Source organism: Hyperolius riggenbachi, chromosome 2, assembly GCF_040937935.1.
Source record: "Hyperolius riggenbachi isolate aHypRig1 chromosome 2, aHypRig1.pri, whole genome shotgun sequence".
Lineage (NCBI taxonomy): Eukaryota > Metazoa > Chordata > Amphibia > Anura > Hyperoliidae > Hyperolius > Hyperolius riggenbachi.
In genome coordinates this window covers 481,125,773-481,197,861 of record NC_090647.1, presented here as the reverse complement: position 1 = coordinate 481,197,861, position 72,089 = coordinate 481,125,773, and the positions used below count along the sequence as shown (strand labels likewise).

Here is a 72,089-nt window from a genome sequence, read left to right as displayed (position 1 = left end):
CTAAATTCTACCATTTTCTGTTATGGTGTTTGAAATTACTTTTCTTACTGATTTTGTATTACATTTTGAACTGAAAATTCATTTTTTACATTCTTAGATTATATTCATTATTAATGAAGGGTTCCTGCCTGTTCCATGACCCAATATGAACACATGTTCTAGTTAAAATTTATAATGTGGCCTATAAAACAAAATCTGCTTCCCTTGTTTTTATTGAAGTTAACGCGACCCATCTCTCTCTCTCTCTGTCTCTCTGTCTCGTTTTCTGCTTTGTTTTTTCCACTGACTCAAATGCTTTTATTCCTGTAAAATCTAATATCATTAATGACTAAACTGAGCTTATGGAAGTATATGCAGGAAAAATGAGAGCTGACAAGTGTCGCCTGTGCTGAAATGGTTATGCTGACATGTAGTTTACTGGAATCACTTGTAAATGATCAGCACAATGCGGCTGATGCGTTTCCTGCAGATTATACCACATTTTCTGGTTACCGGCTTTCCCTGTTGGCCATTCCGCAACCTCTCCTTTTGCCCAATTAAAGGGAACCCAAGATGAGAAGGATAAGGAGGCGTTACTAGGATCTGAAGAGATCCGGGGCACTTCAGCTGGAAACTGGGTGGGCCACCCACTAGAACATGGGTGTGGTCATGGGTGGAGCTATATTTACATGAACTTAACAGCAGTCTAAGTAGCCCTGCCCAGGAAAATGTTGGATGAAGCTCCCCTCTCCATTAAGTAAAAAAAATAAATGCAGCATCCTACCTAATAAAAGCTGACTGTCCAGCAGTTTTGCCCCTGTGTCCCAGGATTTTTGTTACTGCGCATGTGCGCAGTAACTGACAGCTGGGACCAGGGAGCCGGACGGGCGAGCGAGGTGGGCGGGTGCGGGCGAGCGAGTCAGGCGGGTGCGAGACCTAGAGCCCGTTTTTAAACAGTCTTGGTCTACTAGTATTATATAAATAGGTAGTGTCACTTAAACATAACTAGGCAGAGTTACCTGGCTTTCGTGCTGACAGTACTGGCTTTCTGCTGGGTGGTCTGGCCTGCTGCCAGGTAATCTGGCAGTTTCCCCATAGGATTCCCTGACCTTCTAATGGACCCCCTCCCATGCTCCCACAGGCCTACCATTTAGGCACCACAACTCCCAGCATGCCTCCATAGAAGCACCACAGCTCCCTGCATGGCCACATAGAGGCACCACAGCACCCAGCATACTTCCGATTAATGGACCACAATTCCCAGCATGCCTGCCATTGAGTCAGCCCAGCTGACTCTGCCTGTGGGACATCTGGGGCACCCCAGAATAGATCCAGGGCACGTGCCACTGATCTTTGGTCCTAGCAACACCCCTGGAGGCTGCCATATTTATTTCCTTGTAAACAATGCCAGCTGCCTGGCAGCCCTGTTGATCTTCTGGCATAGGTAGTGTCAGAGTCGAAACCCTGGAATAAGCATATGGCTAATCCAGTATAACATGGGTACCAACCTGATCTGCTGCATGCTTACTCAGGGTCTATGGCTAAAAATATTAGAGAGAGACAGGATCAGGAGAACTGCCAGATGACTGTTATTGTTTAAAATAAATATGGCAGCCTCCATATCTCTCCTACCTCAGGGTTCACTTTAAGCCAAAGCCTTATCTTTCATCCTTTCATTATCTTCCATGGGGAATGTGTTTACAATCAAAGAAAAACGAGTGAAGATAAGAGAATCGAGCGCAGAATCGAGTGCATAATCGAGCGGGAAAAAATGATCAGGGCGGAAAATCGCACAGAAACTCGCACCATGTGTACCCAGCATTACTTAGGTGAGCTGTAAATTGCTTGGGTACTGTGTAGAGCAGAGGACCCTACATTTTTTCAGTCAAGGGCCGGGTCAACATACTTCAGACTGCTGGGGGGGGGGGGGGGGGGGGGAGGGCGCAACATAACTAAAATGATGTTGAAGATCATTCCATTGAGTCTAGGTATTGATTCCCCCAAATCATGTCCGGAGGAGAACTCCCAGCAGCAGCCATTCAGTCATGCGGTGCCCGAAGAATGTCTTTTTCCACCAGACAGTGAAGCATACCCAGGTGACCAAATAAATGCTGGAAGCCAGCGAATGACTGCGCTGGCTTCTACAGTATTTTGATGAGTGGTGCCAGCACTGCTATTCTATATGCGGGCAACCGATATTTAAAGGTACAGTGGGCTGCATCTATAAGTTATACATTTTCTGCTTGGGGGGCCAGTGAAAAAGCCTCGTCGGGCCGCATTCGGCCCATGGGCCTTAGTTTGAGGACCACTGGTGTAGAGCGTGGAACTCTGCCAATGTGTGTGCTCCCTGGGCACGGCATTTTTACCAACATTAAAGAACATCTGAACTGAGAGGGCTATGGAGGCTGCCATATTTATTTCCATTTTAACAAGACCAGTTGCCTTGAATCCTGCTCCTTTCAGGCATCAGAAGTATCTGATCACACACCTGAAGCAAGCATGCAGCAAATGTGAGGAATGTGCAAATAATCCCGTGCTGCAGTTTGGTAGGGTGCACCTTCTGTAACACGTGCTTCAAGGGCCCATTATAAAACCTGCTTTAGCGAAACAGAACAAATAGGCACCGGGAAAGTCGGGTGCACCATACACCGCCATAGGTTGTAATGTGAATTACGGCTATAGTGGCACTCAGAAGGTAATTTGGGTGCTGGCCAAAGACAGAGCACAAATTATTTTAAAAACAGCATAATTTGACCACCAGCAATAGCTGGCAGCCGAACTACATCCTTCCTCGGTGTCCATGGCGGCCTGGAGGGGAAAGTGTAATAAACGTCGCCTAGACTTTTGTAGGTGCAGGGTGAGCTGTTTTTCAGCTTCATCCTTCGCCCAAATTTCCCGGCGCCATTTTTACATGTACAGTATGCCTGCACTGGGGCCTGCTCACTAAACCTGCTCATTAGCTTTTGCTATGTTGATTTTAGAAAACATGGCGGATGGCTTAGCCATAATGAGTACATATTGTGGCATACAAGCGGCACTGCTTGAGTTGGGCGCTGAGTGGGGAAATGGAATGGAAGCAGCGGAACGGAAACAGATTCGATCGACCAGTGATCAGATCCGTTTTCACAGATCCATTTGCCACTCTAGCGCAAGTGCGAAATGGACTTTCATCATTACTGACATATATTACACTACTGTATACGATTACAAAACGAAATGCTGTAAACCAAACAAGCATGAATACTTATTCATCTCTGCGATTTCCAATCTGTGTTGTATACCGTATTTTCCAGGAAATATGCTTGAAACTATGACTTTGCAGTACTGTATCTATCATCTATGAAGCTGAAAAATGTAATCACTACATGCCGAAAAATGTCTGGGAAAATGTGCTTTAGAGATTTTGGTGCCAGGATTTAACTCTGCACAATTTATCATAGTTATAGTATCCGAGATTATAAACATTCCGTGCTTGTGCAGTATAACTGTGTATGGCCCAGTGCACACCGAGCGGTTTTTGGAGCGATCCGCCAACCGCATCCGCCTGTGAAAACGCTTGGCTAATGTATTTCAATGGGATGGTGCACACCACCGGTTTGAGGTTTTTAGCAAACCGCAAATGTGCCTCCTGCTGCACATTTGCAGTTTGCAGAAGCGTTTCTGCCTCTATGTAAAGTATAGGAAAAACGCAAACCGCAGTGGAAAACGCTACATCAGAGCTGTTTTCCAGGCGTTTTTGTAACAGAAGCTGTTCAGTAACAGCTTTACTGTAACAATATTTGTAATCTGCTACACAAAAACGCTCCCAAAAACACTAGGCATGTTTACAAAGTGTCTCTAAACATGCCTAGAATCGCTCTGAAATCTGCTCCAAAAACCGCTAGCGTATTGCGGATCTGCTAGTGGTTTTAGTGTGCACTGGGCCTTCGTCTGAGTTTATTCCATTCATCTTTTTTCCTCATTTATCATGCCAGTCAGTGTGTTGACAGGACTTTATCAAAGGAAGTAGACAGAGAGTGAACTTGTCTTCCAGACAGAAGATTGGCAATTTACAGTTTCATATTTGATGGTAGTGTAATGGTTAAGGGCTCTGCCTCTGACACAGGAGACCAGGGTTCGAATCTCGGCTCTGCCTGTTCAGTAAGCCAGCACCTATTCAGTAGGAGACCTTTGGCAAGTCTCCCTTACACTGCTACTGCCAATAGAGCGCGCCCTAGTGGCTGCTGCTCTGCTCTGGCGCTTTGAGTCCGCAAGGAGAAAAGTGCAATATAAATGTTATTTGTCTTGTCTTATTTGTAATCTAAAAGCCCTAGAATAGGCCCGAGAAGCATATGTGATGTGGTTTGTGTTGTGTTCAGGATGGATGTGTACCCACTGGCATTAGAGAGGAACTGTAGTAAAAATAACATAAAAAATAAAATTGAAATTCATCTCAGTTGGTGACAGCATTTAGTTCTGCCAGGTGATCTGTATAGAATGTTCGCTATTGAGAGTTCTATCCACAGAGGGAGCTATTGCTTGTTTGGCAGTTGGAAAAAGCCGTTATTTCCCACAATGCAACAAGTTTCACAGACATCATGGCCATGACATCACGCTGTGGGAGGGGTTTCACCACAATATCAGCCATACAGACCCCCTGATGATCTATTTGAGAAAAGGTAAAGATTTCTTGTAGGAAAGGGGGGATCAGCTACTGATTGGAAGAAAGTTCAAAGATTGATTAAAGTTCTTCTTTAACTATATTACAATTTATAATACATTATTAATTATGTAACTATATTAATTAGTCACAGGACCTAGATGGAGAATACGCAAAAGTTCTTGCTGATGATTAGGAGTTGTAATCCTATAATACTGTGTTTCCTAAACTGTGCTTGCTTGTTTACCACCATCACAGTCTTTGTTCTACTGAAGTACCATTTCTATTATTAACAAATCCTATGTGCTGTATATTACACATGTTTACTGACAGCAATTACTGTGATCTTCTCAAAATATTCTATACAATCCTACACAAAGTATGCTATTCTTCCGGTGTCCCCGGCTACATGTAATTGGCACTAGAGTGACCCTATGGCCCCACGTGGCAGTACTGCACTAAAGCACTGATCCCTGCAGTCCCCAACTGTACTGACTGTGAGAGTCCTATAAGAGGACATGGGCTTAGTGAAGCTGCCCTCCCTACAATCAGCACAAATAAAAATTCCATCATGTTTGGTTAATGCTACGTTTGTGCCCATTTGTGCTGCAAAAATTAAAGGGACTCCGAGCTCCTCTCATGGGAATGCCTTTAAGCCAGACGACTTCCAACATAGTCGTGCTATGACCCCTCTGGAGGATCCTCTTGCAATGGCCATGCATGTCACTTCTTCTTCCTGCTTCATTCAGTGATGCACTTCTCTAACAGAGAAGACAGGAGTGACCCGGATGTTATAACATAGCCAAGATGGCAGCCGCAATTTTTAAATTGAAATTGAACGAAAACTATTTGGTGTCTGGTGTCTGTCTGGTTCAGACATCAAATGAAATAGGAGAGCACAAGCTACAGAATGGTATGCATCTTTAAGTACTTTGCAGTACTGGTCAGAGTCTCTTTAAAGGCATGCCCATGAGAGGTGCTCGGAGTCCTTTAAAGAGACTCTGAAGCCTTAATAAAAATGGCTTTTTTTCCTTATATATAGCAGGGGCATGATTGCCCCTGCTAAAACGCCGCTATCCCGCGGCTGAACGAGGGCCCTTTCCCCTCCAAATCCCCCCCTGCAAAATCACGACCAACTTGGTCGTAGATTTTGCTACCCCTGTGCGCTTCCGTGTGAGGCAAGGCTATGAGCTGCAGCCCTGCCTCACACGCGTCTATCAGCGGCTGATCTCCGCCTCTCCCCCGCCCCTCTCAGCAAAGGCAGACTGAGAGGGGCGGGGGAGAGGCGGAGATCCACCGCTGATAGACGCGTATGAGGCAGGGATGCAGCTCATAGCCCTGCTTCACACGGAAGCGCTCCCCGGGCAGCACAGGGGGGATTTGGAGGGGAAAGGACCCTCGTTCAGCCGCGGGATACCGGCGTTTTAGCAGGGGCAAACATGCCCCTGCTATATATAAGGAAAAAAGCCATTTTAATTATGGCTTCAGACTCTCTTTAATGACTTATGCTGCTTTCATTTTGAAGATAATAGCACTTACTATTTCAAAAACAATACCATCACCCAGCCCTCGTACAGGAACCTACAAACATGAAACTGGTATGAATGGGTAGTGCTGTGCATGTGCTCATTTGTGCTGCAAAAATAATCTATCTTTTATAGTTTTTGAGATATTCACATTTTTATAAAGATCAAAAGTTCACTCAGGCTCACTCAGCCTTTGCGATGTTGTAGGGGAGCTGAGTGAACTTTTGACCTTTATAAAAAATGTGAATATCTAAAAAATGTGAAAAAAACAGTGCTGGGCGTAATGGAAAAAGCTACGCTTACGGATCATTACGCTTAATTTTACGCTATTACGCATTACGGAATTACGCTTATGGCGTAGACATTCAATTACGGTACATGTCTGTAATTACGCATAGACCTTACGCAATTACGCGTAAGAATACCGTAATTTAGGTTGTTACGTTATAGGCTTACGCGTAAAATCCTACTAGCAATTAATGCGTAAGGTCATGCTGCCAAGCGGAAAAGTTGACGCATGGATCAATGTTAGGTAGCCGCCGACTTTAAGTGTTAATAGCAAAGCCCCCTTAATTGTTAAGAGCCTCAAATTTGGAGAATATATTAAGGAGATCAGAAGGAATAAGAGGAAAAATTTTTTTTCAAAAAGACCTTATAGTTTTTGAGAAAATCGATGTTAAAGTTTCAAAGGAAAAATATATACATTTAAAAACCCGCCGACTTTAACGGTTAATAGCAAAGCCTGCTTACAGTTTAGGAACACCAAATTCACAGGATATATTAAGGGGATCAGTGGGAATAAGAAGAAAATTTTTTTTTTCAAAAAAGACCTTATAGTTTTTGAGAAAATCGATTTTTAAGTTTCAAGGGCAAAAATGTCTTTTAAATGCGGAAAATATCAGTTTTTTTTGCACAGGTAACAATAGTGTTTTATTGTCATAGATTCCCCCAAGTGGGAAGAGTTTTACTTACTTCGTTCTGAGTATGGGAAATATAAAAAAAAAAACGACGTGGGGTCCCCCCTCCCAGACCTCTTTAACCCCTTGTCCCCCATGCAGACTGGGATAGCCAGAATGCGGAGCACCGGCCGCGTGGGGCTCCGCATCCTGACTATACCAGCCCGCATGGTCCATGGATTGGGGGGTCTCGGAAGGGGAGGGGCAGCCAAGCTTTCCCCTCCCCATCCGAGCCCTTGTCCAATCCAAGGACAAGGGGCTCTTCTCCACCTCCGATGGGCGGTGGAGGTGGAGGCCGCGATTTCCTGGGGGGGTTCATGGTGGCATCTGGGAGTCCCCTTTAAAAAGGGGTCCCCCAGATGCCCACCCCCCCTCCCAGGAGAAATGAGTATAGAGGTACTTGTACCCCTTACCCATTTCCTTTAAGAGTTAAAAGTAAATAAACACACAAACACATAGAAAAAGTATTTTAATTGAACAAAAAACATAACCACGAAAAAAGTCCTTTAATATTCTTAACCTCTTGAGGACTGCAGGGCTAAACCCCCCTAGTGACCAGGCAATTTTTAGTTTAAAAGGCCACTGCAGCTTTAAGGCCAAGCTGCAGGGCCGCACAACATAGCACACGAGTGATTTCCCCCCCCCCTTTTCTCCCCACCAACAGAGCTCTCTGTTGGTGGGGTCTGATCGCTCCCCCAATGTTTATTTTTTTTTAATAAATATTTGTGTTGCCGTTTTTTTTAAAAAAAACCCTCTTCCTTTAAATCCCTTCCCTCCCTCGCTCCCTCCCTCCCCACAGCCGGCCAATTACGGCGATCGGCTGTCATAGGCTTCTGCCTATGAGAGCCGATCGCTCTCTTGTCCCCCAGGGGGACAGCCGTGTCACACGGCTGTCCCCAGTGCAGCGCTGCTGCTGATCGCAGCGCTGCACAGAGTAAATAGACGGCGATCACGCCGTCTAACAGTCTCCCGAGCGGCAATAGCCGCTCGGAGACTGAAGGCGGGGCGGAGCTCCGCCCCCCAAGCAGGAGATGCGCGCGCAGCCTGCGCGCGATCTCCTGCAAAACAGAGCCCCAGGACTTTACGCCAATTGGCGTTAGGCGGTCCTGGGGCTGCCGCCGCGGCCACGCCTACTGGCGTGACGCGGTCGGCAAGAGGTTAATTAACCATTAATACTTACCTGTCCCTTTAAAAGCCAGTTCCCACGCAATATCCTCGGAAATATACTAATCAGTTACAATGTAACAAAGTTGTTACAATGTAACAACTTTGTTACATTGTAACACCACTGCACCCGACGTCACTCGCCGCTCACCCGCCGGCCGCCGCATACACTCTAAGTCCCCGCCGGCTCCCGCCGTCCACTCCGCCCACACCTGTCACCCATATACATGCTGGCACCCATGGGTGCCAGCAAGTATATAGGTGACATGTGGGAGAGGCGGGGAGGGCAGCAGAGCCGGCGAGGACTTAACGTCCTAAACCCGACAGAGCTCTGAGCTATATAGCTCAGAGCTCTCTAAAGCATCTTTGTATTTGGGCTCCAAGGAGCCCCATTGGTCCTTAGCAGACCAATGGGGTTCCTTCTGATTTGAAGGAACCCCATTGGTCTGCTAAGGACCAATGGGGCTCCTTGAAGCCCAAATTCAAAGATGCTTAGAGAGCTCTGAGCTATATAGCTCAGAGCTCTGTCGGGTCTGTGCAGCGCAGACGCGTATGCGGCGGCTGAGCGGCGAGTGACGTCGGGTGCGGCGTAGTTACAATGTAACAAAGTTGTTACATTGTAATAACTTTGTTACATTGTAACTGATAGAACATTTCCGAGGCTATTTCGAGGGATCATTTATTTAAAGGGACAGGTAAGTATTAATGGTTAATTAAGAATATTAAAGGACTTTTTTCGTGGTTATGTTTTTTGTTCAATTAAAATACTTTTTCTAAGTGTTTGTGTGTTTATTTACTTTTAACTCTTAAAGGAAATGGGTAAGGGGTACAAGTACCTCTATACTCATTTCTCCTGGGAGGGGGGGTGGGCATCTAGGGGACCCCTTTTTAAAGGGGACTCCCAGATTCCACCTTGAACCCCCCCCCCCCCCAGGAAATCGCGGCCTCCACCTCCACCGCCCATCGGAGGTGGAGAAGAGCCCCTTGTCCTTGGATTGGACAAGGGCTCGGAGGGGGAGGGGAAAGCTTGGCTGCCCCTCCCCTTCCAAGACCCCCCAATCCATGGACCATGTGGGCTGGTATAGTCAGGGTGCGGAGCCCCACGCGGTCGGTGCTCCGCATTCTGGCTATCCCAGTCTGCATGGGGGACAAGGGGTTAAAGAGGTCTGGGAGGGGGGACCCCACGTCGTTTTTTTTTAATATTTCCCACACTCAGAACGAAGTAAGTAAAACTCTTCCCACTTGGGGGAATCTATGAAAATAAAACACTATTGTTACCTGTGCAAAAAAAACTGACATTTTCCGCATTTAAAAGACATTTTTGCCCTTGAAACTTAAAAATCGATTTTCTCAAAAACTATAAGGTCTTTTTGAAAAAAATTTTTTCCTCTTATTCCCACTGATCCCCTTAATATATCCTGTGAATTTGGTGTTCCTAAATTTTAAGCAGGCTTTGCTTTTAACCGTTAAAGTCGGCGGGTTTTTAAATGTATATATTTTTCCTTTGAAACTTTAACATCGATTTTCTCAAAAACTATAAGGTCTTTTTGAAAAAAAAATTTTTCCTCTTATTCCTTCTGATCTCCTTAATATATTCTCCAAATTTGAGGCTCTTAGCACTTAAGGGGGCTTTGCTATTAACCCTTAAATTCGGCGGCTTTTTTATATTATACGGGAGCGTAATATTACGCGATTACGGCAGACTGTGTAATGGGAGTTTACTGTCTAACAAATTACACGTAATAACGTAACCTACGGTCTACACGTAATTAATTACGCGTAATACCGTAACCTTACACGTAACGCTTACGGTGCATTTGTAGTGAATTACGATGCGTAATTACGCTAATGCGTAATTTCGGCCCAGCACTGGAAAAAACTAAAAAAGATAGAAAGACGATTTTTGCAGCACAAATGAGCACATGCACAGCACTACCCATTCCTACCAGTTTCATGTCTGTAGGTTCCTGTACGGGGGCTGGGTGATGGTATTGTTTTGGAATGAATACATGCTATTATCTTCACAAACAAATGGGCACAAACGTAGCACTAACCAAACATGATGGAATCTTTATTTGTGCTGATTGTGGGAGGCCAGCTTCATGGAGCTGAGGAATGTAGTTATCTCCACCATGGCATTGTATACAATTAGATGCCTGAATTTTCCTGGATGACTGTCAGACAGCAGATACAAAGGCTTCATGAAGGTGCTGTTAGGGTCTCCAATCTCCCAGGAGGCGTGACTTGACATGCAGCTTGGAACAACCCCTGGGTTGTGGACTTTCATTTGGCTGCAGCAGCACATCGGATTGGACCAGGAGGATCAAATCACAAGTGCTTAGAAATGGCTTAGTAATGTATTGCTAGTGGGTTCCAGGCCTTAGCGTCTCATTGTTCAGCTCTTCTTTTGAAATGCTACTTGCCTGGCTATCATGCTAATTCCCTGCCCAGGGGCGTAACTACACATCATGGGGAATCCAGCACCAGCAAAACTTTAATAGGGCACCCAAATGTTCATACCCTTTGTCTTGCCTCCTTTTGGTGACCTTCACAGCCTGGGGGTTCATCTTCCGAAGGTCATAAAACAAGTGTGGCCATCATGATCTTCACCCCCATAACACGTGTAGCCTGATCTCAAGGATGGATCCCTTTTTGGGGGGAATGAAGATGTAATTGGGGCCCCTTACAGCTCTGCCCCCCTCCCCCCTGCAGTCACAGAGGCTGCTTCCCTGTAGCTATACCCCTGCATTCTGCCTTTGAAGAGGATTAGTATGGTAGTCAGGTGAGTACAATTGCTCCCCATGGAAAACATGTAACCAATCTTCACTTGTCCATTGGGTAAGGAAGAAGGGGAGAGTCACACATGAAGGAAAAAAACACCTCTCATTCCATACATGGAAGCTGCCATGTTGAGGTGTACCCCCAGGCTAGTACCATAGCTAGCAACCCAGAGAAGTCTGAATTTTGAACTGATATTATGGTAAAGTTCTTTAAAGAGAACCTGACATGTGCCTTTACTATCAAAATAAACATTCTACCGGATCCGGGGGGCTAGCCAGATCAGGCAGAGTCGCAACTCCTGGATCCTTATTTTGAAAGATTTTAATTTTGATAAAAAAAAATGTAAAATGTCTGCATCCCTGGAAGTATTTCTGGGGTCAAAGCACGCTCTTGAGCATTGCGCAAGAGAGGACCTGAGCTCGGCGTATACTCACAAGGTCCTTTCATCCTCTGCAGGAGCAAGTATGCAAGAAGTGGGAGGGGGCATTCCAGAGATTGGAATGGGTGTGCTTAGAAACGCCCCTTCCTGCATCACATTACCGTTAAGCTGCTGGTCTGTATTTTTGGGGGGTGCTGTGGAGACCAGCGAGGACAGAGAGTGTCGCAAAGAGGACACAGAGGTATGTGACTGTGCACAGTATATGCCTCTGTGTACCATTTGTAATCAAGAAAATCCACCTTGGGTACACTTTAAGGAGTGGGTGTCAGATGTTTGAACAGGGCTGCAATTTCAATCATTAGACTGCTTTTACCTCATATCTCCCATCATCTATGCAGACATGGTTGCCAAATATATGGCCAGGAGGATATGCAATATCAGTGGTAGGGATGGTCAATACAATACCAATGTTGGTCTGCAAACGTAATGCAAATAGCATGCAGTTTGGGATTGGACTAATCCTTCTCAACAAGAAGTGCATATAACTGACCTAAATTCCAAGATGCACATTACATTTGCATGCAAGTGAGCCATCATTATTAGCATCTCACCAACCATCTTTAATCTAGTAGCCATGGGAGCTGTTTTCCACAGAAACACAATGCCTCCTGCACCCTGTCATAATAACACTGCTATACTCTGCTGTTACTGAGGACTGCAAAGTCTCAGAACCCTCGCCAAGTTTATTCTTCTGCAACTATTTTTGTCTTATTAGAATTGCGGTTGTATGAGCTGTACATTGATCATTATCTGACTGTACTACCAGGAAAAGGGCATCTGCAGATCTGTGCGCCAGGTAAAGCAGATATTAGATCAATTGCAATACTGCTGATATTCTTCAAACGCTTTATATAACCTACCTCTGATACTGACCTTCCTTCTACCTAATGTACCCCTAACATGAACCATCCCCACTAGCTACTGCTAACAGTACCTGTCCACTAACGGCACAATATTTTCCTCAGATGTGTTCATTCAGTTAGATTTTTTAGAAAGGAATTGTACAGAAAACCACACAGTATGTGAAGAGAATTGATGTGAAACGATTCTATGGTCGACTGTAATACAGAATGTTGTCAATCAGATTGATGTATTTTACAATCATATCTGAAAAGAGAAAGTGGCCTAATCAACCCGTTTATGGGAAAAGTCAAGTGGTAAGCCGTGTTACAAAGCAGCTAGCTATTACACCACAACACATCACTGTGAACGTGGCCTTTTACCTGCTACAACCCCAGCAGCACCCAAATTACACTCTGGGAACCGCTATAGCTGCAATTACCATTGCTGTCTAAGGTTGTGCCAAAATCACCAGGCACCCCACTGTTCCTCTATTACCTGCCTCAACCAGCAGAACTGTGCTGCATTGTATTCGGGCAGGTTGTGAGGTCCGTGGAAACTACCCTGTCCAAATTCTCATTGGGGTGGCTCTAGGCTCCTGGTGGCCCTGGGCAAGGAAAGAATAAGTGGCCCCTTCACCCCCCAATGTCAAAGGTATCTTATCAGTGGCGTAGCTAAGGAGATATGGGCCCCAGTGCGAGTTTTACATTGGGCTACCCCAAGCATTCTATACATAACAATTGATATGGCGCGCCAAAACCTGCCAAGGACAACCAGATTCAGAAGTGCAAGAAGGAGATGGGGAACAGCTTGTTAATGACTATTATCATTCAATGCATCTTTAGGAGTTATCATTACAAGCACAGGACCAATAAAGACCTAATATTGCAGTTGAGGAAGGGGCCTAAGGGTGCAGTTGAGACCTCTCCAACCCCTATTGTGAGCCTTGTGCTCATTACATAAATATTAAAATTTTGCTGAAATTTTGCCTTTGCCTGAACTACCTCAGCATGTGGCAACCTTTCTCCACACTGTCTGGGGCCGCTGTTCCCAAAAACTAGGATGTATCGTCAAAGTAGCATACATGTATACTAGCAGCAAACGGGGAGCAGAGGCGCCAGCAGGGTAAAAGTGGATAAAACGTTTAAAATTTGCTTGGAGGAAGCGGTGGACTTACCTCCATAAAGCAGACACGAAAGACTGTCTGTATAATAGTAATCACATTTATTATATAGTACTCCAAAAGTGCAACGCGTTTCGCAGGCCACGCCCGCTTCATCAGGCAATAAACGTGGGAACAAACAGAATTTCAGCAGTAGCAGGAGTAGCGCCTACTCTATACTATATAATAAATGTGATTACTATTATACAGACAGTCTTTCGTGTCTGCTTTATGGAGGTTTACCGCTTCCTCCAAGCAAATTTTAAAGGTTTTATCCACTTTTACCCTGCTGGCGCCTCTGTTTCCCGTTTGCTGTTCCGTGTCCAACCCTGGTGGAGGGGTGATCTACCCCTCTTCTGATCTACAGAGAGCGACTTCTTATTCCTGAGTGAGGACAGGTCTGATCTCCTCACCTGCCTATACAGTGGTTGCCTTTGTGGTAACCCACGTTTGTGAGTATACTCTTCTCACTAATTATCTTTACTAATTTATGCTGAACATACTACACTATATTGGGCTCTCGGTTTCTCTAACCTTATACATGTATACTAGTATGACCTAACCTGTCACTACTTTCACACAGAACCCTCCTCTGCTGAGCAACTAATAACCCTCCTGGAGGGAACTAATATTCTTCCCCCTTGGTAGCAGCTAATAGCCCCCCCCCCCCTCCCCCAGAGGGAAGTAATGCCCCCCTTTGGTGAGAAACTAATAACCGTGTAATTGTATTCTGCTTTGATAAGTATGCTAGGATGTTGAAACACCTGGGCTGATGGGGAGAACCTCCTGGCGACTAGGCTAACTAGACGTTAAGTGGAACGCATGCAGGTGGTGGCACAGCACACGGACACAAAGATGTGAGGCCCTGGCAATGACGTGCAGTCATAGTGACCAGGTTGGTTACCCCTCTGTTAGCGCATGTGTGGTGCCCCCCTGGGAAGGGTGGTGTAGTAGCATTTTTTGCAACCTATCAGAATTTGCATTTAATAGGAGAAGGTTAGTGTTAGAGGAACTGAGAGATTAGTACAGTAAAACCTTGAATTGAGAGTAACTTGGTTTCAGAGCGGTTTGATATACAGGATCTTCAAAAAAAATTGCATATTGTGATAAAGTTCATTATTTTCTGTAATGTACTGATAAACATTAGACTTTCATATATTTTAGATTCATTACACTACAACTGAAGTAGTTCAAGCCTTTTATTGTTTAAATATTGATGATTTTGGCATACAGCTCATGAAAACTCAAAATTCCTATCTCAAAAAATTAGCATATTTCATCCGACCAATAAAAGAAAAGTGTTTTTAAAACAAAAAAGTCAACCTTCAAATAATTATGTTCAGTTATGCAGTCAATACCTGGTCGGGAATCCTTTTGCAGAATTGACTGCTTCAATGCGGCGTGGCATGGAGGCAATCAGCCTGTGGCACTGCTCAGGTGTTATGGAGGCCTAGGATGCTTCGATAGCGGCCTTAAGCTCATCCAGAGTGTTGGGTCTTGCGTCTCTCAACTTTCTCTTCACAATATCCCACAGATTCTCTATGAGGTTCAGGTCAGGAGAGTTGGCAGGCCAAATGAGCACAGTAATACCATGGTCAGTAAACCATTTACTAGTGGTTTTGGCACTGTGAGCAGGTGCCAGGTCGTGTTGAAAAATGAAATCTTCATCTCCATAAAGCTTTTCAGCAGATGGAAGCATGAAGTGCTCCAAAATCTCCTGATAGCTAGCTGCATTGACCCTGCCCTTGATAAAACACAGTGGACCAACACCAGCAGCTGACATGGCACCCCAGACCATCACTGACTGTGGGTACTTGACACTGGACTTCAGGCATTTTGGCATTTCCCTCTCCCCAGTCTTCCTCCAGACTCTGGCACCTTGATTTCCGAATGGCATGTAAAAGTTGCTTTCATCCGAAAAAGTACTTTGGAGCACTGAGCAACAGTCCAGTGCTGTAGCCCAGGTCAGGCGCCTCTGCCGCTGTTTCTGGTTTAAAAGTGGGTTCATGCTCCCATCTGCTGAAAAGCTTTATGGAGATGAAGATTTCATTTTTTAGCACGACCTGGCACCTGCTCACAGTGCCAAAACCACTGGTAAATGGTTTACTGACCGTGGTATTACTGTGCTCAATTGGCCTGCCAACTCTCCGGGCCTGAACCACATAGAGAATCTGTGGGCAGGGGCGTAACTAGAAATCACTGGGCCCCCCTGCGAATATTTGGATGGGGCCCCCCCCATAGGTGCCAAATAATCGTAATGGGGCAGCGTTTCACTGTAAATTAATTGTAAAGTGGGCAGCATTTTACCAGACAATCGTAATGTGGGCCAGAAAATCGTAATGTGGGCAGAGTTCACCAGAAAATCGTAATGTGGGCCTTTAGAAAATCATAATGTGGGCAGAGTTCACCAGAAAATCGTAATGTGGGCACCAGTCACCAGAAAATAGTAACGTGAGCAGCAGTCACCAGAAAATTGTAACGTGGGCAGCATTCACCAGACAATCGTAATGTGGGCAGCGTTCACCAGAATATCGTAATGTGGGACAGAAAATCGTAATGTGGGCAGAGTTCACCAGAAAATTGTAACATGGACAGCATTCACCAGACAATCGTAACTTGGGCAGTGTTCACCAGAAAATCGTAATGTGGGCCAGAAAATCGTAATGTGGGCAGCGTACACCAGAAAATCGTAACGTGGACAGCATTCACCAGACAATCGTAACGTGGGCAGTGTTCACCAGAAAATCGTAATGTGGGCCAGAAAATCGCAATGTGGGCAGCAGTCACCAGAAAATCGCCATGTGGGCAGCAGTCACCAGAAAATTGCAATGTGGGCATCAGTCACCAGAAAATCCTAATGTGGGCAGCAGTCACCAGAATATCGTAATGTGGGCAGCAGTCACCAGAAAATCCTAATGTGGGCAGCAGTCAGTCACCAGAATGTCGTAATGTGGGCAGCAGACACCAGAAAATCCTAATGTGGGCAGCAGTCACCAGAAAATCCTTATGTGGGCAGCAGTCACCAGAAAATCGCAATGTGGGCAGCAGTCACCAGAAAATCGCAATGTGGGCAGCAGTCACCAGAAAATCCTAATGTGGGCAGCATACACCAGAAAATCGCAATGTGGGCAGCAGACACCTGAAAATCGCAATGTGGGCAGCAGACACCTGAAAATCGTAATGTGGGCAGCAGACACCTGAAAATCATAATGTGGGCAGCAGACACCTGAAAATCGTAATGAGGGCAGCAGACACCTGAAAATCGTAATGAGGGCAGCAGACACCTGAAAATCGCAATGTGGGCAGCAGTGACCAGAAAATCGCAATGTGGGCAGCAGTGACCAGAAAATCGTAATGTGGGCAGCAGACACCTGAAAATCGCAATGTGGGCAGCAGACACCTGAAAATCGTAATGTGGGCAGCAGACACCAGAAAATCGCAATGTGGGCAGCAGACACCAGAAAATCATAATGTGGGCAGCAGACACCTGAAAATCGTAATGTGGGCAGCAGACACCTGAAAATCGTAATGTGGGCAGCAGACACCTGAAAATCGCAATGTGGGCAGCAGACACCTGAAAATCGCAATGTGGGCAGCAGACACCAGAAAATCATAATGTGGGCAGCAGACACCAGAAAATCGCAATGTGGGCAGCAGTGACCAGAAAATCGCAATGTGGGCAGCAGTGACCAGAAAATCGTAATGTGGGCAGCAGACACCAGAAAATCGCAATGTGGGCAGCAGTGACCAGAAAATCGTAATGTGGGCAGCAGACACCAGAAAATCATAATGTGGGCAGCAGACACCTGAAAATCACAATGTGGACAGCAGACACCTGAAAATCATAATGTGGGCAGCAGACACCTGAAATCACAATGTGGGCAGCAGTGACCAGAAAATCACAATGTAGGCAGCAGACACTAGAAAAAAAAATGCACCTGTGAAAAAAAAACAATTCACTTACCTGACAGAAGTCTTCTCCTCTCCCGGCATCTGGCTCGCAGCTCCCCGAGTCCTCCTGCAGCACATCTCCCGCGCTGACAGGCAGAGTGCAGGGCTACGGCAAGATGGCTGCCGAAGCCCTGTGCTAGACACACAAATAGTCTCCAGGGTAGGGCTTCTTCGGCGGCCATCTTGCCGTAGCCCTGCTCTGCCTGCCGGAGACTATGCAGGCTATTGGAGCGGGGCTGCGGGGAATGAACTGGCGCAGCGTCTATTAGACGCTGCGGCCAGTTGAGCACCTTGCTGGGGGGTCCAGAGCAGCGCTCCCCCCACGCACAGTGAGCGGGCCCCAGAGCAGCCCCGGGCGGCAGGGCCCCCCTGCAGCTGAGAGAGTCGCATCCCCGGTAGGTACGCCGGTGGTGACAGCCTTTCCTCCTCCGGGCCCCTGACTTGCTAGGGGCCCCCCTGCAACTGCAGGGGCTGCAGGGTCTATTCCTACGCCCCTGTCTGTGGGATATTGTGAAGAGAAAGTTGAGAGACGCAAGACCCAACACTCTGGATGAGCTTACGGCCGCTATCGAAGCATCCTGGGCCTCCATAACACCTGAGCAGTGCCACAGGCTGATTGCCTCCATGCCACGCCGCATTGAAGAAGTCATTTCTGCAAAAGGATTCTCGACCAAGTATTGAGTGCATAACTGAACATAATTATTTGAAGGTTGACTTTTTTTGTTTTAAAAACCCTTTTCTTTTATTGGTCGGATGAAATATGCTAATTTTTTGAGATAGGAATTTTAAATTTTCATGAGCTGTATGCCAAAATCATCAATACTAAAACAATAAAAGGCTTGAACTACTTCAGTTGTAGTGTAATTAATCTAAAATATATGAAAGTCTAATGTTTATCAGTACATTACAAAAAATAATGAACTTTATCACAATATGCTAATTTTTTGAGAAGATCCTGTACAAGCAAACATTTTTGTGAAATTTTGACTTGATATACAAACAAAAAAATATATACATGCGTCACGTCATCACAACTGAGCCAATAGTTCTTCTCCCTTTGCGTTGTAGGATTGTACATAAATGTACTTAATTTGAGTGTAGTGTGCAAAGTCACATTTCCATGAAATCCTCAAAAGTAACTGTTATTGGATAGGTTCCTTGCTAAAACGACACAAAAAAAAAGGTTGGAGCGAGCCAACAGATGGCAATGATTCTGTTCGTTTTAGTGAAAGTCTTGTTTACATCTGTATTTTATATTATTTTACTATAACTGCTTTGGATTGAAGAATTAATCATCTGGGTCTCCATTAATTCTTATGGGGAAATTTGCTTTGATATAAGAGTGCTTTGGATTACAGGCATGTTTCCAGAACAAAATTATGCGTGGAAACCAAGGATCCACTGTATTAGGCACAGGATAGGGTAGGTTAGGGTTAGGCAGAAGAAAGGGGAGTTTAGTGTTAGGCAGAAGGGTTTCTGTGAGGCCTGGAACCCACTAGAAAGCTCAAAGCGTTATCGCTAGAGATTTGTGATAGCGTTTTGCTAACAATTTTGGGAGTGATTTCCTTGCTCCAGTACAATTCATTGAAATGGAAACGCTCCCAAAATGCTGCATGTCCTGCGATTTCCCTAATCGTAATCGCTCTAGTGGAATTTGTCCCATCCATTTACATTGGCAGCGTGTTTAGGGAAATCGCTAGCAATTGAAATCCCTAAATGCTAAAAAGAAAAACGCTCTAGTGGGTTCCAGCTCTGAGGCGGAGGAATGGTAGAGGTTGCAAATCCTGACAAAGTTGCAAATATTTTCAGTACAAGTAGCATTTTATGCAACCTGTCAGAATTTGCATCCCATAGAAGGAACAATGGTAGAGGTTGCAAATTTTGACAAAGTTGCAATCATTTTAACCACACCTGCCTGCCCTGTTCTCATGCAAATGCAACTTTCATTCACTTTCCTAAACTTTTAAACAGTATAATCAACGCCTACAAGTAACAGTGTGCTGGAAGCGCGTGAGCCGGTCATAAATCTCCCAATATCTGCCGTTTGTAATCTTCACTTGAAAGTTTTGAAGCGTCTGCTCTGTGCACTGGGGAGTGACCGCAGTGCTAGGCTGCGTGTAGACAGCTCCTCTCCGCCCACTCGCGGTAATCATCAGAGCAGAGACTAGTCCTGATTGTCAGAGCATTGCTGGCTGTGCAGAGCGTGTCTGAGGATGTGAGAGCTTCTCAGCGCTTCCGCCCCCAGCAGCTGCACGCGAGTGGCTCAGACACCTGCACTGTCCCTTCAGCCAGGTCCCAGCTGCTGAGATCCGCCTGCCTCGTCCACTGCAATGCTAGAATGGGCTGCCTCTCTAGGCACCCTCCTGCTCCTGCTGCTATGGTCCTATAGGAAGCGCTTCAGCCTTATTCATTTCATATCAGCTGGATCAGGGAAGGCAGAGGAGCCGAGGGAAGACTACAAGCTGATCTGCAAGCCTTCAGCATTGGCCAACTACCTGTTGAGGCAGTGCAGGACTTTCAGTGGCTTTTCCGATGTCAGGTGGCTGTGGAGAACTCTCCCCACGCTGCAGACTGTGGTGGGTGTGCTGGGCCCCGTGGATAAAGGGGTGCACTTTGCCAGGGAGTACCTGCAGATGTCTGATGAGGGGTTGGTTGCCCTTGATTGGGCAGTGAAGCCTGGACACCATGTGAGGAGGAGAAGGGCATCCAGTAACTCCACTGTACCCATTCTTTTGGTCATCCCAAACTCTTTTGGTAAAATCACTAGGAACATCAGCAAGGTAAAAAACATAATAGAGCACAGAAATTGGTATAGCATCTTTTTTTATTGGTAAAATAATGCATGTAGCCTATATGTCAGCACTGAAAGATAATCTGCAGCGATACTGAAATTGTATTAATATTATATGTTTTTATACTGTATAGTGATGGCATCTCCCATGGTGTTGGATAGTTAAAGGAGGATTCTGGGTGGAATTTTAACTTCTGGGCACACTTGTTATGCATCCCACACTTAATACAAACTATTTATAAAGTCGAAAATGTCATCCTGTCATTTTAGAAATGAGCTGTCAATTCGACTTTCCCAGAGATTTTTAATCTACATGAAAACCATCATTCAGGGCTTGTTCACACTGCAGGCGTTTTTGTTACTTTTTTAAGCCTGGCTGATTTTCCAACATCGCCCTGAAAGCGCTTACACAATGATTCTCTATGAGAGAGTTAATTTCTAAGCGGTTCGTTTCCGATCCGTTTAGATAAGCGGTGCTTGAGCCATTTTTGAGGCGATTCCGTCTCAATAGAATCAAAGAGTTCTCAATAGGATCAAAGAGTTCGCTTCTTGACTTGCGTCAGGGAATGAATTACCAAAAACGCTCGGGAAAAACATGTCGGAAACCGCTAACCACAAAAAAGAATTGCCCACCCAAACGCCTCAAAATAAGCTCACCGCGGATGGACACGCGAGCTGAACGTTATGTTACCAAGGCCTCATAGGTTGTAGTTTTTTGTGTTTTTGTTTCTTGCATGAGGCTCAACAGATTTAGTATTAAAAAAATGTCTTGCAATAATTAACTGACAGCTTTATTAGTAAAGCTGTCAATCACTCACTGCCAAATCTGGTTAGCCACATGCAATGTTACAGTTTAGCCTCCCTTTATCTTGGTTGTTATAGATTTAAAAAAAAAAAAAAAAAAAAAAAGCAAATCCAATTAAAGATAACAGCATTTCCATATAATCTGATTAAGTTGAAGCAATATAATTCTTTATCTGGCATTGACATTTAAACGCTTGATCTTATGATGCTACACTTGAGGTTTGTTTGTGGCCTCATATATGATCGATTATCATTAAGAATGCAAGGGGATTGGAATGTGTGTGTGTGTGTCGCATGGCATACAGTGAAGCATACAGTCAATGAAATGTATACCTCACTGTTAAAGCGGGTGTTTTGCAGCAACTTATTGAGGGCTGCGGAGTCGAGGAGTTGGAGCACTTTTGGGTACCTGTCGGTGAGTCAGTCGGATGATGTTTGAACCAAATCCATAGCCTTTGTACAAATTAGATGTCGGAGTCGGTGGTTTAATAAACTGGGGAGTAGGGTGATTTCTGTACTGACTCCACATCCCTATGGGATACAGCATGCTGCTATAGACTACGCTGACCACATCGGGGTATACAAGAACAACCAATCATTCTACTGGCCATGTAGGTTGACACAGGAACAGCCAATTATTATACTGACCATATAGGAGAACACAGGCAGGTGACATGGGATCAGCCAATCATTACACTAACCAGGTAGGGGGGCACAGCAACAGCCAGTTTTGCGGGCCATTTTCATTTTTTTAAAAATGCTTACATTGACTTACATTAAAATCATGGCAAAATTGCCACAATCGAAATTTTTCAGAAAATTACTATTGCGGCTATTTTGCCATGATCTTAATCAATGGAAGCATTGGAAAAAGAAGGGAAAAAAACCCCGCAAAATTCTGTCCAGTGTGTCAAGGCCCTCATATTTGTCTCTTGGTCGAATCTGCCCATCATCACAAGATGTATGGACACTTTTAGGATACGGTATGTCTTTATTATTTATTGTATTTATAAAGCGCCAACATATTACGCAGCGCTGGACAATAAGTATATACAATGATAGAACTGTAGAGCAGCTGAAAATAGAAATCAAAATTAGTTCTTGATGAGAGTATGTAATGGTGCATAGAGGATCAAAGAACATCGATCAGGCCCTAGGCAATATAACTGGGTAGATCAAAGAGTGATGTGCAGGTACTTTACAGGAAAATGAGTGGATTCTTCCTCTATTACACATTCTTCATGCACAATCTGAACCAGGTTTACGGGTGATAGACAACACCTCTGTGTTCAGTGTGCACAACATTCTCAGTGGATTCACAACAGCTCTGCGGAAAGTGCATATGCAGAGTAGTATAATACTACTGTGTAACTTGTAGTCACCAGTCTCAATGTATCAAATTGATTGTTTTTATGAGCAAAATGCATACAAAAATGCAGGTTTAAACAAATAACACCAAAGTATTTGCATCTCATTCAACACACTAATGGCACAGCTACACATCAAGCTTTATTCTTACATCAGATATGTTATTTATTATATGTAAAAGATTCCTGTGGACACATCAGATAAACTGTACAGTCACAATCATATGTACTGTATGTCTGACTTTAAAAATATGGTGACTGATTTATTGCAACTGCTGTTTTTATGCATCCTGTATGTGTTTAGAGAGCTTAGCCTGTTTAATTCCCCCTCATTTGTGTCCAATCACAAGTTGTAATTTGATCTCTCACCTGTGTCACATGACTGCCATGGCAGATAAGGCAGATAAGCTCATTGGGAAGCCAAGGATGTTGACAATATGTCAGTTTCAAAGAATCAGGAAGTAGAAACAGCGCAGCTTTTTTTTTTTTTTTTAGGATTTGCATCAGCTGTAACAAAGAAATGTTTTTTTGTTTAAAGGTGATTATGCTCTTATCTTTTTAGAGCAGAGAGGAAATTCGGAGTTCAGGTCCACTTTAAATGTATTAGGAGTTAGTGCATTTTTTTTTCTCCTGACTCCAGGTACCTAAAAATTGCTCTGACTCCTCAACTCTGAGGCCTCTTTCACAGTAGGACGTTGCGGTTTGATGCGACATTAAAGACGCAACGCAAATTGCAACGCCCCAAAAAAGTTTCAACGCAACTTAATGCCCCGTTATTGTCACATACAGTAGAGGATACAGGAAATGAAAAGTATGCTTCAAAGTCATTACTGAGCATGTGCAAACAGTCCAATGCAGCTAATAATGTGTATAACGGACAGCATGCAGCACTTTCTAATAACGCTACGCATTACATACAAACGCAACGTGTGCATTGTGAATGTCGCACAGACTTTGCATTGCTGTGCGTTAGTCTGCGTTGAAAGATTTTGTAACGTGCGACTTTAACGTCGCACTATGAAAGAGACCTGAAAAGCGATTTGAAAAGAGGTTTTGTGAGTGCTTTTCATTACAGATTACATTAAATTTTATTCCGTTCCAGGTCACTTCCTGATTGTTTGCAAACAGGAAAGCTCAAAAGTGCTTACAAAAAACGCAAATCGCTTGAAAAACGCAGGTAAAATTGCTTCAAAAAGCTCTCACTAAAGAGCTCTTGAGATTTATGTGAACTAATCCCTAAGGTACCCATACACTAAGTCGATTTCCCATCGATATACTGCAGACTGGTCGTGAGTGCGTAGTTGGCGACGTTCGATTCAGCAACGACCGACGCAGCAATAATCTCACCTGTCCCGCTGGGGCGAGTCACCGGGTGTCTTTGCTATCCCTTTCTTGGGGTGGCCTTCTTCTCTATCTCCTCTTCACTTCCTGTCCTGTGAGAAGCTCAAACAGTAGGGCACCCTCTACTGTTTGAACTTCCGCTTGTCACAGGACAGGACAGGAAGTGAAGAAAAGATGGACAGCTAGAGAAAGGGACAGCACAGACCCAGGGACTCGTGCTGGCAGACAGGTAATATCATCAGTACTGCTGGCCGGGGGAGCCCAAATTGGGAAGGGGAGGCAGGCAGCGGCAGCTCCAAAGCTTGTGAATCGATTCAAAATCCTTGTGCACTGCATGGGCAGCCAATAGATCCCTCTCTGACCAAATCTGATCAGAGAGGGATCGATCTGTTGGTCGATCTGGGGGGCAATCAACCAGTGTATGGCAGCCTGTAGGCAGGGTTCACACTTAAAATTGGCATGCTATTATAAAAACTCAGATGTAATGTATCTCATTGGCATTACACTGTAATTACAGTTTTGTGGGATGTTGAATTCCCTAATTTTTTTTACATTTAAAATTCAGATAGGTCAGCTTTGTTTTGTGTGCTGTTTGTGTTTTAAGGCAAGTCAAATGGGAAACACCGAAAATTTGTGTTAAACTCAAATTTTGCATGAAATTGTGAAGCTAATTAGATGGATCTTTGTGTAAATTACCTTTAGTTGGCGTTCATGGTAAAATCTCAGTGCCAAGTTTCGCAAGCTCATACTAAAACCACAAAACTCACATGAGTTAGAGCAAAAATAAAAAAAAAGATACAACATTAAGGCCCGGTTCACACTTGCGGTTCTCTGCCAAATGGACCGGATGACCTGACCGGATCGGAACCGTGCGGTTCTGATCCGGATCCGATCCGGTCAGGTTGCATCAGGTGTTCATCAGGATGCGATCCGGATCCGTTTGGCAAAAGATAGTAGAAACCGAATAAAAATGTTGGGGTCTGGGAGGTCAGCAGAAGGTGGACCTGTGGAATCAGGCCCTCCGCTGTTTAGCACTCACCTCCACCTCCGACATACTGCCAACATCTCCAGCACGTTTAAAGTCACTGCTGCTCCACTCCAATATGCTTGCCCATGTGTCCCCATCCAAAATCGCCGCTACAATACGCATAGGAAGTGGGGTAGAACATCCGGATTTTTAGCCAGTGTGTTGTGCGCTCTCCGGTTCTCATTGGTTTGTATTGGCCGGATGGTGCAGTCCGGCTCCGCTCCGGATACGGCTGCCGGAGGAGCCGGACCAAAAAATAGCGCATGTTGGGTCTTATGCCGGAGTCCGGATCCGGTCCGGACGAAACGTACGCATGTGAACGGACGCATAGGCTTTCATTGCTATGCCGTGTGTCCGTTCCGTCCGTTCTGCATGCGGTCCGGCTCCGGCACGGCGATTCCAGACGGCGACCGCTAATGTGAACCGGGCCTTAGAAACAAAGAATTGTGCATGCGGAAAATCACATGCATTAAATGCCAGGATAAGTGTGAATGTAATTACAAAAGCATTTTGTACTGTATCCATCTGCAGCAGTGTTCCTCAGGAGTGAATGGGAATCCTCCTGAGGCCCTGAGTCCCACTGGCAGCGCTTGACGATGGTCCACAATAATGTAACTCGGGCTGAGCAGATGCCTGGAGGGTGTTAAATTCAGCAGGTAATGTTTTTTCTAATCATTGTGACAGTGCAGGCAGTGTAGTCTTCAGGGGCTCTGACACAAGACCTGTATGTCACTCAATTGGTACACTATGTAGGAAGATATAGGTAAGGTCTCTGTGTCATGTGATAGCATTTACCCACAACGGATGGTTCTTCCTGAAGGACCAGTATTTTGGAAAATACTGAACATGTCATCTCTCTCCTTGAAAGCGCAAATATGCCCCAGACAACTTAAACATTGCACAGTTAAGCTGCTATCAGCACCCTTATTTTTGTTTTTTATAGATTACATTTAAGATTGGATAAAAACCAGACAGCAGCAATGTTTGGGTAAAAAAATGTACTGACTCCGGTTCCTAATGCATTTCAACTGTAAAATAAATTATATATAGGTACTCCACTGAGTTTGGTCTGGGGCTGCACAGGTACTGTAAGGAGTTTGGTCAGGGGCTGCGCAGGTACTGGATGGAGTTTGGTCAGGGGCTGTGCAGGTGCTGGAGGGAGTTTGGTCCGGGGCTGCACAGATACTGGATGAAGTTTGGTCAGGGGCTGCGCAGGTACTGGAGGGAGTTTGGTCTGGGGCTGCACAGGTACTGGAGGGAGTTTGGTCTGGGGCTGCACAGGTACTGGAGGGAGTTTGGTCTGGGGCTGCACAGGTACTGGAGGGAGTTTGGTCTGGGGCTGCACAGGTACTGGAGGGAGTTTGGTCTGGGGCTGCACAGGTACTGGAGGGAGTTTGGTCAGGGGATGCACAGGTGCTGGATGGAGTTTGGTCCGGGGATGCACAGGTGCTGGATGGAGTTTGGTCCGGGGATGCACAGGTGCTGGATGGAGTTTGGTCCGGGGATGCACAGGTGCTGGATGGAGTTTGGTCCGGGGATGCACAGGTGCTGGATGGAGTTTGGTCCGGGGATGCACAGGTGCTGGATGGAGTTTGGTCCGGGGATGCACAGGTGCTGGATGGAGTTTGGTCCGGGGATGCACAGGTGCTGGATGGAGTTTGGTCCGGGGATGCACAGGTGCTGGATGGAGTTTGGTCCGGGGATGCACAGGTGCTGGATGGAGTTTGGTCCGGGGATGCACAGGTGCTGGATGGAGTTTGGTCCGGGGATGCACAGGTGCTGGATGGAGTTTGGTCCGGGGATGCACAGGTGCTGGATGGAGTTTGGTCCGGGGATGCACAGGTGCTGGATGGAGTTTGGTCCGGGGATGCACAGGTGCTGGATGGAGTTTGGTCCGGGGCTGCACAGGTGCTGGATGGAGTTTGGTCCGGGGCTGCACAGGTGCTGGATGGAGTTTGGTCCGGGGCTGCACAGGTGCTGGATGGAGTTTGGTCCGGGGCTGCACAGGTGCTGGATGGAGTTTGGTCCGGGGCTGCACAGGTGCTGGATGGAGTTTGGTCCGGGGCTGCACAGGTGCTGGATGGAGTTTGGTCCGGGGCTGCACAGGTGCTGGATGGAGTTTGGTCCGGGGCTGCACAGGTGCTGGATGGAGTTTGGTCCGGGGCTGCACAGGTGCTGGATGGAGTTTGATCCTTATGTTTATGGTGCCTGTGAAATCACGCATGCTACAGGGCAGGGATGATTTGCCATAAGTTGAGATAGATAGCAAAGACTGTTTATTTGCATCCTGATGGCACTAGCAGTCTCTGATTACTGCCCTTAAAGATGGTAATGTTAAGTATTACTTTGTGTTGCCGTTTTCGTAATAAATTCTGGGATGGTCTGAAATGAGAACATTAGAGGTATGGGATTACATTGCACACCTAAGGCAAATACAGGCTTGCAACCCGCATGTCACATTTCCCACTGTAATCAAGCAACCTTCTCAAAGATTCAGTGTAACCAGAGATGGCGTCTTGCTACATATTTCAGCTGAGAAAAAAAAGTGTACAGCTTTTCTACCTACAGAGGATGTGTCACCAACACTCGCACACAAACTTGTAGGAGAAAGACTTATCCACATTCAGTGAGAAGCAGGAATCTGTTTCCTTACAGGATACTGTTATTTATCTGATTGTTCAGAATTAATCCGTTTTACTGTGTAGAGAAAAATAGTTTGGCTCACAAACCCGGAAACAAATGGAAGAGCAGCTCATAGAAGTCAGGTGTCTAATTTTCAAACGCTAGATTATATTTCTGACATCACTTTGACCAGATCAGCTAGTAATCTGTTGATCCCAACATAGATGATTAAAGAGGAACTGTATCCAACGATTGACCTTCATCCCAATCAGTAGCTGATTCCCCCTCTCCCTTCAAGATCATTGGGGGGGAAGGGGGGTTGTCTGTATGGCTGATATTGTAGTGAAACCCCTCCCACAGTGTGATGTCAGGACCTAGGTCCTGACCGTTACGTGTCTGTAAACCTTGTATTGTGGAAAATAACAGCTGTTTCCGACTGCCAAGCATGCATTGTCTCCCTCTGTGGATATGTATGTCTATAAAAGGAAAAAAAACAAAAAAAAAAAACCTTGCAGCCCATCACATTGTTAGGAGTGTGGTTATAGATATTGGCAGTTGGTGTTTTTTTTTTTCTTCTTCTTCTTCTTCTTTCCTGCTGGTAGTAAAGATGATTACGTGCAGGCAGGGGTGTAATATTAGACCCTGCAAGGTATGCAGCAGCAGGGGGCCCCATGGGGGGAGAAAAAAAGTTCTGATCTCCAACAGTTGTTCTAATGACTGAATCTGCTCAGCCACTGATAAGGAATCATACAAAGTTTTGTAGAGAGATTTGTAGGCAGTCCCTATTCAGTGTGCAGCAGGGTCTTGTGTACAGCACCCAGCCCCCAACCTCTCTACCCCTCCCCAAGTGCTGTGTACTGTAGTAATGCTGGAGAAGTCTGCAGAGCCAGTTCTGCTCCATCAGAGATAGTGTAATAAGCTGGGAGCACATGCGTCTGTCAGTTTTCTGTATGCGTTTTCTTCACACCATGTGTGTCTGTATGTGTGAATTCTACAAGTCTGCAAATTCCAGGCTAAGGGGGGGGGGGGGGGGGGGGGGAGGGGGGGCTTTTCTTTCCGTCTGGATTTGAATAACCCCAGGAATGGGGCTGACTTTACTGGGTGTGGTATGAAATTCCAAAGGGTAGGGGCATCATGACAGAAAGCTCTGGCTCCAAAGGTACTCTGCAAGGCAAGAGTGCTATCCACTACACCACCATGCTGCCAATTGTGTATTTATTTTGTCTATTAGATCTCATCCTCTGTAATAAAACCCCTGTGTCCCTGCGTAGCTGGGTCTGTGCTTTTTGCTACTGCGTATGTGCGCAGCATGGACCCAGCCTCACAGAGGCAGGACGACGGGGCCAGAGAGCCAGGCGTGCGTGCGAGCGGGTGGCCGGGTGTACGCGCGTGGCGGGTGTGCACGTGTGCAGTAACATCAGAAACAGACCTAGAGCCCGTTTTTAAATGGGCTTGGTTCTGCTAGTCTTTATTAACCTATAATGAACTCTCGCATAGTCTTTATATGCATGCTTTGTATGGCTGTGAGACTCACTTCAGAGAAGGCCTTACATAGATAAATGTCTGTATATGATCACACTTTGAGAATGCATGCAGAGGTGTCCTCTGAATGATACATCAGGCTGGCACAGCCATATATTTTCTGCAGACAAAACAATCACTGAGTGCTGTAGAAAGTTACCAGGGCCAGAAGTTCACCTGAAGCATAAATAAACATAAATAACCCCGGGAACTGAGAATCTGAACTGCTGCATCACATTCCTCCCAGCACAAGGTTTTCAAGGCCGTCCAGAGCAGCTCAGACATCTGATGACTAATATTTCTATCAGTCATCCTCTGAATTGTTTTATTGGTGTTATTTGATGGAAGTGAGTGGTTCTGGAATCGCACAAGTGTTTTTGATTTACTTTGTTACATGCAATTTCAACATGTGTTTTTGTTGTGAGGCGAGATGATTGTTTGTTTGCTGTGTCTTTACCCCCAGTAATGCTGTACTTCTGCCTATTGCGGTGCTATGAATGCTTTGTTTGATCATACCTCCCAGCCTTTTGAGTAAAGAAAGAGGGACACTTTAATACACGCCCCTGCCACACCTCTAACCACGCCCCCTGCCGCGCATTTCACTTAGCAAAATATGTAATTTTATCATTTAAACCACACTGGTCCTTTCTATCATCATTCGTTTTATTTCAGGTTAACGCACTGTAATGTTAAGCCTATGCGACCTTAACATCGCGTTGTAAATGCTGCGTTATGGTAACTCATTGCTTGCAGTGCATTTCCTCTAAACGCAGACGTTAAACAAATACAGAGAGCATATTTTTCATTGTCTATATGCTCCACTGTATCTACTGTATGCCATGGTAACCAGGGCTGTGGAGTCGGTACAAAAATACACCTCCTCAGGTTAAGATTCCTCCAACTCCTCGACTCAATTCCCCTAATTTGCATATTACAATCTTGTTGATTGAAAGTATGTAACATGAAATGCATCTCTTAACTGCCAACGCTTAGGAATTTTAAAATACAACTGAAGTGAGAGGGATATGGAGGCTGCCATATTTATTCTCTTTTAAACAATACCAGTTAGTTGGATATCCGGTGGATCTTCTACCTCTAATACTTTTAGTCATAGACTAAAACTAGTCCTTGGTAAGAGTACTTGTAGAAGGTACAGACAGAAACAAAGAACATCTATCTTAAACAAAGAACATTCTTCCTCAATTAGGGCTGGTGCACACCGAGCGGCTTTTTCAGCGTTTCTGCAGCCGCTTGCGGCTGCGGATCCGCTTGGTCAGTGTATCTCAATGGGGTGGTGCACACCAGAGCGGGAGGCGTTTTGCAGAAACGAATCCTCCCGGGGTGAGGCATTTTTTTGGATTTCGGATGCGTTTCTGCCTCAATGTTAAGTATAGGAAAAACGCAAACCGCTCTGAAAAACTCCTGTTCAGAGCGGTTTTGCCGGCGTTTTTGTTACAGAAGCTGTTCAGTAACAGCTTTACTGTAACGATATATGAAATCTACTACACCAAAACTGCTACACAAAACCGCAAAACGCTAGCTGAAACCAGGGCTGTGGAGTCGGAGTCGTGGAGTCGGAGTCGTGGAGTCGGGCAATTTTGGGTGCCTGGAGTCGGAGTCGGGAAAAAATGCACCGACTCCGACTCCTAATGAATTTGTAACTGTAATTAAAATAGAAAATATGATAAAATGTTCTATTTCTCAGATAATAGTCATTAAAAATAATGTATAAATACAGTATATATACAGTAATAGCTGTGCTTAGTCCACAAAAATGAAATAAACCAATCAAAATTAGTTACTTGTGCTGCTTCAATAAAGCAGTTCCCATATTTTTAAGGTCAGATATACATATCTGATTGTGACTGTATATATGATGTGTACACAGGAATCTCATATATACTAAATAACATCTATGCTGTAAGAATAAAGCCTAATGTGTAGCTGTGTCACTAATCGAGATGGTCAATGAGATGGAAATAATTCTGCACTGATGCTGATTTATGCAAATGTATGCAATCCCTTTGCTGATGAAATCAAATAATTTGATATGTTGTTAAAATTTGGTTTGGTGACTACAAATTAAAGGGTACCTGAGACGGATGAAAAGTAAAGTTTTATACATACCTGGGGCTTCCTCCAGCCCCCTTCAGGCTAATCAGTCCCTCGCTGTCCTCCACCACCCGGATCTTCTGCTATGAGTCCTGGTAATTCAGCCAGTCAGCGCTGTCCGGCCGCATGCCGCTCCCACAGCCAGGAACATTCTGCACCTGCGCAATAGTGCTGCACAGGTGTAGTATGCTCCTGGCGGCGGAGTGTGTGCATGCGCACTACGCCCGACTGGCTCAAGTACCTGGACTCATAGCAGAAGATCCAGGTGGTGGAGGAGGACAACGAGGGACTGATTATCCTGAAGGCGGCTTGAGGAAGCCCCAGGTATGTATAAAACTTTAATTTCATCTGTCTCAGGTTTACTTTGTTACACAGTAGTACTATACTCTACATATGCACTCCCCACAGAGCTGCAGGGAATCCACTGAGAATGCTGTGCACATTGAACACAGAGGTGTTGTCTGTCACCCATAAACCTTCAGATTGTGCATGAAGAATGTGTAATAGAGGAAGAATCTCCTCATTCCCCTGCAGAGTACCTGCACAACATTCTTACATGCACCCACACTTACATTGCCTAGGGCCTGATAGATTTTCTTTTTTCCGGTCTGTACCTTTTACAAGTACTCTTACCAAGGACTAGTTTTAGTCTAAAGGGAATACATATAGTAGTCTACATATCCTTCTCACTTCAGTTGTCTTGTAAAATTCCTAAGCGTTGGCAGTTAAGAGACGAATTTCATGTTACATACTTTTAATCAACAAAATTGTAATGGGCAAATTAGAGGAGTCGGAGTCGTGGAGTCGGAGTCGGTGGAATCCTAAACTGAGGAGTCGGAGTCGGTGGATTTTTGGACCGACTCCACAGCCCTGGCTAAAACGCTACAGAAAAAGAAGAAAAAGCGTTTCAAAATCTGCTAGCATTTTGCGGATCTGCTAGCGTGTTTTGGTGTGCACCAGGCCTTACACATTCTTCATGCACAATCTGAACCAGGTTTATGGGTGATAAACACCTCTGTGTTCAATGTGCACAACATTCTCAGTGGATTCCCTGCAGCTCTGTGGGGAGTGCATATGTAGAGTATAGTACTACTGTGTAACAAAGTAAACCTGAGACAGATGAAATTAAAGTTTTATACATACATGGGGCTTCCTCCAGCCCCCTTCAGGCTTATCAGTTCCTTGCTGTCCTCCTCCACCACCTGGATCTTCTGCTATGGATCCAGGTACTTGAGCTAGTCTGGCGTAGTGTGCATGCACACACTCCGCCGCCGGGAGCGTACTACACCTGCGCAGCACTATTGCGCAGGTGTAGAATGCTCCTGGCTGTAGGAGCGGCACACTGCCGTACTGCGCTGACTGGCTGAATTATCTTCCCGGCGCTGGCTACGCTTGGGGGGGTCACCTGCACCTCCCAGCCTCCCACTCCGGGTTGCCGCTGTGGTTTCCAGGCAGTGAGAGAGCGCTTGGGGCCCCGCGGCACCCCGGTTGTATGGGGACATTGGGAAGCCTCCCCGTCGCGCTCCTGGATAGTGCTAATGCAGCATGAACTAATTCCCGCAGGGCAACCGCTTTGCGGTATTGGTTTTAACCCTGCAAACTTTGGCAAGTGAAAGTAAATGGATATTTGCATGAGCTATGTCTCGTGAATAGCCAATTAGGCCAAATTTGCAAAGCCAGATTTGTCAGGTGTTACTTGGTTTGATGCACACATAAATTCTCTATAAAGTGTAGTGATACATTTGCATAAACCAGCATCAATGCAGAATTATTTCCATCTCAATGACCATCTCTATTAGTGACACGGCTACTCATCAGGCTTTATTCTTACAGCAGAGATGTTAGTTAGTATATATAAAAGATTCCTGTGTACACATCATATATACTGTACAATCAAATATGTATATCTGACTTTAAAAATACAGGGACTGCTTTATTGAAGCAGCACAAGTAACTAATTTTGATTGGTTTATTTCATTTTTGTGGACTAAGCAGAGCTATTACTGTGTATATATAAATGATTTATGTTGACTATTATCTAAGAAATAGAACATTTTATCCTATTTTCTATTTTAATTACAGTTTAAATTCATTAGGAGTCGGTGCATTTTTTTCCCGACTCCGACTCCAGGTACCTAAAAATTGCTCCGACTCCACAGCCCTGATTGTAACGCAGCATTAATTTGCGTTACCACCTTTTTTTTGCATTGTAATGCTGCGTCGTGACTTTAACGTCGCATTACAACGCAACATCCCACTGTGAATATCCCCTGAAAGTAAGAAATATTAGTTTAATGGATGAGAATAAAGTTTAGAGTCAATTTGAAACATTTTCAAGGCATTTTTGGAAGCTATAATAAAGCCAGTAGGGTCAATTCTTTTGTACGCATGTTTTTAAACGTCCTGTACATGGTTTTATATGTTATCTGAATATGCATCCCACAGATGTGTCACTTGGCTCTCACACATGGATACCAAGCCGTCATCTTTAACCGTCGCTGTCATAATGGATGCCCACTCAGCACAGCCAAGCTACAGCCTTATGGTGACCCTGATGACCTTCGGGAGGCGGTTCGATACATCCGTCATTGCCAGCCCTCCTCTCGCCTGTTTGCTGCAGCTGAAGGCACGGGCGCTGGGCTTCTGCTCTCCTACCTTGGCGAGTGCGGCTCGTCCAGCTACATCACTGCCGCGGGCTGCATCTCCCCTTTGTTTCGCCTGCAGGACTGGTTTGAAGCTGGGTGTCCATGGCTATGGCAGGCAGCTCTACTCTTTTACCAAAAGACTTATTTAAGCAGGTAAGTTATACATAGACTGCTCGGTGGGCTGTAGAGTCATACCATATTTGTAGGCTAGTGTTATAGGATTCAAAGCAGAGAAAAGGTCAGGGGCACCTTAGTTTGTCACTTGTCTTATTTAATGGAAATGTGTGCAGTTTACATGTAATCAAGATGACTGTGCAACAATCAGAACCATGCTACATACTGCATGGATGTAAGAGTGGAGGTGTGTGGGTGGTACTAAAGAGACCAATGGCCGTTTCACATCTCTGGATGCTTGGTCGCCACTGTAGTCTACTGCGTGGTTCTGATTGTTGCACAGTCGTCTTGATTATGTTAGCTGCATACTTTTCCACAATAAGACAAGTGACAAATGGAAGGTGCTCAATCTTTTCTCTGCTTGGGATACATTAACGCTTCTTTCTTACCCTTCACGGAGCACACGTTTGGAGAGCAGCATTTACAGAGGAGGACTACTGATGTGGGGGGACTTTTTCATTCTTTTATGCTGATACACCCTATTCACATGGGAGTGCTGCCTTCCACTTGTGCTATAGGATGTCAACTGAGAGGGAGTAAAAATATTCTTCCCAGATTTTTTTATAATAATTCCAGTATGTGTGTAGTATTTTTCTCCTGGTGGATTCAAAGCACTTGTGCGGCAGCCACTAGAGTGCAGTCAGTTGGCAGTAGCAGGGTTAGGGAGTCTCACCCAAAAAAACTCCTTACTGAATAGGTGCTGGCTTCGGAAGAACTGAGGTTTGAACCCAGGTCACCTAAGTCAGAGCCCTTAACCAGTACACTATCCAGCCACAACCTGTCCTTGTCTTTACCATGTGATCTACAGTGTAACATTTTAAGAGGAACTGTAATGAAGGTAACATAATAAATAAAATTGCATGTTTTTTACAATATTTATAAATTATTTAGTCAGCGTTTGCCCATTTGCCCAATTTATCACAGGCGGTGACCTCTTTAGTCCTCTCAGGTGCGTGTCTGTGAAATGCTCGTTTTACTAAGAGTTCCGAAGCCAGTAAAAAATAAACCTAATCTCCCAGAATGCTCTGGGAGAAGAATTCCATATAGCTAAATAGCCTAGGCTAAGTATCACTGGGAAGGTGGGGTTACATAGCAATATACAGATATAGGAAGTGTTTCTGATGGTAAAACAAGGAAAAACTGCTGTAAAAGTGGTGATCCTGAATAATTTACTGCATTCTACTATATGTTACTACAGTGCCTCTTTTAAGTCAAGCTGTTTGTAGCAGAGTTCCAGGGACAAAGGTGTAAGGTGTATGCACTAGTGGCTGCAAATGTGTGAAGACTTCTCATTAATTTCTTTAATGTGTGACGTTGTCCTCATTAAATGCAGTACAGGGCCTTATTCACACAGCTCCGGTAATATTGCCATGCGCAGGAATTTTTAACAGTACTTACACCAGTAGAGTACCGCAGGTTGCACTGATTGCCAGTAGCGTTATACACGTTACCGTAGCAATTTGTGCTACCCATGCTGATTGCACAACGTGCGGTACTCTGCTGATGTAAGTACTGGTAAAAATGCTGGAGATATGTGAATCAGGCCTCACCTTTAAGGGCCTGAGTCCACTAACGCAGTTGTGTCCGCTTCTGTCTGCTTTTCAGCATCTGTAACATTGATGTTTAACTGAAAAGCGGATACAACTGTGTTAGTGGGCTCTGACCCTAACTGATAGTTTCCTTGTATTCTCTACAGGAAATGGTATCACCTGGCAAAGAACCATGCAGAACTTGTGTGGGAGTTTTGTATGATCACTTGCTGCAAGTTTGTTTTTCTTCAAATGATTTAAACTGATGACAGGCCTCTGTGAGGGAAAACCTTGTGGTATGCTTGGTATACACCATACACTTTCTCATCAAATTGATTATTTCCGGCAGTTCCGATCTGATTACCAATCATTTTTCTGATCGATTTTGTATAGTAGTGATCGGAAAATCGATCAGAAAAATGATTGGAAATAAGAGCGGACCTGTCAGAGGGGTTGAATCTATTATTTCCAATGGGAACTTGTATGGTGTGTACCAGGTATTAGGGCAGGGACCCACAAATAATCTCAAATCGCTATCGCAATCACTAGTGTTTTGTAAGCAATTTTAGGAACGATTTTCAAAGTATTTTATAAAAGTGCTTGCGATGGAGAACGCCTTTGGGCCATTGGTCTACTGCTGCACCCCGTCCCCTTTCAACCGTGATCTTTTGTCCAGTACAAATGATTTTTGATTAATTTTAGCTGGAAAATGATCAAAATTGCAATCGGGCCATCGATCTTTGTGGCAGACTTGATCAGTGATCAAATCTGCTAGGCAAAATTGATTTGTGTGTGGGCACCTTTAACGTTCCCATTGATCTACCGATTTGGCGGCGGTTCGAAGATCGGATTTGATAATTCTTATCGAATGATCTTCGGTGTTGCCAAAAGCATGGCCAATCGGCCATGCAACCAATTTTGGGCCGAAATTGGTCACATTTATCGATCGGACATGCTGCAAGATTTTGAGCTGACATGCTTGATAGGGTGTACAGCCGTAACGGTGTGTGATAATCACAAACATGTCGGAGACCCCTGGCCGCTGTCCCCCTTATTGTAAATGTACCCCCTGCCCTTGCATTAATACATTACCTCTCCCCGCCTGCTGGACTCCTTTTCCAGGTTCTTCGGGGGGCTTGCACCACGTGGTTTCACCAGCAACCACCAAAGAGGAGTCCATCAGGTGGCATAGAGGTCTTATAATAATGCAGGAGCACGAGGGAGGAGGGAGGACAGTGGGGTTTATGGTAGCCAACAGATCTTTCTTCGATCATATTCGATTAGAGAGAGATCTCTGTATTGGTTGAGTTGATTGGCCACTAAAATCGCTAGATGCATAGGTTACTTATGACCCTTTATGCAGACTTGCAATTTACCCTAAATCACTGGACTAGAACAATGCAGCATGATTGTTTCTGTTTAAATGTAGCCTGTCAATCTCATTATAAGTAGTAAACTCTGATATAGCAAACTTCTGGCTATAGAAACTCAGTCCCTATGTCCCTACCATGCGCCTGTATGAATATGCAATGTGTAACCAATTCTGATAAAGTAAACTTCTGATATTGTGAACTACTTGGCCAGGTTCCTTGAGGTTCTTTGCTATCTATCTATCTATCTATCTATCTATCTATCTATCTATCTATCTATATATATATATATATATATATATATATATATATATATATATATATATATTAGTAAAGCGAAGAAATGGGTTACACTTGCTTTGTTACACTTCAGTGGTTTCCCAGCATTTCTACCTTGCGGACTTTGATGACCCAGTTTTGAGCTATTTAACAGACCATACTTTGCAGTATTTCTCTGCATAAAAAGATCACACCAGTATAATAACACAGCACTAGGAGACAGAAATACACAAGATGTACATTGCAAAAAGACATTGTACACAGAGCTTAGAAATTAAAGATAAAAGTACTTCAAATCCATGTAAATTCTATTTGCATCCGTGGTCCTATTTCAAAGGCTTTTACAAATACGATCCACAGGTCATTAAATAAAATGTGCAAAAATTCCAAAATGTGAAATACTGTGCAGAGGAATGCAGAGCCATTACTCAGAGCAACTAATAAGAATCAGAGCAACTAATCAGACATTATACAGAAAAATATGACAAAATAAACAGGGGCGTAACTAGAAATCACTGGGCCCCCCTGCGAATATTTGGATGGGGCCCCCTCCCCCCATAGGTGCCAAATAATCGTAATGGGGCAGCGTTTCACTGTAAATTAATTGTAAAGTGGGCAGCATTTTACCAGACAATCGTAATGTGGGCCAGAAAATCGTAATGTGGGCAGAGTTCACCAGAAAATCGTAATGTGGGCCTTTAGAAAATCATAATGTGGGCAGAGTTCACCAGAAAATCGTAATGTGGGCACCAGTCACCAAAAAATTGTAACGTGGACAGCATTCACCAGACAATCGTAATGTGGGCAGCGTTCACCAGAAAATCATAATGTGGGCAGAGTTCACCAGAAAATCATAATGTGGGCAGAGTTCACCAGAAAATCGTAACGTGAGCAGCAGTCACCAGAAAATTGTAACGTGGACAGCATTCACCAGACAATCGTAATGTGGGCAGCGTTCACCAGAATATCGTAATGTGGGACAGAAAATCGTAATGTGGGCAGAGTTCACCAGAAAATCGCAATGTGGGCAGCAGTCACCAGAAAATCGCCATGTGGGCAGCAGTCACCAGAAAATCGCAATGTGGGCATCAGTCACCAGAAAATCCTAATGTGGGCAGCAGTCACCAGAATATCGTAATGTGGGCAGCAGTCACCAGAAAATCCTAATGTGGGCAGCAGTCAGTCACCAGAATATCATAATGTGGGCAGCAGTCACCAGAAAATCCTTATGTGGGCAGCAGTCACCAGAAAATCCTTATGTGGGCAGCAGTCACCAGAAAATCGCAATGTGGGCAACAGTCACCAGAAAATCGCAATGTGGGCAGCAGTCACCAGAAAATCCTAATGTGGGCAGCATACACCAGAAAATCGTAATGTGGGCAGCATACACCAGAAAATCGTAATGTGGGCAGCAGACACCAGAAAATCGTAATGTGGGCAGCAGACACCTGAAAATCGTAATGTGGGCAGCAGACACCTGAAAATCGTTATGTGGGCAGCAGACACCTGAAAATCGCAATGTGGGCAGCAGACACCTGAAAATCGTAATGTGGGCAGCAGACACCTGAAAATCGTAATGTGGGCAGCAGACACCTGAAAATCGCAATGTGGGCAGAAGTGACCAGAAAATCGCAATGTGGGCAGCAGTGACCAGAAAATCGTAATGTGGGCAGCAGACACCTGAAAATCGTAATGCGGGCAGCAGGCACCTGAAAATCGCAATGTGGGCAGCAGGCACCTGAAAATCGCAATGTGGGCAGCAGACACCTGAAAATCGTAATGTGGGCAGCAGTGACCAGAAAATCGCAATGTGGGCAGCAGTGACCAGAAAATCGTAATGTGGGCAGCAGACACCTGAAAATCGCAATGTGGGCAGCAGACACCTGAAAATCGCAATGTGGGCAGCAGACACCTGAAAATCGCAATGTGGGCAGCAGTGACCAGAAAATCGCAATGTGGGCAGCAGTGACCAGAAAATCGTAATGTGGGCAGCAGGCACCTGAAAATCGTAATGTGGGCAGCAGGCACCTGAAAATCGTAATGTGGGCAGCAGGCACCTGAAAATCGTAATGTGGGCAGCAGACACCTGAAAATCCCCCTGCAGAATTTCAATGTGTGAGGGCAGCGGGCAGCAGCGGGATACATACCTTCTTCCTTGCGTTCCATCGCCGCCTTCTCGCTCTAGCGGCTGACGTCACTTCCGCTTCCAGAAGTGACGTCAGCCGCTAGAGCGAGAAGTAGTGATGGGAATTCCGGCTCTTCTCGGAGAATCGGCTCTTCTGAATCGGCTCCCATTAAAGAGCCGGCTCTTACGGCTCTCAATCGGCTCTTCATTAAATATCACTGGACACCACTCAGAATCGGAGGAAAAGCCCCGCCCCGTCTCCATGACAACTCCAGACTTCTTTGCTGACTCGGGCAATCCCTCCTGCTACTGCTCTGCCCTGCCCCATACACTCCTACAAGCTGCACAAGGAGGACTACATCTCCCAGCATGCCTCAGCGCCCTTTATTACACAGCAAATCAGAGCTGTGTGGGGCAGCTGAGGCATCGGCTCTTTCAAAACTGAGAGCCGGCTCTTGTCGTTCACAGCAAAGAGCCGGCTCTTAGAGCCGGCTCGTTCGTGAACGACCCATCACTAGCGAGAAGGCGGCGATGGAACGCAAGGAAGAAGGTATGTATCCCGCCGCCGCTGCCCGCTGCCCACACACATTCACTAGCTGGAGGGGAGCGCAGAGGGGAGAGCCCCGAGGTGAGGGAGAGGGGGGAACTTCCCCTCTCAAAGAGCCGGGGGGGGGGGGCTGGGGGGGGGGGGGGGGGGGCCCGGGGGGGCCCCCCCCGCGGGCGCAGGCGCTGCAGGGGGCCTATTGCTACGCCCCTGAAAATAAAGAATTGTGTTCTGACTACTGCAGCTAGAGGACCTGCCCACAAATTGATAGTATAATGCTGATGAACTGCGGTATTTTATTTTTACTTTTCAAATCCATCCAAACTGCTTTGGTGGCTTTGGGTAAGTTGTAGTCATTGTTCAGTTTGGTCCTGCTTTTTTCTCTTTCTTTATGTGGTCTTTATAGTCCCAGTTCAGTTTGTTTGTTTGTTTTTTGTTTTGAACTAGGCAGTTATTTAAGTGCTTGGGGAAAATGAAGGATGTTTGGAGAGAAACAGAGATGGTCTTGTGACCAACACTGCTCCTTGGGCTTCTCCTTGGGTTTTCACAAGCCATCTGGTGTTCTTTGCAGTGAGGTGGAGGCTAGTTGCTGCTAACCACCCAGCCAAGATGAAAAAGACCTGTAACAACTCAACAGAACATTATTATGTCCTGAAAATTATTCAGGATACTCATTTTTACATAAGTTATCCTAGTTTTGGCATTGGAAACCTTTCTTATATCTTTGTTTTACTGTATAGTGGTATGTAGCACCGCCCTCCCAGTAGTGTTTAGCCTAGGCTGTAATGTCACGCAACCTTGAACCCCAGAGGAGAGAACATCATTTTGATTGGACCATTTGCAAACCCCATTTTTCTTTAGATGCAAGCTGGAATTACTTATTTTGCGCCTCATTGACCATCTCTGATAAAGAGCATTAGGGTTAAATAATATGGAGGGGCAGGGTTAGTAGCTGAAAAATAAACATTGGGGGAACAATCAGACCCCACCAGCAGAAAGCTCTGTTGGTGGGGAGAAAAGGGTGTGGGGGGGAATTGCTTGTAAACTGAGTTGGATGGCCCTGCAGCGAGGCCTTAAAGCTACAGTGGCCCATTTACAGAAAAATGGCCTGGTCTTTAGAGGGGTTTAACACTGCGGTCCTCAAGTGGTTAATTGCCTCTTCTGGGTGACACCCACACTGCTTCGAAGTATAAAGAAAAAAAATCTGTTGTGTTAACAAACATTTTGTACTATGTGCCCCATTGGCGTAGCTAGAGATTATAGGGCCCCATAGCAAATCCTATGGATGAGTTAATTGGCAATTTACATTCTCATGCAATCAACACTGCGCATAGTTCATGGGCACTGATAATCAGAGGGTGGAGGAACACAAGAAAGCTAATAGTGTATACATCAAGTACCGCCTGGCCCCCCTCTGCTCCTGGACCCCATAGCAGCTGCTATGGCTATTATGTGCCCTGGTGAACTTATACAGAAGGAAACTGCACCAGATGTTCAGCCGACAAGAAATAAGGCAAAGTTAAACAAGGCATGCAAATCATTATAAACAGACATTTTCATAGTATGCTAGGATTTCCATTCAAAGTATAAAACAATGGCCCTCAATTCAGGACATGCAAAACGAAGCATTTGCTTTTACCTTGCCGCTAAAGCATAGTAGTGATGAGCAGGGATTAAGTATGGTGTCATCAATGCTGTAAAACAAGCAATACTTATCATGTGATTTCTCCATCACTATGAAGAGAATACATAGAAAAAATAGCATCCTGTTCACACTTGCGTTTTGCCATGCAAACGGACCGGATCCTGATCAGATCAGGACCTGATCCGGATCGGAACCGTACGGTTCTGATCCGGATCCGGTCCGTTTGCATCAGGCATGCATCAGGCTGCCATCCGGATCCGTGGGCAAAAAATAGCGAAATTTTAAGAAAAAAATGTTGGGGTCAGCAGAAGGTGCACCTGGTGCACCTGTAGAATCAGGTTCCTCCGCTGTAGGCCTCACCTCCACCTCCGACATTCTGCCAAACAGCTCCAGCACGTCTGTCACTGCTGCTCCACTCCAGACATGCTTTGCCCATGTGTCCCCATCCGAAATGGCCGCTTGGATACGCATAGGAAGTGGGGTAGAACGTCAGGTTTTTGTAGGCAGTGTGTTCTGTGCCTTCCATTTCCCATTGCTTTTTGTGTTCCGGATGGTGCTGTCAGGCTCAGGTCCGGCTCCGGTCCAGGTGCGTGGGCCGGAGATCTGGACCCGAAAAATAGCGCATGTTGGAAAAGAGTCCGGATCCGATCCGACTCCGGTACGTACGGAACAGACGCGTGTGAACGTCCGCATAGACTTTACATTGCTATGCGGAACGTACGTTCCGTTTGTACAGTATGTGGTCCGGATCAGATCCGGAAAATCCGGATAGCGAACACTAATGTGAACCGGGCCTTAGGATATGCTGGTGCTTTATTAATCAATAATAATGTATATTATAACAAGCATGTTTTTAAAATAATAGGGTGATTCATCATACATGTGGCCACATAGATATTATACTTAAGTGTACCCAAGGCGACATGTGATATGATGAGATAAACGTGTATGTACAGTGCAAAACGTATTCATAACCAGGTTGTTTATCTTGTAATTTTGCTGCCTGAAGGAGTTGATTTTAGGCATGGAAGTGACAGCTTCTGTCTTGTCAGTACCTTGTCGGGAATATAGTAAACATCACTGATAAGCAAAATACGCCCATAAAAGTTTTCCTGGCAGAATTCAACTTCTGAGTGCAGGGAGAGATAGAAAAAGGTCAATAGTTTATGTATTTTCATTTAGGGACACTTAATAGACTGCCACTGAGCAGAGACAACATGCAATCTACTTTGTAAATGTTTAAATATAAAATAAAACTATGGGATATATATATATATATATATATATATATATATATATATATATATATTAAAAAAAAGTAGTTTTTAGGAGTAGGAAGATAAATGCAATTGTTTATCTCATCAGTTTATTTTTATCGCCGGTTCAAGTGAGGGCATATTCACAGTGAGACGTTGCATTGTAATGCGACGTTAAAGTCGCAACGCAGCATTACAACAGCGCAAAAAAAGGTATTAACACTGCATTACCCTGGCATACAGTAGATAAAATCGAGCATTCCGGCAATGAAAAGTATGCCTCTCTGTATCTGTTTAATGCTTGCGTTTAGAGGTAACGCACTGCAAGCAGTGAGTTACCATAAAGCAACATTTACAATGCGGCGTTAACGTCACACTGTAAATGACGCATAGACTTGTCCTTACAGTGTGTTAACCTGCGTTATAATGAATTTATAACGTAGGGCAATAATGCTCCACTGTGAATGAGACCTCAAACTCCACCGTTGCTGGGAAAAATGTGAGATCTCTTCAGTTCAGCCCTATACATTGTACAACGAGAATTTGGGGTCTTGATTTACTAAAGGTTTAATTCTTTTTCCTTTTGTTAATGAATTTGTGTTGACTTCAAACATCCAGTCATTTAGGAAGTGGGATGCTTGCGGTATATCACTTCGTTATTACACTGTCCATTTCAGTGGTTAATGTGTAATTGAATGTCTATCAGTATAGTAGAGCTGTCTGGGGATGGCCTATTTTTGGCCTATTTCTCTTCTGCTTAACATTTTTGACTTCTTTAATATGGATTGTAGAAGTAAAGAAGGCAATACACGGGTTTATTTTTACACCAATTGTTGATATCTGCAAGTAATCAGTTAATATCTGGTCAGTTTATTATCTGAAGCTTGATCAGGAGCAGCAGTACATGTATTGTTCAGTAGCTGCTCCATAGATTTGTGCTGTAATAAGTGCAAAACTAACTAAGAGTCGTATGATCAAATTTTCCAGAAATGTAATCAAGTTTAAATGCTTGATCATGAACAAGACAACTGATTGTATAGTAATTATACTATCAATTGTCCTTTTATTTGTCCACATTTAATGTAATTCTGAAGTACTATACAGCTCTTTTAGTCCTATACAGGTCAGCAGTGGTTCAGTTATACTATCATTGAACTAGAGTTGACCTGTGTATGACTAGCTTAAGAAAGATCTGTATGTAATCTGTGCACTCCAGTAAATGTGGACATGTTAAACCATTTCCCTTTTGATGACTCTAGACTAATAATAACAAATGCATCTTATGACATCTGGGCTTGTCCACAGAAAAGATGCATATTTTCCCATCAAGAAACCACTGTTTTTTGTTTTTTTTTGTTTTTTTTAACTTTCTCATGAAAATGAATACTATAACACCTGGTGGGTGTATTGGTAGATTAAAAGATCCCTGCATATAATGAGGCAGAACACCCCCCCCCCCCCCTCCTGTATAGGTAGCCATAGGTGTCCCACCAGTATAGGTGCTACCCAGTATAGATAGCCCAAGGTGTGTGAAAGTCAATCCAACTTGGGAGACAAACCTTAAAAGAAGACAAGTAGCCAAGCTAGAAGTGCTTTTGATTGGCTACTCTTCAGAGAGGAACTTGTCACTGATTCGAAGAAGCAGTTATAGAACTATGAAATGCGTCGTCCACCTTGTGCTTTTTGAATAAAATTATTGAATCTCGAAAGAGTGTTATGTATGAAGGAAAGACCAATATTTGCCCACTTTTAAAAGGATTTTAAGCTTTTATTTATTTATTTATTTTTTTAGCTTTTTTTTAAAATATTATTATCTCTGGGCACCTCTGTTCTATATGGTATACTTTACAGCCCTTTTGAGGGGTTGAGGAGTTTTTTCATGTTCTTGCGCGCACATAAATTATCCTAAAAAAAAAATGTAAGTCTGACCATCTCTTGGATCCATAAATGCAGAGTGCATACTGTACCTCCCCTCACATGCACATTGTGGTTGCTTGCATGCATCCCTGACTTGTATCCATCTATTAGATTACCACCCCATCCCTGTTTCTGACTCCTTACTCAAACACTACACCATATTGGGTTCCCGTTGTTCCTGCCTTTTATTCCTGTCTTTTTTTTTTTGGGGGGGGGGGGGGGGGGGCTGTGATTTACTTGGAGAGACATAGAAGTGTACAAGCTAGCAGCTTATCCTCTACTGCAATACACATTTTACTTAGCTACTCAAAATAACAACATTTTTCTAGGTTTAGTGAAGGAAAACCAGCAAGGGAGGATTCGCTTGGGTTGAGTTAAGGGCAGGGTGCCCAAACTTTTTTGGCTCGCAAGCTACTTTGAAATTTGCCGCGACCAAGAGATCTACCAGTACTAGTAGCTAAGTATAGATGCCCAATATAGGTAAGGTAGCTAAGTATAGGTGCCCAGCATAGGTAACTAAGTGTAGGTATGCAGTATAGTAATCACTTACCATCCTCCAGCAGTGGTGTCTGCTGATCCTCCTCAGACTGATGGCCAACAGAGCGAGCGTTCAGTCCGGCGGGCGATGTGGATGGCAAGCGTCCCATCACATCCTGCTGCCAGCGCTGCTCTCGGCCAAGCAGGGAGGGGAGATGGGAAGGGGAGGACTTCTCCCCTTCAGCCACACATCTCCCCTCCCCATCCCTTCCCTTATTGGCCGAGAGCAGCGCCAGCAACAGACTGTGATGAGATGCAGCCACACGGCCCGGATCGTACAGCTGCTGGTAGTAACATTTGCTGGGACGCGGCCAGGCGGTCGCAATCTACTTAGCAGTCGGTCACGATCTATTGCGATCGACCTATTGGGCACCCTGGTTTAGGGGGTGCGTGAACTTAGTCTAGTCTAATATAGTGAGTTTTAATTCAAAAGCATAAATATTTAAATAAAATTCATACATAAATATGGAGTGTTCCTAACAAATCTATATGTGTCACTAGGTACTTGTGGCAATTATATTCACAAAATGGGCACTGAATATCTCTGCACATAATTAACGCACTCACTTTGACCTAAAAAATTTGCCAAAAGGCAAGAGCTGATGATTAGATGACCCCCCCCTATGAGGCACTCTAGTCCCCCATGCAGAGTGTTGGAGTGCATGGATGGAAGCATATCTACCTCTGCCTACTCCAGCTCTAGTTCCTGCATCTCCCTGGCAGCTTCTGACCTACCCACTAGAGCTCCAAGCTCACTGTCATGTGACCATAGTGAGCCTGGAGCTCTAGTGGCCGGGTCAGAAGTTGACGCAAGCTAGGGTGAGGACCGGTAGATATGATGAAACCTGCAGCACACTTCAACCACTCTGTATAAGGGGCTTCGCTATTGCTATATCACCTGTGGACACTCACTCACTCACTCACTCACTCACTCACTCACTCACACTCTCTCTCAAGTCAGGGGTGATAAACACTACATGCTGCATTAGTGTTGAGAAAAGGACTTTTAGACTGATCCTAGCCTATCAATCAAATACCTAATTTACAATGTTTGGTTTCTCCAAAGAAGTGCCTGTTAAAGTAATGAGTAGAATACTGGCCATGGCCAGTGTCTTCCCTGAACACAGGCAAGAGGTCCACTGGAAAGCAGAACTTGCATGATAAGCTTTCTTAGCTGGGGAATTCTGGACAATAAGTCTGGATATAACTGTAAACAAATAAAGGCATGTTTAGAAACCTGCTGTTCCAGTGTTGCTCTATTGTCTGATACTGCCTGGAAAATCTGGGCTGAGTGCAGGTAGTGTTAGCCAAGAGTCTTTGAAGTTCTAGCGTTGCTGCAGGGTAAAGCACAATGGATTGCTCTCACCTGGTGTGCACAGGAAACAGGAAGCCAACACTTGGAGGCGACTTGCTTCCTTTGCATAATCACTGTCCACAAGGGTGACATTACAATTAAAATATTACCATGATGTTGCTTATTTTTTTAAAAGATAATGTTCCTCTACATGCTTGCTATTAAAGGAGATCAGTCACAAAAAATTCAGAAAAAATAGTTGATTGTATGACTAGCAATAAAAACGTATTACAATCAGTGTAAGTTATGTTTTAAAAAAAAAAAATAGTTATAAAGAAGCCTATATCAATGCATGTTAACATTTGACTGCGGTCTTCCAGAACCATTAGAAAAGGATGGGGGGGGGGGGGGGGGGGGGTGTTTAAAAAAAATCCACACAGAGGTCCCACCCAGAGAGAAGCAGTCAGAAGCTAGACCGCCCCACCTACAAGAGAAGGGAGCGTTTGGGTCATTTATCTGTACAGGTCCTTCTAAAAAAATTAGCATATTGTGATAAAGTTCATTATTTTCTGTAATGTACTGATAAACATTAGACTTTCATATACTTTAGATTAATTACACACAACTGAAGTAGTTCAAGCCGTTTATTGTTTTAATATTGATGATTTTGGCATACAGCTCATGAAAACCCAAAATTCCTATCTCAAAAAATTAACATCATGAAAAGGTTCTCTAAACGAGCTATTAACCTAATCATCTGAGTCAACTAATTAACTCTAAACACCTGCAAAAGATTCCTGAGGCTTTTAAAAACTCCCAGCCTGGTTCATTACTCAAAACCGCAGTCATGGGTAAGACTGCCGACCTGACTGCCTTCCAGAAGGCCATCATTGACACCCTCAAGCAAGAGGGTAAGACACAGAAAGAAATTTCTGAACAAATAGGCTGTTCCCAGAGTGCTGTATCAAGGCACCTCAGTGGGAAGTCTGTGGGAAGGAAAAAGAGTGGCAGAAAATGCTGCACAATATCTAGAAGAGGTGACCAGACCCTGAGGAATATTGTGGAGAAGGACTGATTCCAGACCTTGGGGGACCTATGGAAGCAGTGGACTGAGTATGGAGTAGAAACATGCAGAGCCACCGCGTACAGGCGTGTGCAGGAAATGGGCTACAGGTCAAGCCACTTTTGAACCAGAAACAGCGGCAGAAGCGCCTGACCTGGGCTACAGAAAAGACACACTGGACTGTTGCTCAGTGGTCCAAAGTACTTTTTTTGGATGAAAGCAACTTTTGCATGTCATTCGGAAATCAAGGTGCCAGAGTCTGGAGGAAGACTGGGGAGAGGGAAATGTAAAGATGCCTGAAGTCCAGTGTCAAGTACCCACAGTCAGCGATGGTCTGGGGTGCCATGTCAGCTGCTGGTGTTGGTCCACTGTGTTTTATCAACGGCAGGGTCAATGCAGCTAGCTATCAGGAGATTTTGGAGCACTTCATGCTTCCATCTGCTGAAAAGCTTTATGGAGATGAAGATTTCATTTTTCAGCACGACCTGGCACCTGCTCACAGTGCCAAAACCACTGGTAAATGTTTACTGACCATGGTATTACTGTGCTCAATTGGCCTGCCAACTCTCCTGACCTGAACCCCATAGAGAATCTGTGGGATATTGTGAAGAGAAAGTTGAGACGCAAGACCCAACACTCTGGATGAGCTTAAGGCCGCTATCAAAGCATCCTGGGCCTCCATAACACCTGAGCAGTGCCACAGGCTGATTGCCTCCATGCCACACCGCATTGAAGCAGTCATTTCTGCAAAAGGATTCCTGACCAAGTATTGAGTGCATAACTGTACATAATTATTTGAAGGTTGACTTTTTTTGTTTTGTTTTAAAAACACTTTTCTTTTATTGGTCTGATGAAATATGCCAATTTTTAGAGATAGGAAATTTGGGTTTTCATGAGCTGTACGCCAAAATCATCAATATTAAAACAATAAAAGGCTTAAAATACTTCAGTTGTGTGTAATTAATCTAAAATATATCAAAAGTCTCTAATGTTTATTAGTACATTACAGAAAATAATGAACTTTATCACAATATGCAAATTTTTTGAGAAGGACCTGTATATCTGCACTGCCTGAATCAAACACATCTATGAAAACAAACAAAGCTACTGAACCCCCCCCCCCCCCTTTCCGCATCTCGTTACCACAGCAATGGCTCGCGCTCTCGCTTCTCTTGTGTGGCGGCTCTTGCCTGCTTCTACATTGGGGGGACCTCTATGTAAGGATATACCGCATATGACTACATTGTGAAGCTGCTGCCATTACAGATAATGGCAATTAGCTGTGAGACACTTCAGCCAGGGAAGTACCATCATTACAAGATAAGCAAGCATACATGTAAAATGGCCACCAATTTTTTTTTTTTGGGGGGGGGGGGGGGGAGGAGGGGTCACTCGCAATTCAGATACTCTAGCTGCTAATTAGTCACGAAGCACTGCTGTAGCCGCAATTGTCTTTACAGCCTATAGTGGCACCTAATTGTTTTTTGCAGCGATGCGCCAAAACTAGCTAATCAATATATGCGGATCTCCACTTCTGAGGATTAAAAAATAAACCCCTTTCCTAATGGTGCTGGCAGATGTTTCTGGACATGATACCATTGCTAAATCAGCAGAATGTTCCTAGTCCTGTACGTGTGGACTGTTTTCTCCCATTGACATGCAAACTATCTGAACATTGAACCTGATGACTGAAAATACCCCTTTTATTTTTCTAAGGCACACTGGAAAATAGAATCTAGTTATGCTTTTACTTGGACTTGCTTTAACTAGCTAAAAATACCTCCTGAGAACTTGGTGTTTTACGGACTACATGATTATTCACACATAGCTGGCCTGGGTAAAATAGTAGCAGTGTTCCATTTTGTCTTTTCTACAGTCCATATGGGGAAACTAAAAGGACCATCACAAACTGACATCCACAAGGCCTTGGGATTTATATGCAGAATAGAAAAGACATCGTACATATTTAGATATCTTAGTAGATTTGAAGTTGGATTCAATGAAAAAATGTGAACCTAAAAAAAAGTCAACGCTCCATCATTTTATTGTTTGAACCTTGAATGGGAGAGGCCAGTTTTGTATCTAATGGTACACGTTAGAGTGAGGTGAGCTACAGATGGGGAGCAGGATGTGATTAAAGGCTCCACAGGCTCCAGTACAAAGCTAGCAGTGGGAACCATGTGATCAGATCAATTCTACATAAGATTCCCTGAAATCCGATCTAATATTGACTGGGGCAAGGCGGTAAGCAATTATATTTGACATCAAGTTGATGTTTAGAAGTAACCTAATATGATATAATAATTGTTAGGAGCTGTGTAGATAGTTTGGACAGGTCACTTTCTGAATACAGCCTGCAATCAAACTGAACAAAACTTCTTGCGTACAATTGGCAAAAGGAGAAAATGACTGCAGCTGCAGGTGATCCGCGTCAATAAACACTGTTGTGCTTGCTGTATAGCTTCAGCTTCAAGACTGACTGTGTGGTTTGTTATTTCCAGCTCATTTCCTGTCCTATTTATATGAGGTTATGTTCTCCTTAGTATTATGCAGCATCTGTATACTCTTTTTGTACATTCTGATAACATGTATAAGCTTATCAAGCCTTTGTATCAACTCGTACGTTATAAATCTCATTAGACAACACCAGCAACGCCCATCACATCCTACCATGCCTATGAATTTCTCAAGACCCGACATAGACAACCTCCACTTCTATAGACCGTAATTTATTTCACGAGTGTATGTAGTAAAAGCTACTAATCTACTATCTCAGATTTTAAATGTTTTTTTTTTATAGCACCAATAAAAATGGTATATACTTACATCCAGAACGGGATCCACTCCTGGACTGCCTCCTGTTTCCCCCGCAAGCCTCTGTTAAGCCTCAGTTCTTCCCATACTAGGCTCTAACCACAAGTGGTCCTAACTTTTGAACTGTACTCGATAGCACTCGCGCCTGCACAGTTGGCTCTTGGACACCACTCTGGCATGTACCAGTACTAGGGATGATCAATGAGATGCAAATATTTCTGAGTTCATGCAGATTTGCCAGTTTTTATGCAACTATATGCAGCTTGAAAATGGACCAATCGGTTTAAACCTGAGTGGGACTTAAAGTGGATCCGAGATGAACTTTTACTCCTTGCATAATTGTGTTCCTTACATATAGTTTATAGGGCATTCCTCAAGCCAAATACTTGTTTTGTTTTGTTTTAATACCCTAATTTCCTATAAACTAAACAAGCCACACCCACAGCTTCTCCAGAGTGCCTTGGCGCTTGCAAGGGATTGTGGGATTTCAGTCTGGGCAGGTGAAAAAGGTGTTACTAGCTATAGATTTCAGAGGCAGAGTTTTCACAATCTGAGAGCTGCAGTGCAGTTACAGATCAGTTGCCTGTGTAATGGAAGAGATAAGAGTGGAGTTTTCACAGAATATGCAGATTAGCATGCCTAGCTACAGATAAGCTTGCCTGTGTGTGTAATTGTGTAGTAGTGACAAGCAGAAAACATGTCTGCTCCCATTGTATCACAGGAAAAAATATTAATATACTGTTGAAGCTGTTTGAAGATAGATTTGCTGTGTAAACTATCTAAACTTTAGATAAGATATATAGACAAGTCACTTGTTGTATTTAGTTTTTTCATCTCGGATCCGCTTTAATATACTGTTGAAGCTGTTTGAAGATAGATTTGCTGTGTAAACTATCTAAACTTTAGATAAGATATATAGACAAGTCACTTGTTGTATTTAGTTTTTTCATCTCGGATCCGCTTTAAAGAGAGTCTGAAGCGAGAATAAATCTCGCTTCAGACCTCATAAATAGCAGGGGCACGTGTGCCCCTGCTAAAACGCCGCTATAGCGCGGCTTAATGGGGGTCCCTTCACCCCTAAATCCCCCTCGGTGCAGCGGGGGAGCGCTTCCTGGTTGGGGCAGGGCTAACCGCCGCAGCCCTGCCCCACGCGCGTCTGTCAGCGCGTATCTCCGCCTCTCCCCCGCCCCTCTCAGTCTTCCTTCACTGAGAGGGGCGGGGGAGAGGCGGCGATGCGCCGCTGACAGACGCGACTGGAGGCAGGGCTGCAGCCGTTAGCCCTGCCTCCAGGAAGCAATAAATCTGCGACCTTTCTACGACACTCTTTTGCGGGGGGTGGGTTGGGGGTGAAGGGACCCCCGTTTAGCCGCGGGATAGCGGCGTTTTAGCAGGGGCACACGTGCCCCTGCTATTTATGAGCTCTGAAGCGAGATTTATTCTCGCTTCAGAGTCTCTTTAAGTGGTCCATTTTCAAGCTGCATATATGTGTATAAAAATGTACATAAATCGGCATCTAGCGAGTACTATCATATCCAGTTCAAACGTCCCAACCACTTGTGGTCAGGGCCTAGTATGGGATGGCTTGTGGCTAAAACCCAGGCTTGTGGGGGAAATGAGTGGATACCATAGTGGATGTATGTATATACTTTTTTTGGGGGGGTGATTTTTTTTTTTACTTCGATATCCTTAAGGCCCGGTTCACACTTGCGGTTTTGCAAAAACCGCACCGGATGTCCGGACCGCACCGGAGCCGGATCGGACCTGAACCGTACGGTTCCTGTCCGGATCCGGTCCGGTTGCATACGGTTTCCGTGCGGTATGAACACGGTTGCGGTCCGGATCCGGATTCTTAAAGAGATAACAACCTGTATAAAAACAAAAAAAAATGTTGGGGTCTGGGAGGTCAGCAGAAGGGGGACCTGTGGAATCAGGCCCTCCGCTGTTTAGCACTCACCTCCACCTCCAACATGCTGCCAACATCTCCAGCTCGTGCTGCTCCACTCCAAAATGGTTGCCCATGTGTCCCCGATACAATATCGCCGCAACAATCCTCATAGGAAGTGGGGTAGAACATCCGGATTTTTTGCCAGTGTGTTGTGCGCTCTCCGGTTCTCATTGGTTTCCATTGGCCGGATGGTGCAGTCCGGCTCCGCCCCGGATACGGCTGCCGGAGGAGCCGGACCAAAAAATAGCGCATGTTGGAACGGACACCGGAGTCCGGATCCGGTCCGGCTCCGGTCCGGACGAAACGGACACATGTGAACCCTGGCATAGACTTACATTGCTATGCCGTGCGTCCGTTTCGTCCGGCCAGCATGCGGTGCGGCTCCGGCACGGCTATTCCGGATAGCCACCGCTAATGTGAACCGGGCCTTAGGTTGACTTCGCCTTATAAGGACAGGATCACACAAAGTGTAGGGGATTATTAAGAGCACAGTACAGGGATAATGATTACAGTGTACTCAGCCAATGTCTCTTTAGGAATGTTAAATCTTTGTTGAGTTGGAAATTGTTAATGATTTTTCTCTCGGGCAGTAACCTATTATATAGTACATAGGCAGTTAAGCATGTGCTGAGCCACAGAACAATTATAAATCTCACACTTCAAGGAACTGTGGAATCTCAAGGAACTTCAGCTCAGGCAAATGGACATCTGTTCTACATTAACAACAAAGTGTTCCTCTGTCCCACTAAATACTCTGCAAGTACTGTACTATTAATATTCCTTTTGATAATGCAGGCCTAGAGTGGCCTGAGTTTATAAGGCAGATAATCATGCTCTGTACACATGTTTTCATGGACTGGCGCTCTTAAGTCAATGACTTGGGTAACAAAGTAAACTTCTATTATATGTTTTACATTCTTCACAGCTTGTAAAGTCAATGCCTCCCACTGTAATAGTTTTTTTAGCTATAGATGGGATATTGTGGGGTGTTACACATTGTATCCTTGCACGCAGGGGCGTAGGAATAGGCCCTGCAGCCCCTGCGCCCGCGGGGGGGCCCGGCCCCCCCCCCCCCCTGGGGCCCGCTTGGGGCCGTTTCGTGGGTGCTGGAGGGGTGGCAGCATGAGGGGAAAGCCTTGCCCACAGTCGGCGGGGAGAGGGGTAGTTCCCCCCTCTCCCTCACCTCGGGGCTCTCCCCTCTGCGCTCCCCTCCAGCTCGTAAGTGTGTGGGGCTGTGGTGGGCAGCGGGCAGCGGCGGGCAGATACTTACCTGCTTCCGTGCGTTCCATCGGAGACTTCTCCCTCTAGCGGCTGACGTCACTTCTGGAAGTGACGTCAGCCGCTAGAGGGAGAAGTCTCCGATGGAACGCACGGAAGCAGGTATGTATCTGCCCGCCGCTGCCCGCTGCCCACCACAGCCCCACACACTTACGAGCTGGAGGGGAGCGCAGAGGGGAGAGCCCCGAGGTGAGGGAGAGGGGGGAACTACCCCTCTCCCGCCGACTGTGGGCAAGGCTTTCCCCTCATGCTGCCACCCCTCCAGCACCCACAAAACTCCGAGCGGGCCCCAGGGGGGGGGGAGGGGGGGCCCGCTCTGAAAATCTGCAGGGGGGGCCCGGTGGGGCCTAGTTACGCCCCTGCTTGCACGTTTAGAGGAAATTGGTGGTAAAATCTCCCTGCTATAGTTGTTGGTCTCCCTGCTATAATTTAGTTTTTTCACCTATCTTGAAGAGAAAATGAGACATGTAAGAGGACTAAAATCCAGTGGATTGGGTGGGAGACCATTGTAAAGACTGCAACTAATGTGTGCAGACTTGCGTTTAGAAGAGAATACAGGCGCTGCTCCAACTCAATAAATCCTCTCTGTGTCTTTCACCAGCTGCTCAGGAGAAAACCGTATCCACAATAGGTATCATAAATTCCAAATATAGCTCCACAGCGCTTGGTAAACACCACGATATCTGCAGTTGCACCACAGTGTAAGTTTTTCCAGACAGTGACCATCACCAAAAATAAGCCATCAAAAGGTCACTCACTGTCATTAAAAACATAGTAGTTTAATAAAAGTTACAAATAACACATGTACAATAGCTTACTTTAAGGGTCCTTTTGACAGGGACCCTTAGTAACAACAAGCGTATAGTGTATACAAGTACACAATAATCTCACGGAATCTGTAAGTTTGCCCAGCCTCCAGTTCCGACCGGTTTCGGCTTTCCGCCGTCGTCAGGGAACACTCTCTGTTTGTTGTTGTCCCTGTCAAAAGGACCCTTAAAGTAAGCTATTGTACATGTGTTATTTGTAACTTTTATTAAACTACTATGTGTGTTAATGACAGTGAGTGACCTTTTGATGGCTTATTTTTGGTGATGGTCACTGTCTGAAAAAACTTACACTGTGGTGCAACTGCAGATAACGTGGTAATGTGCAGACTTGACAACTCCAAAATCTGACTACCTAAAGCAGGGCTGTGGAGTCAGACCAAAAATCATCCGACTCCTCAGTTTATGAAACCTCCGACTCTGACTCCAGGTATTCAACATTACTCCAACTCCTTGACCCTGGCTCCTTAGTCTAATACTTACCAGGGCTGTGGAGTTGGTACAAAAATCTTTCGACTCTGATGCCTCCGTTTATGAAACCACCGACTCCGGGTACCCAAAGACTCCACAGCCCTGACCTGAAGACCTCCTTTATGCCATAATATATTCACCAACTGTCGGTAAAGTTGCTGTGCATAGGAAGGGCATCACAATATTACCATTACCTACATTAAATGCGTGGTGTTGCGCAATTAACGCAACCTCACCGTTGGTGGATATGGCCAGTGGTGTAGCTAGGGGCTATGGGCCCCAGTGCAAGTTTTGCATTTGGCCCCATGACCCTCCAGTGTGTTTAGACTGATGTATTAATATGATTGTGTGACAAGACACCGTGTATTTTCCGTCCCCTACTTTCCCCTTCAAGACCCTGTACTTTGCTCTGCGAAATGTTGGTTAATCTGTAATGTGAATGAATTTCTTCATGTAAACCTTTTACATGACTTTCCTACAAGTGCACAGAAGTAGAATTTCTCATTGAATGTTGCATTGAGTTAGGAAATATAATTTCACGTTAAAGTGGAAATGACTGCAGCATAGAGAAGCACTAACAGATGTGATCAGGCAGAAAAATGGAAAACTACACCTGTATGAAAAAAGCAGTCCAGTATATAGCAGAGTCACAGCATTAACAATATTTAAAGGAATACTGTAGGGGGTCAGGGAAAATGAGTTGAACTTACCCGGGGTTTCTAATGGTCCCCAGCAGACATCCTGTGCCCGCGCAGCCACTCACCCATGCTCCAGCCCCGCCTCCGGTTCACTTCTGAAATTTCAGACTTTAGCCTGCTGATGTCACCAGGAGCATACTGCGCAGGCACAAACCATACTGGGCCTGCGCAGTATGCTCCTGGTGACATCAGCAAGAGCGAGGACACGGCAAGTCTGAGATTCCAGAAGTGAACCGGAGGCGGGGCCGGAGCATCGGTGAGTGGCTGCACAGGCACAGGATGTCTGCGGCGGACCGCTAGAAACCCCCCCCCCCCCTACAGTATTCCTTTAACCACTTTTTGCATTCCTGGGTTTTTACTTGCTAGTTTTGGTAGTTGGTATTTCAGGTGTGTTTCTATTGATACAACCATAACTTTATTACTTATACCATCAGAGTGATGCATATAGTTTTCTCCAGGGCAATCTAGGCCTTCTTTGGGTGATATTTTTTTTTCAAATAATTGTTTAATTTTATAGACATTTTACAGAGGAAAAATGGACATAAATGCAGAAAATAAAATTTTTGTTTTTATTTTTCACCCTTCCTAATTTTCACAAAATATAATATTTGCTTGTTCCAGTTAAAATGATACCAAGTATGCCTTATTTCATTACTAGTTGGGCATGTATTATACCATTATCCCTAGCATGTGCCTCTGTAGTGACTGGATGCGATTGCTAGGGTGCACAGTTTGAGTACAGATACATTGCTAGGCAATAGCACAGCAAAACATCTATACCATACATGTGAAACTCCGGCCAGCAGGCCAAATCTGTCACTCAGAGCTATTAAATTTGGCCATCAAGTGGTTTCCCCACTTTGCATTATGTTTGGCCCACTCTAGACTACCAGAAAAGCTATATTGGAGGTGAAGCCCTTGAACACCAGGGAAGCCATATGGGGGAGGTAGGGGAAAGCACTAGACATCAGGAAACTTGTATAGTGCAGGGTGGGGGCTTCTAGACACAAGGGAACTGTATAGGGGAGGGAGGACCACTAGACACCAGGGAACTGTATAGGGGAGAAGTGCCATTAGACACCTGGGAACTTTATAAGAGAAGAAGGTGGCCAGTAGACATTGAGGTTGGCCCGTGACTAGGTCCCAGTGTACAATTTCGGTCCACTTTGTATTTGAGTTTGACACCTCTGATCTATACAGTGTTTGGACACATCTCATCTCTATGGGCAGCAGCCATTACAGGTGTCCAAATCTTGAGGCCAAATTTAGGTGACACAAGGGGTTAGTTAAGTGTTAAAACGTCCCTACAGGGGAAAAATCTTTTATTTTTAGAGTGACACTGTCACTTTAATCAACTATCAAGTTGTGGTCCTACCTTTTTTTTTTATAAATTAACATTTTTGTAAGCATATTATACGTAAAGTGTAAAGACGTCTGGTGGAGCCACTTTTCCTCTCATTACTAGATTTGTCTCTGCTGAGTCGGGAACTTTTCTTATAGAGGTCTAAAGGCATAAACTGGACCTCTGCACAGTCATTGTTCCCAAGAGAATTTTCTTATCAACTATGAAGTAAGTATACCAGATCGACTACAAATTACATAGTGTATGCCTAGGTTTAAACTACACACACAATTGAGATTTTGACTTTTGATCATTTGTGATCATTACTGTAGCTGGAAATCTAAAGCGTGTACAGGATTCCCTCATTATCGCAGGCCTCAGTATTGGTGGTTTGATTGCTGTCCCCAGATGACCTCTGGAAAATCCACAGGCTTCCCGGATCCTCTTACAACTCACCTTTCAGCACTGAGTCCCTCTAAACCAATTTGACAAGAGCTTGTTTAATAGGTTTTTCATGGCCGCTCTCCTGCCGTGTACCGTGCATCTGCATCTGGACTGGGTATGCGCGAGTAAGGTCTGTGCATGTCCGGTAGAAAAAGCGGCTCACGCTAGGTTTTTTTCCTCCGTGTACGAACGGTTTTATTACTGTGGACATTACTCAAGTATGCCCAGTCTGAGTGCACTCATACAAGTTTGGTAGAGCAGTCAGTAGAAGAAGAGGGTCTTGTGCAGGTATGGTGGGCTCGAAGAAGATCTGGGAAGCTTCTGCACCTTTCCAGAGGCATCCCTCTACTGAGGTAAGTCTCTACATGAGACTCCATCTCTCCATAAGTTTTATTTAATATAGAATGATGTTTAGTATCTCTAAGACTTCATGTTTATCCAGGCCATGGTATAACTTTAGCAAAATAAGTACATTTCAACTAAATGTATATTACAATTTCTATTAGTCGTAGAATATTCTAGAATGCAGAAACAAAAAATCCGGTTCAAATTGTTCTATGCATATATAAGTAAAGCCGTCATAGTAAGAAATAGGTGATTGCTAGAATGAAACATGACTTGAGCGCAGCTAAGTACACTGTTTGCCTCATAAACTAACAATCTCTTCCTCCTTCCCCAGATATGTTACAGCTTTAGGACATTTGATAAACACAGAGAGGCTTCTGGGAAGTCGGACATTAAAAGAACTTGAAGAAGCTTTGTTCTGCCAGTCCAAGTTTTCCAATAGCTTGACATGGGACTCTTACTGGGAGAGGAATGACCCACTCAGAGACATCGATGAAGTTGCTGTTCCGGTCCTGTGCATCTGCAGCCAGGATGACCCCATCCGGGGGGACTCTCACAGCACAGTGCCTTTTGAGCTCTTCGAAACAAACCCTCACTTTTTCCTACTTATGAGTCGTTATGGTGGTCACTGTGGCTTCATCAAAGAAGACATGTCTAGTACTATGTGGAGTCACAGTGCATTGCTTGACTTCTTCAAGTCTACTGTGGACTTCTTTGCTATGGAAGAAAGACTAAAAGGTCTCTCCAGGAGAAAAGGGACCATCTCTGGCTATATAAACAGGACGCCACAGGACAGGCCATTGCGTAAAAAAGAGCAGACCTGTCCGCATAATATCCATGAAATTTATAACTGGCAGAGATCCTACACAAGGTGACAAATTGGAATGGTAGACTTTTTTTTTATATGCACTGATGATGTAAAGAAAAGAAAAAAAATGACCTTTCATTAACTTGGGTCAGTTTAGCTGGGGGAGGGTGTCCAGATTGTCAAATGCACTCTATATAACTGGGATTGACTCTCATCCAGTCACTCCCATAGAAAAGCCTTGGCAGACCATTACAACTCTTAACTTCTAAGGGGTAAGGTTGGAAAACTCCATTCCCTCCTATATAGGGTACCTTAGGAGATCCAGGGGGTTCTTGATTACAGGGAATCTGAAGTGAGAATATGGAGGCTGCCATATTTGTTTCATTTTAAACCATACCAGTTGCCTGGCAGTTCTACTGATCTCTTCGGTTGCAGAAGTGTCTGAATCCCACCAATAACAAGCCTGCAGTTAATCTAGTCAGACTTCAGCCAGAAAATCTGCATGCTTGTTCAGGGTCTATGGCTAAAAGTATTAGAAGCAGATGATCAACAGCCAGGCAATTTACATTTAGTTTAAAAGGACATACATTTGTCAGCCTCCATATACCTCCCATTTTAGGTTCCCTTTCACAGACACTGATCTGAAAACTCTTGTAGGTTGGTGAATGTGCTGTTGTAGATTCTTACACTTTGGCAGTATTGTTATTTTGACTGCGTGTTTTTTTTTTTTTTTTTTGGGGGGGGGGATATTTTTTTCACGTGACAGCTTTAATTATATTCGTGTAACGTACTTCAGAGGTGAGGGGGGACTAAACAGATTTTACTCACTTGGAGCTTTTTCCAGCCCATAGCAGCAGTCTCAGTCCCTCACCGCAGCCCGGTCCTCTGCGTTGTCCCGCTGGCCACCAGTAAAGATTGCCTCCCTGCCGGAGGGTTGGCTCTTCTGTGCTTGCACTGGCATTTGTGCTTGTGCGTCTACATCTAGCGTGTGCTGTGCCTGTGCAGTAGTTGTGGACAGGCGTAGTACGTGCCAGATGACATGGACATGAGGGCACTAATGCCCACACAGACGCAGAAGAGCCGACCCACCGGCGTGGTTGCAAACTTTATGGGCGGCCAGCGGGACGACGCAGAGGACCGGGCTGCGGTGAGGGACTGAGACTGCTGCTATGGACTAGAAGAAGCCACACGTGAGTAAAATCTGTTTAGTCCCCCCTCGCATCGGAAGTCCTTTAACCACTTAAAGGGACACTATGGCGAAAATTTTTAAAATATGTGCAAACATAAACAAATATGTTTTTTTCCAGTGTAAAATGAGCCATAAATTACTTTTCTATGTTGCTGTCACTTACAGTAGGCAGTAGAAATCTGACAGAAGTGACAGGTTTTGGACTAGTCCATCTCTTCATAGGGGATTCTCAGCAAGGCTTTTATTCTTTATAAAGATCTTCCCTAAAAAGGATTTAAACAGTGATGCTGGCTTCCCTGCTTGCTACAGTTTTTTGGCAGTTGGACAGACCAACTGCCATTCACGAAGTGCTTTTAAAAATCAATATATCCCTGAGAATCCCCTATAAAGAGATGGACTAGTTCAAAACCTGTCACTTCTGTCAGATTTATACTACCTACTGTAAGTGACAGCAACATAGGAGACAAGTAATTTATGGCTCATTTGACTCTGGAAAAAATGTACTTCTCATTTGTATATGTCTGCACATATTTTAAATTTTACAGTTTTTCGCTGTAGTGCCCTTTTAAGTACCAGCAGTCTCTGCCCCCTTGAGGACCAGAGACTGCTGGTACAAGAAACCTCGGAATACCAAAGAATTGGCGCACATACCTGCCGCATTCGCCGTCACCGCCGCACGTCGGGATCCTGGGCCATCCACTCTGCAGTCTCTATGATGGCAGAGTTCCTGTGAGCCGGTCTGGAGCCGCTTTCATTGGTTCCAGAACCCTGCCTATCAATGTGAACCAATGGGAGCGGCTTACGTTGATAGACAGGGTCAGGAGCCAATGAAATCGGCTCCTGACCTGCTCACACGGCTCTGCTGTCATAGAGACAGCAGAGCAAGTGAGCTGTGGTGGGGAAACAGCGGCGAGATCGTTGGGAGCAATGAAAGCGTCGAATGCGCGGCGTCGGTTAAGTGAAATCTACGACCAGATACCCATCAAAACAAGGTGTAGATTTCAATCAGTGCGGTCCGAAAGTAGTTAAGTACTGCATTAATCTGTACCGATCATATAAATGATCCAGCAGAGGTCTACAAAACCTGTTTGTTTTTTGTTTTGTTTTTTTGTATTGTTTTGTATTTTTCTGTTACTAGCATGGTTCAGTTGCAGGTGAAAACTGTTATCGTGGCCTAACCATTCATATTACGTGTACTTTCTAGTTGAATGATGGGTTCAAAAAGGCAAAAGCAACGTGGGCTGCACAGGACTCGTACAGCTAGTAATGAAGTGCGTATTCAAGCACAGGCCTCTTGCCATAGAAGGATACCACTGGATGATGAATTGTAGACTATTTCCTATAGTTCTGTTCAGCAGAGCCACTTAGCTGGTGGAACATCCTGATATCCAGACCAATTTCTATTTTCTATAAGTGGCACTGACGTGAGTACATGCAGATACAATAGACTGGTTAATGTGGATACACAGCAGTAACTCCGTGTAAATATAACATTTCTTCTGGAGGCTTATATGTGGTTGGAAAAGGAACATAAACTCTCTCTAAGCTATACATTAAAAAACAAGTTTAAAAGTCTCTCAGTTTTGTACGATTGATACTACATATACGTGATCTACAAAGTGTATTTTTTTTTTTTTTTTTTTTTTTTTTACTCTGCAGTCACATAGCGCCTCAAATGTGTTAGAAAAATAACTTGCCACAACTAGTAAAGTCCACAGCAAATCTAGTAAGTGTTCCATCGGTAGGAACTCAGTGACTGAATCATTGGTGTGGGAAAGCTCTACATTTGGCCCAGTTTTATTTGCAGCAGGCTTAATAAATGATCAATTTATATTTTTCTTACTAATGAAGGCACTGTGTATTTATAAACATATAAGGGGATTCAGAATTGTTTCTACAAGTGTATCGAAGGAAGGCCTAGTTAAGTCTTATGTTCAAGCTTAGCGCAAATTGGCCTCAATTTACTAAGCTTTATCAAACACTTTATCGAACGTTTGATAATTTTACCTCATGGGTAAAATCTTATTTTGGCTTCACTAAGGAGTTATATATTTATCGAATGTTTTATCGATAAAACATTTGATAAATATATAACACCTTACTGAATTCAAAATTAGATTTTACCCATGAGGTAAATTATCAAACGTTCATTAAAGTGTTTGATAAAGCTTAGTAAATTGAGGCCAATGTGTGGAATACCTATAATTCACGAAGTATAAATTGGGGAGGGTCAGGCCACCTCCAGCCTAAAGGTGGCTATACAGTCACTAATAGATGGCCATCAGATGTAATAGATGGCTATTAGATTCAACCATCACACAGAGCACTCAGCTCAAATTTGATCAGATAGGGATTAAATCCTTCCACACACCAGTTTCCATATGCAACAGCTTTTTCACCTGAGTTTTCTGCTAGGAGATATTTTTTTTATCTTTTTTTAAATGGCTTTTCAGCACTTTGCAATTGGAAAAAGTACCTAAAAGTAGGCTGAAAAGTACTATCAAAACCATTTTAAGTATTTTCTTGTTTTGCTGGTGGTTTAACCTCCCTGGCGGTACAATAAATCCGCCAGGGGGCAGCGCAGCACTTTATTTTTTTTTTTTTAAAGCATGTAGCTAGCCTAGCGCTAGCTACATGCTTCCCCCCTCCCTTCGCTATCCCTCCCACCCCTCCGATCGCCGCCAGCACTTTTACCCTGCAGGGAATCCCGTTCTGAACGGGATTCCCTGTATGGGCTTCCCCGTCGCCATGGCAACAATCGCGTTGATGTCACCGACGTCGTGACGTCAGCGGGCACTTCGATCCACCCCTCAGCGCTGCCTGGCACTGATTGGCCAGGCAGCGCAAGGGGTCGGCGGTGCGCGGCGGACAGCGGAAAATTGGTGGGTGGCGGTGGCGATCGTTATGCACAAAAAAATTATGTAAATCGGCCCAGCAGGGCCTGAGCGGCACCCTCCGGCGGCTTACCCCGTGTCCAGCACGGGGTTACCACTAAGGAGGTTAAAGGGCATTTTATTGACAAGTTTGAAAATATCACAAGCCCGGGGTAAGTATCAAATCTTTTACTTATGTTGTCTCTGGTACCCTTTAAAAGGTGAACATTTGAGAGCTTTCCTCACACTTGGGGTGGGACCACTTCCTTCTGCCTCTCATCATACTGCTGGACTAATTTCTGCTCTTTATACAGAAGGTATATTGTTTTGTAATCGAGCACTCTATCCTCAATTTAAATTGCTCAGGGTTACTTCAAGTGTAACTGTCAGGCATAAAATCAAAAATCAATTCTTTGTTTTTATCTGGTAAACAAGTAAGAAGGATGCTAATCAGGCATTCCAAAAGTTAAAATTTCTATTACTTTTCTTGTTTATAAATGATCATTCCCCAGTTTACCTGACTCTTATTTGGTACGTTGCCACACAAAGGAAGTTGCAGGGCATGCTGGGTTGTCCATTTTCGCTTCTGTACATTAGTTAAGTCTGAGTGGAAATAAAGAAGCAAAAAAAGACAACCCAGCATGCCCTGCAACTTCCTTTGTGCGGCAACGTACCAAATAAGAGTCAGGTGAACTGGGGAAAGATCATTTATAAACAAGAAAAGTAATAGTGATTTTTAACTTTTGGATTGCCTGATTAGCATCCTTATAACTTGTTTACCAGATAAAAATAAAGAATTGATTTTTGATTTTATGCCCGACAGTTACACTTTCAAGACTGCATTTCTCTGGCAATGATAATGAAAGACATACACAGTCAAAAATGGCGTAACCCAAAAAAAGAAGGTTGTGGCAAAAGGAAGAGACTTATTCATTGTGCCGATTATCCACCATAGACCTCAATGTATATTTGCAGCAATGGGGCAAACTGAGGTGGATATTTTGGGCGCTGACGTTCAGCTATAGTGTAATAGGGCATCTGCTATCAGCATAGGGTTTTTATTAATAAAGGACCACTATTGCGTAAATTGTAAAATACATGTAAACCTATACAAATAAGAAGTACATTTCTTCCAGAGTAAAATGAGCCGTAAATTACTGTTCTCCTATGTGGCTGTCACTAACAATACTATAGGTAATAGAAATCTGACAAAACCAATAGGTTTTGGACTAGCCCATATCCTCATGGGGGATTGTCAGGGTTTTGTTTAGTTTCAAAAACACTTAGTGAATGGCAGTTGCTCCGTCCAACTGCCAAAAAAGTGTGTAGCGAGCAGGGAGGCTGGCCAGCAGCTTTGTATAAATCTTTTTCAGGGAATGTCTTTATAAAGAATAAAAGCCTTGCTGGGAATCCCCCATGAAGAGATGGACTAGTTCAAAAACAGTAGATTCTGTCAGATTTCTACTACCTACTGTAAGTGACAGCAATATAGGAGAAAAGTCATTTATGGCTCATTTTACTCTGGGAGAAATTAACTTATTTATATATGTTTACATGAATTTTCACGATAGTGGACCATTATTAATAATGATATCTGCACCCCTTTTGCTCCATTTCTTCCTCTGCAACAGCACTGACTGATCTACTCTAATATACAGTATTGCTTTCCTAAAACCCAAGGTTATTTCCAGCAATGTGTCTGCAAGCCCTACAGATAGTCACACTGCTTTATACTTACCTTCGCACTGATAAAGGGTAAATACCTCAATATCAGATGACATAAATGATGCTGTCAAATTAAGACAAATGGGTGTGCCATAAAGCTTTAATTCTGGATGTATGTTTGGCCCACAACCGCAAACACAGGACTTGCACTGCCCTGGAGGGATGTAATGTGGTTTTGCTTTTTGGATACATATTGGAAGTGATGACCTGAGATTACCTTTTGCTTTAAGAGGACAATACCGTACTTGTGCTAGTGAAGAGGAGTATCACCCGCACTACACTCCCACTGGAGGTTTATTGTGTTTGACTTGAATAGTAATGCAATGTCTGTGCCCGGACAATGTTAGTTTTTTTTCTTTTTTCAGTCTTGTAACACAGTTGTGCCTTGATTTTTTTTTTTTTTTTCTTTTATCAGAAAAATTTCACAGAATATGTTTTGCTTGAAGGGAAAGTGAACTGAGTAAAATTATTTAAAATAAACACATGAGGTAACTCTAAATAAACATTACATAGTTACCTTGCCATCAGTACCTCTCAGAAGCTCACCATTTTCTTCTGACAATGATCCCTTCCAGTTCTGACATTTTGTCAAAACTGAAACATATCAGTGGCTGTCTGTTATAGCTGAGGACAACTGAATGTGCAAGGTAATGTCCATGTTTCCCTATGGCTCAAGTGGGTAATATTACAGTTTAACAGTGTGCTGACCAGAAAGCTGTTATGATGTAATGGCCATTTTCAAAATGGAGGCTGGAGAATTTCCTTGATCACGGTGGACAAACAGGATGCGGGAGAGGAGAAAGAGATTGATGAGTAGACTATAGGGGAGGTAAGTTTGACTTGTGTATGTTTATTTTGACCTTAATTTTCAGTTCAGGTTTTCTTTAAGATGCATGATTGAAGACATTGTGCACGGTCTTATATTTTGTTTAACGTTTTAATTTGCTTTATAGCAGTGAAAAAGCGAACAGGTGTTTAAAGAGAATCCGAGGTGGGTTCTAAGAATGCTATCAGCACACAGAGGCTGGGTGTGCATATACTGCCCAGCCTCTGTTGTTATACAGTCCCCCCCGCGCTCTGCTATGCCCCCATAAATCAAACGCCGAGCTGTCGACAGACAGTGTGTCGCAGCCGGCTGTTTACCTCTGTAAGTGTCGGTCTTGGTCCCCGCCCCCGTCCCTTCCTTCCCTGCTGATTGGAGGGAAGGGACACGGGCGGGGACCAGAGCTATGTAGGAGGCGGGGGAGCAGCCAAGACTGACACTTACAGAGGTAAACAGCCGGCTGTGACACGCTGTGTGTCGACAGCTTGGCGTTTGATTTATGGGGGCATAGCAGAGCGCAGGTGGGGGCTTAGGGGGGGGATCAGTATAGCAACAGAGGCTGGGCAGTATATGCACACCCAGCCTCTGTGTGCTGATAGCATTTTTAGAACCCACCTCGAGTTCTCTTTAAGAGTGGAATTACTAAAATAAAAGCACAAGGCCACAACTTATGTTCCATATTAATTCATATTAATCAGCAATAAAATAGTGCAGATGTTGCTGTAAATGAACATAAATAAGCTGACCCTTCTTTACTAGGTGACAAAATGCAAACGCGAAAAAGAGGCACGAGGAAATTTGGGCATGGTGAATAGCCGATAGTAGAATAATCGGTAATTCTTACTGATATTTTACTATTTACAGCTGTAATTACTGGAGTAAAATATCGGTATATGTTACTGATCATTTACTACGGCTAAACCTAACCCTCCTTTCACACTGAACTCTCCCTCTCCGATGCCTAACTCTAACCACCCCCTGCTAAAGCCAAACCACCCCTGACTCCTAACCTTTTGGGCTCTTTTACACTGGTGCGGAGGCATTATACCGCTGCTTACTGCTATGTCAATGAAAGTCTATGGGTGCTTTCATACGGCATACATTTTTACGCGTAACTGGTTCAATGCGTAAATTTTTACGCATTGAACCAGTAATGTGTAAAAATGTATGTGTTAATATTCCTGCACTAGCGGGAATGCGTAAAAATGTACGCAATGCGTCCCGCCGACCTCCCAGGTTGGCAAGCTGCCAGCGGGGGACTGGAGCAGCAGTGAGTGACTATGAGGGCACAGGATGGCTGCATGGGGCTGGTAGAAGCCCCAGGTAAGTGAAACTCATTTTATTATTTTGCTTGGACATTCCCTTTAAGTATATTCAGGATAATGCACTCTTTCCATCCATTCTTGGTTATTAATAGTATTGTAACTATTATACATATGTGACGTGTCACAGAGATCTGAGCATTTGGCGTGATGTGTCACAACGTCAAAAAGGTTGGGAACCATTGTCCTAGGAGATATCTCAGGAGAAGAGGTGAATTGCATATGGGCCTGTGTGTGTGTGTGTGTGCGCATGTGTGAAGAGGATGAAGGGGGGCAAAAAAATCAGGTTTCGCTCAGGGCGCTGTGAAACCTAAGGCCGGCCCTGGTCACATGTCACCTCGGGCATCCACCGGTTCAGCACCAGTGTCAAAAACTTCATGCATCCGAACCACGTTCACCTCCCATTCATCCGCCAATAACTTTATCACTACTTCTCACCATGAATTGATCTATATCTCGTTTTTTCCGCCACTAATTAGGCTTTCTTTGGGTGGTACATTTTGCTAAGCATTATTTTTTTCAAAATCCATTTTAACAGGAAGATTAAGAAAGAAATGGAAAAAAAATCATTTTTTCTAAGTTTTTGGCCATTATAGCTTGAAATTAATATACGCTACTGTAATTAAAACTAATGTATTTTATTTGCCCATTTGTCCCGCTTATTACACCATTTAAATTATGTCCCTATCACAATTTATGGCGCCGATATTTTATTTAGAAATAAAGGTGCATTTTTTCAATTTGCGTCCATCACTATTTACAAGCTTATAATTTAAAATAATATAATATACTCTCTTGACATGCATATTTATAAAGTTCAGACCCTTAGGTAACTATTTATGTTGTTTTTGTTTTTATTGTAATTTTTTTTTTTTAATTAAAAAATGTATTTGCGTAATTTTGGGTGTGGGAGGGAAACCATCAATTTTAAATGTAAAATAATGTAATTGTTTAATAAAAAAATGTGTGAGTGCAGTTTACTATTTGGCCACAAGATGGCCACAGTCCTGGATGCGAACGATCTCGCATCCAGGAACTAGAAAGTAGACGGACAACTTTTCTGGGGGCAGAAATACTGCGCTCTCTGATTAGAAAGCGTCGGTTTTTCTGCGGGGGAACTTAGATCAGTGAATGGGAATTATATTCCCACTCACTGATTTGGGGGCTAGCGGCGGGAACACGCACGGGAGCTCACCCAATCACGCGCACCACGCAGCAACAGCAGCGTCTATCTGGACGAGCATAGTCGTCCAGATAGGCTGAACTGGTTAAATTACACATAAGTGCAGGCTATCTTGGTAGCAAGCATCAAAGTTGATTACACAGCCAGGCAATCTGGAATGGCAAGCACTGTACAACAGCAGAAAAGTTACCTGATCTATTTCCAGTCATCTGTGTTGTGTAAGTACATTGCTTTTTTTAAATGTGTATACTTGTATTGCACTGTAGTGATGAGAGTGGGCCAATCAGTTGGAATACTAGCTGCAAAGGCCACATAGTCTATGGGCAGTTGCTGCTGAATGGGGCAGCTGAACATGGAAGAGGAGGATACTGCAGATGGAGGTTGCTTATGTTGAACACATTTAAGAGGAGAGCTGCTCCCCAAGAGCAAGAGAGATAAAAAGGGGCTGCACATGAAATGCGAGAGGAGTTTATGCGAGGAAATCTTTTCACAGTTTAACTGATTCAGGGAGATGCCGCAATAGCCCAGTTAGGGTTCCAATATGTGACTCTCACATCCTAAGTTGTCCTCCTGTAGGCTGTAGATTCCAGGATGTGAGAGCCATGTCCTACATAAAAAGCTGCCGCCCTGCACTTGTGCACATCATCATCGCACCCCTTTAAAGAAGTAAAAGATTGCTGCTGTAGCAAATAGCAATCATTCATTTAAAAGTTAAACCAGAAAGCTTGAAGCGACAGTCTTGCACTAAAAAATATAGGCCATTTCTAATGGTGGAGGTTGGTTAGGTGTCGGAAAGTAAAGTGACTAGGGTGAGAAGGAGAAATGCTGAATCAGTCAATGGCAATGGAATTCCTGTAACCAATCACTCGCATAGCAGAAGCTTGGCACCCAACCGACCACACCTAATCAATGCATGTGCTTTTTAGATGGGGTGGATATGAAGGGGGAATCCCTTTGACAGACACTGTTGGAAAATAAACTTGCTTCTTGGCAGACTGAAAAAAAGGACAGAACATTTCCCTATGACATGCACAACTGTAATAATGGTTTGCCAAAATAACATAAATCAATAATTTATTTCCTTATATTCATTTCCTTAAAAAGAATTAAATAATTCTTTATCAAGGCCTAGCCTACGCAGAGATACAGGACAGGGTCTAAAAACAATTGAAACCAGCAAAAGGACCTGCAAGGCCATACCTATTAACACATCAATCAATAAAACATGTGATGGCTCCGGTCAGTTCAGGGTTGGTATAACTCTGTATAAGGTATGACCCGGGTCATATAGTTGCTGCCCAGATTGCAATGTAAAATTGCCAGACTGAAGTGTATGGGCCAATGAACGCATATGCTTGTGCAAACAGTAGATTGTCACCTGAGACTATAATGAATGATCATTTGTGAGGACAGAACTATAGTGCCAGCTTTATGCTGACGGCAGGGTTACTATTTTATAACTTTGGATAGAAGATTGTTAGCGGCTCTATATTGCCATCTGCTGTCTGCTGATTTAATATCGGTGCTAGAAAGTTTATCTTCAGAAGGATAATTCATATTATGCCAAGACTGATAGTTTTCAGAAGTGTGAAATAAATGAAGCATTGCCAATGGCTGCCCAACGTGTCACATTACAGAAACTACAACAAAACCGCTCATCTATCATCTTGTAAAAGAAGGTGATATGGCGATATTGCTTCTGTCCAGTTACAGTTTTGTGACAAAAAACAGCCCAGGTTAGTCGATTGCCGATCCTTGAGGCACAAATGCTTTTTTTCAAACTTACATTTTCTCATATGCAGCCTGCGGGGCACATTTTTCAAAAGACATATTTGCAAAATGAAACTTAATTCAACAGCTGAGCTGATTTGTAGGGTTTTGTGACAGCCGAGATACCGAACACTGACAACGTAATCATTTTTTTCACCTCAATATGTCACAGCTAATCACAACTATAAAATAGACATATTGCAGGTTCATTTGACTTTCAATTTCATTGATTTGCTGAACAAAAACATGGATTGAAAATGAATGAATCTTTTGCCTGGTACACACGATGCAACTTCCCATCAGATTGACAATCTAATCAATGATATCCAACAAAACCGATCTGATTTCTGATCATTTTTACTTCAATTTTGTATAGAAGTTATCACACCAAAAAAAAATAAATTAAAAATCAGATCAGACCTATTGGAAGTAATCTATTTGACTGTCAATCTGACGGGATATTGCATCATCTGCATAAAGCATTAGTGCCACAAAAGGCAACTGATGTACAACCAATATGATAGTGATGAAAGTACCAAGAGGACAAAAGAAACCGTGAAGATAAGTCTGTATGCATACTCCTAAATCTAATCAAACAGGCACAATTAGGTAATCTCCCAACCTGACCAATCAACATCCTTTCAGTTATCTACTTGTCACTGATATGTTTTGATCAAATTCAAAAATTCCATTTGATAGTATTGCATTGGTACTGGATTTGATAAAATGTTCAGATGGGCTTATTCATCAAGCAGAAAAAAAACCCTTGTTATATTTACGAGGGGTGTGTGGCCACTTAAAAAAAAACAAAAACAAAAAAAACATTATACGGTTTATGTACAGCCTAAATCTTCACAGGTTGAAATATTGTACTGGAAATCCTGAAAAGTTGCAAGAATCCATACAGGCCGAATCTAGAACTGCAGCTTAGCTGGCACATTAATACACTTGTCATATTGTTGTGTTATTAAAGTAAACTTGACACATTTCAAAAGAAGCATTTGTACTTACCTAGGGCTTCCTCCAGGCCCACGACACGTACTCCTTGGGCTTCCTCACCGTCCTCCTGGGTGGCTCCCTTCTTCTACAGCAGGGGTGTCAAACTCAAATACAAAGTGGGCCAAAATTGTACAATGGGACCTAGCCGTGGGCCGAAATTGTACACTGGTATCTAGTCATGGGCCCCAACCTCAAAGTCTACTGGCTACCTTCTTCCCTTTAAAGTTCCCAGGTGGCCCCCTCTTCCTCCCCTATACAGTTCCCTGGTGTTTAGTGCTTTCCCCCTGCCTCCCCCACATGGCTTTCCTGGTGTTCTAGGGCTTCACCTCCAATATAGCTTCCTTGGTTGGTCTAGAGTGGGCCAAACATAATGCAAAGTGGGTAAACCTCTTGAGGGCCAAATTTAATGGCTCTGAGGGACAGATTTGGCCCACGGGCCGGAGTTTGACATGTATGTTCTACAGTCTACAGAGGGGACTCAGAGGACGCCGAGGGACCTCACAGGTTTTGGGGGGGTTGGAAGAAGCCCCAGGTAAGTTCACTATTGTATTTTATTGCAATAGCAACAACTTAAAATATTTGAGAGGTGGCAGGGAAATGGAATACAAGTGCAAATTATAATAGATATGAATCAAATATGTAAAATTACACCGTATTCCCATGCATCATGCCAACAACAATCATAGTAAAGGAACAAGGCATGTGAATGCCAATAATAAATTATTAATCAAATATCAAACATTATAAACATCATAAAAATAGCACAGATATACAAACTTGATGCCACAATACAGCAAAAGAAGCACCAGGGGCTGCAGTCCCCAGACCTGTCTAAAGAATCCAAGCCCTGCTAATGAGTAGTATGTCCAAAATGCCAACACATTTGTGATAACTGAAGGGACTCTCCAAAATAACAGTCGGCAGCGCATCCCAATCACAGATTCATCATGTGTAGGTGAATAAAGGGCTCCAAAAGAGCAACAGAGCAAAGTATTCCAATCGCAGACCAAATAATGTTCATCTATAAGTGTATAGTATCATGCATATAGTCTCCAGATGGAAGATGATTCCACTATAAGCCAAAATTCTTTCCTTTTTTTTGATTAGATAAATTTGTTTGATTATCCCGTTAGATCGAAAAAATCGCATAGTTGTTTTCGAGGTACTATACACGAACGTTCGATTAGGCTGAAAATCCGGGGAAAACAGTTGAGTATGATAAAAAATCAAATTGAGAAAAAAGATTGTAAAAAATAAAAAATATTGTGAAAAATAAAGTATTCGATCTAATGGTTTATTTGATCGGAAGTTACATTTTTTTTCTACCGGAATCTCTTTTTTTTTTTTTTTTTTTTTTTTTCAGCTCGAACTGTATTTTACCTCAGATAGTTAACACAGACGGAAGTTGTAGCTCAAAGCGTCTATTGAGCTGTATTTTTCCTCTGAGTGAATCAATTTATTTATTGTGAAATTAATATTACCTCAGAGCAACTATATAGGTAGGTTTTACCTCACAGTGTTTGTTTTTTTTTTTTTTTTTGTGCTGAGGGAATTTTTACCACAGAGCGATTACAAATGACTCTATTAACTAACAGGAAGAAGGCCAAAATTGCATTTACATTATACCTGTGGACTTTCCTTGATGAGGACAAACGTATTTCACTTTAGTAAAAAAAATAGAATTATAATAGTTATCATGATCATACACATACTTCAATATTTAATATTTTTATAAAGATAATGCAAATAAAGATTATAGTCTTTGAAACAATTCTTACAATTAGGATCTAAAAGATCTTTTCATACAATTTACATACATATACATGATACAATTAC

The 72,089-nt window shown here is 43.9% G+C and overlaps 1 protein-coding gene across 1 annotated transcript; it reads left to right on the top strand.

Moving 5' to 3' along the window:
• Positions 1-19,640: 19,640 nt before the first annotated feature.
• On the top strand, positions 19,641-59,070 carry LOC137544910 (protein ABHD15-like). Its single transcript, XM_068266007.1, has 3 exons — positions 19,641-20,217; positions 33,468-33,820; positions 57,896-59,070. The coding sequence occupies exons 1-3, from the start codon at positions 19,768-19,770 to the stop codon at positions 58,434-58,436; spliced, it is 1,344 nt and encodes a 447-aa protein (XP_068122108.1). The 5' UTR covers positions 19,641-19,767; the 3' UTR covers positions 58,437-59,070.
• The last annotated feature ends 13,019 nt before the right edge of the window (positions 59,071-72,089 follow it).

Coding starts and splice junctions, on each gene's coding strand:
- LOC137544910 (XM_068266007.1), top strand. CDS start 19,768: ATGCTAGAATGGGCTGCCTCTCTAGGCACCCTCCTGCTCCTGCTGCTA. Junction 20,218..33,467: donor TCACTAGGAACATCAGCAAG/GTAAAAAACATA, acceptor TGCATCCCACAG/ATGTGTCACTTGGCTCTCAC. Junction 33,821..57,895: donor CAAAAGACTTATTTAAGCAG/GTAAGTTATACA, acceptor CTCCTTCCCCAG/ATATGTTACAGCTTTAGGAC.